Source organism: Pinus tabuliformis, chromosome 3_2, assembly GCF_031772625.1.
Source record: "Pinus tabuliformis cultivar Carrire ecotype Pingquan chromosome 3_2, CPIR1, whole genome shotgun sequence".
Lineage (NCBI taxonomy): Eukaryota > Viridiplantae > Streptophyta > Pinopsida > Pinales > Pinaceae > Pinus > Pinus tabuliformis.
This window is the reverse complement of record NC_142302.1, coordinates 704,453,308-704,525,396: the sequence shown is the minus strand read 5'-3', so window position 1 is coordinate 704,525,396 and position 72,089 is coordinate 704,453,308. Positions and strand designations below refer to the sequence as shown.

General features: G+C 39.2%; 1 pseudogene across 1 annotated transcript; it reads left to right on the top strand.

Annotated features, from left to right (window-relative positions):
• The first annotated feature begins 36,150 nt into the window (after nucleotides 1-36,150).
• On the top strand, nucleotides 36,151-63,933 carry LOC149182585 (pentatricopeptide repeat-containing protein At5g16860-like; annotated as a pseudogene). Its single transcript, XR_016257145.1, has 3 exons — nucleotides 36,151-39,227; nucleotides 39,716-39,782; nucleotides 62,880-63,933. The product of XR_016257145.1 is annotated as a pentatricopeptide repeat-containing protein At5g16860-like (transcript).
• Nucleotides 63,934-72,089: the final 8,156 nt, after the last annotated feature.

Genomic DNA, 72,089 nt, shown 5'->3' with positions numbered 1-72,089 from the left:
GTGTATTATTCCTGTAACAAAGACGGAGAACCCATCCCTGCTTCCTTCCCATATTGATAATCATAGGGAGACTTAGGTATCAAACCTTCATCGCTTGGACATTCTCTGGAATTTTCATGCCCTAAGCCACCGGACTTAAGCGGCAGCGCCGCTGGGTTTGCAACATAAAACCTCTCAAGCTTAACATCTCTTGCATCAAAATGGCCTGAGGGGAATGGATGTTTTTAATCGGATGGGGGAAATGCATCCATCATAGTGATCGATCGCTTCTCAAGTATTTCAAACCCTAACTCCATTTTCAAAACCTGGTCACACACGCAGGTCTCACTGGATTTCTCCACATTCTCCTTGCCTTCCAAGTCGGCTCCCCTTACAATTGCCATGATGAAATAGGTGAAGCGATAACAAACCTTCATTATCGTTCAATAATTTCAACTTATATCTAACTTAAAAACAAATAATTACTATAATAACCCTAACACTTTTTTATCTATGTATCCTTTGCTCATTTTGTCATACCGACTTACAATCTTCTCAAACTTTGAATGTGAATTCATGGATTAATCAAAGAGGTTAAATATTATCACTTTAAGCTTATTTGCATAGGTACTTCACTTTACAAAATAATCATTTACAAATATAATTCAAAAAAATGCTAGTTTCTAGGGGTACTTTATTTGGTTGAATTCTCGTTGTTAAACTACATTTGTTATTGAGAGATTGCGGGTTCAATTGTCTCAACACTCTTGGGGTCAAGCTCTATGGTTGAGCCAACAGGAAGTGATCCCTTTGGGTGGATCTACCTGGTACAAATATTTTGTGGACATAGCGGTCACTAAACTCTGGGGTCCATAAACCACATAAAAGAAAAACCCAAAGAAATGTTATCTCATAATGTTGTTATTAAATGGAAATATTATTAAAAAAGTTTAAACATAAATAAAAAGCTACATTTAATATAATGTCTTAATACTTAAACATATATTATGGAAAATTACAATTATAAGAACATCAAATCATCTATATGTTTGAGCACTACACGTAGCTATAATATCTTATTAATTACAACTTATAAGTTTTTTTTTTTAAATAAGTTTCCTTCTATTAGATTGATACCAGATTACATAATATCAAAATCCTTTTGTCATGGTCTCCCAGATTGGAAACTGGACCAATAGAAAGAGTTAATGTATTTTGTCCTAAATGTCCATATACAAACCATATACATAGAATGTTGGGGCCTTTATTTTGAGATTTTGCGAAGAAAAAGTCAATGACAAGTGGCGGGGACGACTGTTGGAGTTGCGGAGCTGACAACTGAGGGAAGAATAGAAACTAGAAGATAACTGGTAGTCACGGAAAGGTGTCCGGAAGAAGCATGGACAATCGAGAAAGGAGAGAACAATGGTAGCCGAGAATGAAGGCAATCGAGAAAAAAGGGAGGTAGAACTAGTAGTCTGAGTGCATGGCAGCGGATAAAAAGCAAAAGAAAGAGCGAAGGAGGTTTGTTGATAGTCAATCGAGTGAGGAAATGATAGTTAGAGTCTTCCTGTGTTGCGGAGGAATGTGAACAACTCCATGGTCCTGTCTGTATCTGTTTATGTTGGTTATGTTATTCATGTTATTGATGATTAGGCCTTGAGCCTTATGTACCGCTTTATGTTATGTTAATGGAAGAGACAGTTCAGATCCACCTTGTGTTCTTAAGCTCTGTGTTGACTCTTTAAAAAATTTAATGAATGCATTTGGTTCTATAGTTTCCTGATATTACATGATTAGATCATTGTGATTGGGTTAATATAGAAGCCAAGTTATTATATTTTGGTTTCTTCTGTTCGATATGACTCCTTTGGAGCCTAATTCCCTCCTCATCTAAATTTAGTCGCGGCACGCCACGAGTGAGACTCCTTGCCCTCTCTTAGTAAGATGAAAATTCTAGCATTGCTCTAGACTACAACGGAACCTTGTTGGCCCCTTGTTCCTGAACCCAAGGCCTCAACCTTGCTATCATTTTCGTGCCAACAAATGGTTCCGTTGTTGGGACTTGGAATAAAAAAGGAGGGTTCGAAATATGGTATTGAGGATTTTTAAGAAGGAAATATGAAACTTGTGGGATGACCAAGTGGATCGATTTTTATCTCAGCAATTTCTACTTCAATGCCAAGTTGTTGAGAAAGTGAAAGACAAAGTTCTATACTCAGAAGCTTCAATTGATCAGTGCGAGATCTTCTAGTGTAAGTTCCCAGAGGAACTGTACAACTAGTTACGGAGATTGAAAGTGAAGGGTAGGTTGGGAGGACATACATTGTCTCATCGCGGCTGGACTCCAGCAGATCTTGTGACGCTCTACCGTCTTGACATAGATCTGATAAGAGCAGTAGATTTCTGGGTGCAAAGTACACTAGAGGGGTACATTATCGAGTTCGCAAAAAAAGCCACCAGTCCTTTTCTAAAGAAGACGTTGTGTTTTGAGCAGGGTTAAGAGGGAAGTTGTTGAAAGAAGTACCTCTCTGGATTAAAGTCTTAATGGTGGAAGAAGGCATGCTTATATTCCAAAGTTTAAGCATGGAAACATAAACCCCTAGTACTGGGGGAAGGATCTAAGGGGAGATATGCTACCTAGTGGGGGATCATGAACCCATTAGAAGGATGGACGCAGAGGATTCACAAAGGACCAGGGAAGTGAGAGTGCAGAGGAGGGCATGGATAGTGGAGAAATGGCAGGAAAGGGTCATGCAAGCGATTAAAAGGTAGCCGAAGGAACTACACAAAACAAGAGCGGTGTTGAGGAGCCCGGAAGAGGAAGATGGGATGGAGAAGAACTCGGAGAAAGGGATAGAGACAACTAGGACTACTGGAAGTCTAGAGGGTGATAGGAGCCCTCCCTCACCAGTTGTGGAGGAGGGGTCCAATGGAATTGGTCGTGTTGAATCAGAGAAAGATGTGGAGGATGAAATGTGCTTTGTGATGAGGAGACTATTTGTGGAGGATGATGCATCCAGAAGAATCAAATATCCAACCCCCCTAAGCTCAAGTAGCATTCCCACGACCTTCCCTTGGTACTCTACAACAACCCTGGTAAATTTATTTCTAAATTGCTTAAGACAATAAGAGTGCATAATGTGCATGTTAACTATAAAACTGGTACTGCTAGTAGTAGTGGAAATAGTAGTAATAGTAATTTGGGATTACAAGGATCTCAACAGTCAGCATCGCGAGGTTTGTGCTTCTAATGCGAACCCTGTCTGTAATGGCAGGGTCATTTACAGGATATCCATAATTCTCCGATAGAGGGAATAGGACATGGAGCAACACTGGTACCTATGTGAGGCTATCTAGAGGGCTTGCCAGACACCTGACAATGTAAAGCTGATAGAATTCCATACCACCCTCAGGGAAAGGGCCCTGAGGTGGTTCATTAAGTGGTTAGATTTACACCAGAACCTAATAGTAGATGAGATTAAAAAATATTTTGTACAAGAATTCAAACTTCCTGAGACGGATCAGCAAGGGTTGTCGGAGTTGTGGGAAATAAAGTAGCAGGAGGGAGAAACCACCTGGGAACTAATGCAAAGGTTTAAATATGCAATTGGTAAGCTCAATTATACCATAGACCCAAATCACCAGAGGGATTGGTTCATCAAAGCCCTGTTACCCCTCACCTGGACACCACTAACACAACAAAAAATCGACACACTGCAGGATGCCCTAGAGAAAGAAAATTGAATAGAGGTTGTGGCGGGGTATCCACATGAATATTGGGGGTAATTTGCTTCACATGACCCCTCTATATTGGGTCTCCAACACCGAATTGCAAGTTTAACGGAGAAGCTGAAATATATACAACTAACCAGCCCAACAAGACTGAATGTGTGGTGTACCAACTGCTTAGTGGAGGGTCACGTTGCCATGGAGTGGCAGAGGCTGAGGGACATGGGTGCCACATCAGGGCTAGGGGGGCCATCAAGGGCCCCGCCTACATCAGGAGTCGCGGTGGTAGGGTTGCAAGGCGCATTTCTGGGTCGTAACCAACCCAAGCACTACGAAGTGTGTAGGGGGTATGGACACCCACTACACCTATGCCCGATATTGCAAAATATTTGACCACACAGATCAGTGCCGAGCACTGGATGTGCTAGAAAATCGGTAAGACCATTTGACCTTCAGGATCAACGAGACTACTAGCGGTGGGTGAGGAGGAGGAGGGATGAGAGGAGGAAGGATAGGATGTAGGGGACCCATTCATTGTTACAACAGTGACTAGGAGGCAGATGTCGCATGAGACTGCCCCCTACAAAGGAGACCCTGGTTCTCATAGTGCAGGGTCAATGCCCACGTGAAGGAGGATTTCTCAGAGCTGATTGCAATATGGGAAGAGTGGAATAGGAAAAGAGGGACGAATCTTATCAATGCAAAACTCGGGGTTACAGAGGTAGGCTCATTGTCCAACATAAACATAGTTACCGACGGTGGAAAAAATATTGTGGTTGACTAGGGCACTCCAAACCAACCCACAATCATCCGAGTAGCCTTGCCAAAGTGGCCATATAACTCCGAGTAGCAAAAACAATACTAAAAATAAGTAACCAAATTGTTTGACAATCTAACAGAAGGCATGAGACCATCAAGAGAATAGGAAGAGTCTCATAAGATCAAGCATTCAGATATTCCAAAATCTACCAATACCAAACCTATTGAGGAGTGGTTCAGGCTATTCCTGCAGATTTTCAACGATGAGCAGATGTTGGGGAAACTACGGAAAAGCCTAGGGGAAGCCATACCAGAAGAAGAAACTAAAGGGGGGGGAATCTCTGCCAACTTTCCCGAAAGGCACACCAGGAGAGTAAGGAGAAATAAGAAGAGAATGGGCAGGGAATTCAGAATTGATGCTCATATTGTTAGATTCCAAATCAAGGACACTATGTTAGACCTAGGTTCTGACGTCAACATCCTACCAAGAAAGACGTGGGAGGCAATGGGGAAACATCAACTAACATTCTCACCAATCTGTCTATGAATGGCCAATCAATACTATATACTTATGATTGGGAGACTAGAGGGCATGGAGGTGGATGTAGTAGGAGTAAAAACACATGCGGATTTTGAAGTGATCGATATAATGGGGGACAAAGATCCTTACCCAACACTACTAGGTATTGACTGGGCCTATGAAAATTATGCCATTATAGATATGAAGAAGGAGCTGATGATATTTGAAGTAGAGGGAGTAAGAGTCATCCAACCACTAGACCTGTACCAAGGGCCCAAATTCACAAAACTCGTAGACAATAGAGAAGATCTAGGGATGTTAGACCAACTCTACAGGTTAATAACCAGTAAGAGAGAATATTACATCAACCCAACAACTGAAGGATCGATCAGCTGGAGGAGTATCCAGAGCTCTGAGGTTGGTTCAGAAACTGCATGGGACGCTAGGAAGCAAGGCGGATACAAGGTCGAGGCCAGACATTGTGCTATGGTGTGACACGTCAATTGGATCAAGACATAGATAAGATAATTTCCCATTCTCAATGGTATAGACTCAATGGATTTATTCCTAATAACGTTGATGTAACTGTAAAGGAGGGACATAAAATACCATTGTTAGAAGTTGCGTTGCAAGCGACCCCAACACGATGGTGGGGGGTCCACCGCAACTATCTCTGGGACTGGGAAATAATTAAGAGAGATATGAAGGAAAGATTCAAATAGGCGGGGGAATACCTGCAGGGATTTTCAAAATATAGGGGGGAGTTTGATCCCCGACAACACATAGAAAATTGTAAGGACAGATGGAACCGAGAGGGGGTTCCAGAAGAGCTTTAGGTGCACATGTTCATACACACATTGGGTACATTTCATAAATCCTGGTACATACAAGAAGAAATAAGGAGGCAAACATGAGAATGGGATGCCCTGGCAGAACAATTTATTAGTAGTTTATATTTCAGGGATAGTGATAAAAGGATAACCAATGCATTGCATGGTATCAAACGTGTCCTCCTTACATCAAGCCAACTATGGGACAAATGTGTAGGCCAGAGAATCTTACGGGCTTTCTATGAGTCTGGATATTTGGAAGTGATGGCATGTGGGAAGGTGGACAAAGAACCAGATGAGGACGACCTAGAAGGGTTACAACACCTGACATTCCATGAAACCGAAGGGGAGAGAGATATACAAGAGGGACCCGTAACAGATGCTCCACACTTGCTCCCATTGAAGTTGCAGAAGGACAACATTGGCATGGAGGATAAGCCTAACCTGACATCAATCAGAGACTATTGGGATGAACAAACAACAAAAGAAATCTTTGATCTCCTAAGGGAGTACGAAGATCTATTTCCCCCATCAGTTACAGAGCTAAAAGGGATTAAGGGAGACATAGGAGAAATGAAAATTGTGTTGAATCCCGATGGAAAGCTAGTGAAGCATAGGCGATATATGTTGAACCCAAGGGTCAAAGAGAAGGTAAAGAAAGAAATAGACAAAATGCTAGAGGCATGACTTATTTTCCTAGTGGACAAGGCATAATGGGTCGGTCCGATAGTAATACAAAACAAAAGGGATGCCACAGGGATAAGAGTATGTGTAGATTATCACATGCTTAATAATGCTTATGTGCAAGACCCATTCCCCAAACTATTCAACAATGAGGTCCTAGACAATGTCACAAGGAATGAGGCATATTCCTTCACAAATGGGTTCTCAGGTTACCATAAGGTAAGAATAGATGAAGAAGACAAGATGAAAACCACCTTTACTACAGAATTGGGGTCATATGCCTACCATGTGATGCCTTTCAGTCTTAAGAATGTGCTTACAGTATTCTCCAGAATTGTCATTGCAACATTCAAAGAGTACATCCATAGGTTCTCAGAGGTATACATCGATGACTGGACAATATACAGCCTGCTGAAGAAACACTCAAGCCTACTCAATATTATGTTTGATCAGTGCAAAAAACTACATATATCTTTGAATATAAAGAGATGCATATTTACAGTTCCATTTGACACACTTCTGGGCCATATTGTGTGCAAGGACGGGGCATGCATAGATCCTGCCAAAGTTGTGGTAATTGTCAACATGGACCCACCGACCAATGTCAAGCAACTCAGATCGACATTAGGGCACATTGTATACTACCGAAGATTCATCTGCAACTACGCCTCCATCACTACACCTATGGAGAAGTTATTAAGGAAGGCATAAGCATTCACGTGGTGGGAGGAGTGTCAAGCTACACTAAACATATTGAAGGAGAGGTTGGTAAGTGCTCCGATTTTAGTCTATCCTGACTGGAATAAGAAATTCCATGTCCATATTGATGCGTCCGGTATTTCTCTGGGAGCAGTATTGACACAACTGAGAGAAGGAAACTTGGACCATCCAATCTATTTTGCTAGCAAGAAGTTATCAACTGTAGAAAAGAATTACACCACAACTGAGAGGGAAGCACTAGCTATGGTCTACTCTCTTAAAAATTTTAGACACTACTTACTTGGGGGCCCATTTAAGTTCTTTACAGACCACTCTGCAATGAAATACCTAGTCAACAAGCTTGTACTCGAGGGGAGAATTCGTAGGTGGTTTTTATTGTTCCAAGAATTTATTTTTGAAGTAATCGTCAAACCAGGCCAGTTGAACATTGGGCTTGATCACCTTTCAAGGTTGGAATCAGGAGAAAGTGGGGGTTCCTTGGATGACCAACTTCTCGACACCGATTTATACAGAGTTGAAGCAATACCTGATTATTTAGAAGAGATCACAGCCTTCCTAGCCACAGGGAAATTCCTAGAGGAGTACACGGAAACACAAAGAAGATACATGGTCATGCGAGCAACCAATTACCATCTTATTGCATGACACCTAGACAAACTGGGGTTAGATCAAGTGTTGCGGCGATGTGTCCTCCACCACAAGCGACAAGGCACCTTATGGGAATGCCACTCAAGGGTTGCAAGTGGCCACGTATGGGGGAAGCCACTGCGTGGAAGGTTTTACAGGCAAGGCTATGGTGGCCAACAATATATAAGGATGCCAAAGAGTACACTAAGGGATGTGATGTGTGCCATAGAGTTGGGAAACCATCACATCGTGACGAGCTCCCACTACAGCTTGTATGTGCCTTACATATATTTGAAAAGTGGGCAATTAATTTCTTAGGTTCGATCAATTCGCCAACGTGTCACACTCAGGCCAGGTACATAATCACAACGACAAAATATCTCACAAGATGGGATGAGGCAACACCGGTGAAGGACTACACAACAAACACAACTACAAGGTTTATATTTGAAAATATCATCTCAAGGTTCGGGTGCCCCAGGAGCCTGACAAGCGATCAAGGAACTCACTTCATCAACGAAACAATTGCTTCTCTGTTTCAAAACTTCATGATACAACATCACAAGAGAAGCGTGTATCACTCGCAGGCCAATGGAAATGTAGAAGCATTCAACAAAATACTTGAAAAGGGATTAACTAAGGTGTGTTCAGAAAATAGGGATGATTGGGATGAAAGGGTGCCAACCACGCTATGGGCATACCGCACAACAGTGAAGAGACTACACAAACATACACCATTCCAATTGGTGTATGGACGAGAAGTTGTTGTGCTAGTAGAGTTCTCAATCCCAAGAATTTTCATCACCAAAGCCACAAAAATGACAGAAGAAGAATCACTCCAAAAGCGATTGAAGGAGCTATTGGAACTGGATGAAGCAAGGTTCCTAGTAGATTTTCACCAATCGGTCGAGCAGAAAAGACATAAAGCATGGCATGATAGACATATCAAGAAAAAAAACTTCACAGTTGGGTGGTGTGTTTAATTATATGAAATCAAGTTCCAGAACTTTCCGGGCAAGCTACAGATGCATTGGCTAGGGTCATTCATAATTGTGGAGATCAGGGAGTCTGTACCTGTCAAGCTCACACAACTGGATGGAGTACTGCTACTAGGATGGGTGAATGGCGCATGCCTGAAACCCTTCCACACATCAAAGATTGACACTCAAAATTGATTGGGTCTCTGAAAAGAAGGATAGGTAGGATTAGGAAAAGTTAGTAGGAGTCAATTAGTCAATTTAGAATGAGTTAGTCATTCAGTTAGCCAACTGTCAAATTATTTTCAATAAATGAATCTGGGATGTCAAGTTCAGTTGCGACTTCCATGTCACCACACCGCAACTAATTGTGGTTAGGGGGCGTAAGTGTCACATGCTAGGAGGCTTTTCCATAATAATTAGACAATAATACCGTTGTGAGCCTAGATTTCTATAGAATCTTTCCCATTATAGAAAACATTAATTCCTAAACATCTGTCATTACGCTAGCATAATTACCCATCCGCTCCACCTTGTCTTTTCTAGAAGTACGTCATACAAGTCAGGTCCAACTCAACCAATGATGGATTAACACGTTCGAGTCTGCATAGGGAAAGTTGTCGTAGTAATTAGTTAGCGAGTCTCGTCAGAAATGTCATGTCAAGATGGTATACTTATTTTGCATGGATATGTCGAAGTTCTTAGAGTTTGAAACTAAGGTGATAGATTCGTTCAAGTCATAGTCAAGTTCTCAGTGCTGTTGCCCAAGAATTTGTTATCAACCACTGGTCATTTCAGTTTACCAGCAACGTTCCAGTATGACAAAGCCAATTCTTTACATTCTTGAAGATGGGTTGGATCATAGGATTTCTATTATAGAGCCGCTCTATGCAAAATATGATGAGGCCATACTCATTGACAATGATTTGTCATATTCTTTTCAATTCCCAGCCCTGAAGCGGGAAGTATATACAGAAACAATAGAAAAGGAGGATGGGACTACAACAATCAAGGCTAGTTGCATACAGGGGAATTCAGTTTTCAACACTGTTAAATTTGAAGATTTTACCCGTGTTCGACATGACACTCGCAAAAATGCACTACACTAAATTTTTTATCAGCAGGATGCATGGCAGGTCACTCTGGTTGGACATGGAGTACCCAATTCATGCGGTTGATATAAACAACTCATAGGTTTATCAGCAACAAGGGATGCAATTTCAATGACATTCCAGACAAACTCAAAAAGAGCAAAGAAGGAAGGAGACGCTGACTACTATGGCAAGTATAACACCAAGAGAGGAGGGAAGGGAAAAAAAATCAACCTCATCAACAAGGAACATATTAAATTTTCTTACTACATCATCACAAAGAAGTTGATGCACCATTTTTCAAGGAATGAGTGTATTTGGACACAGTATTAATTGCGGAGCTTTGTGCAGAGGGCGCCAACTGAACTGGTGCGCGTTTCTACTGAATGAGTTGTTTGAGGCCTGCAAAGATGTTTATAAGTAGAGCACTAATTTCATCTATGGCTATTAGGTGATGACTCTCACGATGTGGAAGTGGTGCCCACCAGAGGGCAGGGACTTGGCGCCAATTTCAAACGACCAACCCTTAGCTCTCTGGTATACACCATGGAGGATGTCGGGAGACTCAAGCAACAAGGAACTCAATGAAGCTTTTTGGAGGATGGTATGTTAAGATGCTTGAGGTGATAAGGTCCATTGAAATAATCCCCGGGTTATTGTTTGATGAGTACTCAACATCAATCTAGTTTTGGGTCACTCATTGGAATACCTTCATCAGGTCACATTGCGTTCACCTGCACACCTTCCAAATGCGGGCCCAGAAATTCGTGCTATCAGTTGAAGCATTCCATGCGAAGGTCGGGTCATGGCCAAGGGTCACATGCGAGATTAGAGAAGGAAAGTAAATACACTTATTTGGTGGGATGGTACCACAGTCGTTACCAGGAGAGATAGTTATGGAAACCAGGAAGTGGCTGGTGAAGCACGAGTTACAGCCGGTTTTCACTCAAATGAAGAAGAAAATGAGCTTGCTCAAGCAAACCATTGCGAGCTTAACCAACTCACCAGGTTTGCGTCCTAACTTTATTGAATTGCAAGGTCTTACGAAGCATAACCCTCTGGTCACCACACCCCTTGTTGTTTCCATACCGCATGTAGGACCTCATTCGCAATCCAAGCTGACCATTCCCAAACCTAGGAAAACAAAAAGCACCAAGCCTCCAGCTGCAGCAAAGAAGAAAAAGGTAGACCCTATAGTTCCTATAGTCGACCTCACCATTGAGGGACCCTAGACCACCGCGACCTCCCCAATCGTAGAAGAACTCCCACCCTCCACCTCCACCATTTCACTGAGCTCGCGAGATCCATCCCCGCATACAACATCCACTTCCGCAACCTTATTGGATACCATTCCCTCCGGGGCACGGCTAGGCACAAAAGATATGGAGGTTGACTCTGTCATTCAGTCTACCATGACACTCCCCAGTGGAGAAAACATCACCACCTCCATGATATCCCTACTATTAGAGTTGGGCCCACTACTGAGCGCAATTCTTGCCGCCTCACAACCACTGGTTACAACTATCGAGCCCTTTGTGGCCCCCTTTTCTTTAAATTTCCCTGTTGTTCCAAATCCAATTTCTATCCCTGCAACACCCCAATTTGTAGAACCCTCGCAGCAAGCCACCTCGCCCCAAGGCCATTCCGATAAGTCCATTGATAGTGGGTAGCCTTTGTAAAGAAGATTCCTGCATCCATCCACTATGCAACAAGATTTCCTCCAGATCTGGTTGTCAACACAGTTGTTTAGTTTCATACGACAAGCTACGCAGGAGGTGGAATAAATTCACAATGACCTTGTCACCAACCACAAGAAGCAAAAGCATCCAATCATTGCCCTTACAGTTGAAAGAGAACAGCTCCACCAAAGCAATCAACAACTGCGAACACAATTTGATCAGATAACTTTGTGGTTCCAGATGCTTTGGACGACCATTGTTGATTTAGTATTGAAGCTCTGAAGGACTTTTCCGCTTGCACCCTGGTCAAATGTTGTGACCACATCCAAGATGCATGGATCGGATTTATCTCCACCAACAAAGAACTCAGACAGAGCCTCGATGTTGCAAGAAAGGAACTGTTTGATCCTTCCACGACCTATATTGATGAGATTGAACAAAATATCACTATTGATGCTTCTCTGAAAGCCTCCATTTCTAGCGCTCTGAATGTTGGGTACATACTGATGCACCAAGTCCATGACTGGTCCGATGGTATGGCAAAGAAAAATCAACCAATCTACCCACTCTGAAGTCAACACTTCCTCGCCGACATCAGGAGCTCTAAGGACAAAGGTCATCGGAAGAAGTTCGAAGCAGAGGTAGCCTCTCTGGAAGTCCATGTCCAGCGAATTGAGGATGAGTCAGCGAAGACAAAACAAAAGATATGTGATCTCTGACCACCAATCGACACTCATGTCAACACCCTGCGAGAGCTCAGTGATCAAATGGAGTAGCAATGGGCTTCCCCATTAAGCAATGGACCAACCCATCCAACTTTTAGCACAACAACAAAGTTCATCAAGCAAGTCGAGGCAATTATCGGACCCTTGAAATCAACACTCGATGACTACACCCAATTCTGCCAGGATACAATTATTGTCGTACCAGAGTTGGGGCCTTCGTTTGGAAAATAAGGCTAGCAAGAAGCAACATGAGCACATCAAGGAGCAACAACGACACAACAAGAAGTAGCAATAGTGCCAACAGAAACACCCGTGACAGTAATAACAAAGGCACCAGCAGAAATGTCAATTGCACTAACAACACCGACAACACCAAGGGAAGATTGACTCGAGGACGAGTCAATGGACCGTGGTCAGGGCCTATTGGGGCCTTCATTTTGACATTTTTTGAAGAAAGAAGCCAATGAAAAGTGGTAGGGACAACCGTTGGAGTTGCGAAGTTGACAGTCGATGGAAGAATAGAAACTGGAAGATAATTGGCAGTTGCAGAAAGGTGGTGGGAAGAAGCAAGGACATCGAGCAAGGAGAGAACAAAGGTAGTTGAGAATGAAAACGGCCAAGAAAAAGGGAAGCATAACTAGTAGTCCGAGCACATGGAAGAGGATAAAAAGTAGAAGAAAGAGCGAAGGAGGGTTGTTGTTAGTCAGTTGAGTGAGCCTGTGATAGTTAGAGTCTTCCTATGTTGTGGAGGAATGTGAACAAATCCATGGTCTTGTTTGTATCTGTTTATGTTGGTTATGTTATTCATGTTATTGATGATCAGGCCTTGAGCCTTATGTACCACTTTATGTTATGTTAATGGAAGAGACGGTTCAGATCCACCTTGTGTTCTTAAGCTCTATGTTGACTCTTTAAAAAATTTAATGAATACATTTGGTTCTATAGTTTCCTGATATGGCATGAGTAGATCATTGTGATTAGGTTAATATTTAAGCTATTATATTTTGGTCTCTTCTGTTCGATATGACTCCTTTGGCACCTAATTCCCCCCTCATCTAACTTTAGTTGCAACACGCCTCAGGTGAGACTCCTTACCCGCTCTTGGTAAGGTGAAAATGTTGGCATTGCTCTAGAATACAACGAAGCCTTGTTGGCCCCTTGTTCTCGAATCCAAGGTTTCAACCTTGCTATCATTTTCGTGCCAACTAAGAAAAAATTCTATTGGCCACGACTTCATTATGAAAAACATTATGTTACAATACCGGTAAATTCCAAGTGAAGTAGAAAAACTATAAGTTAACTAAAACCATCACGAGGATGTGGAAATATCAGTAATGCCTATGGTGGTTGAATTGAGTAGAGGAGTGAGATTTGGATTGTTACATAGTTACTCCTCGATACAAACCAGTTCTTCATGTTCTTCCACCCCTAACAAGATAACATATAAGAAACCTTATTCAAAGAAAATTTTAAAGATTTGATTTAATTTATTTTTTAAACAGACGGGTAGAGATTTATATTAACAAAAGTGGGATCTGACCCATACTGTAACAATTCTTCTAAAAACTAGAATTTCCAAAATTTTTGCAGGGTTGGGTTAGGACATGCACGATTAAATCAAAACCTTGCACGAGGACTCCCTGCTATTGATAATTTGTTCCCATTCCATCTATATGCTTTTGAAAAACCCCTAAAATCCAGATATTTGTAGCCCATCATTTCTTAACTTTTTAGCTTTATGTGACTTCTCGTTTTTCTTGGAGAATTACTTTTCATCCTTTTTTCCCACTTGAATCCATCCCGAATTTTCTATTGATTCTAGAAAATCACCTATCTTTGGAGAAGTTATACTAACAAATTCCTTCTTTTGGCCTAAAGAAGTAATTACCAAATCCGTCTGATTTGCCCATGAAGGAGCCTTTCCATTGATAGCCACAGTGGCTATGGACCTTCAAGGCTCAAAGTTTGCTGTTATGGACTTGCTCTTTTCCAAAATTTGTGTGCCGGGTGGGGGGGAAGTCGTGATAATATTTTTTTCATGTGGAGAAATCAGAGAAACAATTAATTTACTAGTTTTATCTATGACACCAAATGCCTCTGCTTCATTGTTTGTCATTACATGATTCATGGTTGATATTTTTGGTTCCTTTGGAGATTCATTCTTAGGCTCTGAAAATTTTAAACCTTGTTCTGAGAGGGACACATTGCAATGAACAGTAGGGGAATCCTCCTTTGAAATTGAATAATAATCATAATTTTCACCTATCCACCATTTCAGTTTTCGAAAGGAGTTTTTTCAATTGAGCTTCCTAGTTTTGGGACAAGATTTGAGAGTGTGCCCAATCTCAGAGCAAGCTCTACAATGAAATGAGACATTTTCATAATCCAAATTTTGCACCCATAAGTAACAAGGGCAGGTTAGCTTTATTTTAGTAGGAAATCCTTCGTTGAAATCCATTTCCACACAAATGCAGGCATATATGGGTTTCAGATAATACTTTGTCTTTGCTTCAATAATGGAACTTGCCTAGGGTGTTACCAATAGAAATTAAAGTCGTTAAATTCCACTTATGCAAAGGAAGGTTAGGAAGTCGTACCCAAACTGGGACTGGCAAAATTGATGCTGAGAGAGGATCAAAATAGGGGAACCGGGGTTGCATAGACTCAAATATGCACTGCCCCAAAACCAAGGACCAAATTTAGAGACAAGCACACGATCATTAGCTTTGTAAAAAACTATAATGAACAAACCTATTTCCAAAGGATATATATTCAAATCAACAAAGATAAGAGGCTTCCACTGACCAGTGATCCAAGAATGGAGGTCAACAAGCTTTGGCCACATGCCATTGAACCTACAAATCAAACTCACCTCCGAGAAAAGCTTAGCTTTGCTCAAGGCCTTAACCCCCAAAGAAACCTCAATCGAGGGATCTTCGAAGACAAGAAACACTAAGGAGCTAGAGGAGGGGGTTCAACAAAACACATGAAGAGGATTTCAGCAAATCACAAAAGGATAATGGAAGTTTTGACTGGCGAGAGCCTTCCTGACTTGGAGGAGAGCCACTCAAACTACCATGAGAAACAATAGAAGGCAAGGCATAGTCAACCAACAATAAGGTAGAGGAGTTAGAAACATCAATGGCCACGATAAACACATGCACAGAGGACGAAGAGACAACCGCAAAAGGAGATGATCTCACGTTCGAAACCGAGAGCACAAACATGATATCGACTAATGAAGATGGCGAGACAAAGATATGTAATGAGGAAGAGGATGGAAGAACAGTAGATCTTGTAGATTTAGAAGCCAAAAGAGCCAGGAATGCCTCCATCTCACTGATCTTGACAAAGGAGGAAGAAGTGGCCGACTAAGCCCGAACCGTAGCCATCGTACTAGAGAAATGTAGCACCATCTTAATTAGAATTAAAATTTACATTTAGTTATTAGACTAATTTTCCTTTATTATTTTTATAAAAATATTATTAAATGTTTTAAATTAACATACTCTTTGTAATGTCATGTTTATTTTTAGACTATATGACTTCTCTATTATGAAAAAGACCAAAATTAAATACACAACACACTATTGATTATTTACACCGTATATTTATAATATAAATGTTTGTGTGCTTCAAAACAAGTGTGCACTATAAAAACTTTATTAAAACAATTAAAAGTGACTTTAATTTGGTATGCTTCTTTTTTAAGGAATAGGGGATGAAAAATGTAACTAGGCCTAGTTGTTAAAAGCCTCCGTGCCATGAGTGTTTTCATGGTATTTGTGTTTTTAAAAACCTTTAGTATTTTTTAGTTTTTTTAAGAGTTTATATTATATATTTCATTTAGAGCTTATAATAAAATAAAATAACATCTACAAGTTTATTAAGTCATTTATATAATTTAATTGTGTAAATGTAGAGTATGTATGTCTCACAATTTTTGATAAATTACTTCACTCACATCTATTACAATGTATACAACAACTTAAGGGAGCACGATGTTGTTTGTTTTTGCACGAGCAAGAAACATATCTTTTAATGTGACATTGGCCATTCATGTCCATTGATTGTTGTTAGATGACCATGAAAGCATCCTCAATTATACATCCTTGTTTGTATCCCCCATAAAACCTATGTTTTGGATTTGTTGTCTCAAACCCTCTCACTAATTCACATCTATTTGACAACAATTGGTTTAGTCTAACTTTTCCACATGGATCCTCAGAGAAAGCATTATTGAGTGGACATAAGGAGTAGGATATTGTTTTTATCCATCTTGATGCCACTCAAGTCAAAATTTGACTGTTGAAAATGCAGCAAGAAAATCTCAGTTTGACTTTGCCTTGGTCAAACTAGAGAAAATTCAAATTTCTATTTCAACAGAAATCTTGGAGGTAGTTAACTGAGGTGACATGGAACTTGTCACTCAGTTAACTCAGTTAATTCAAGTTGGGGAAGCTTGAGTTCAGTTCAGTATGTTTGATTGCTAATTTGTAGCAATCTATTTCAGTTAATTTGATTTATTTTCAGTTTAACTAGTTCTAATTATCAGAAGAACTAGTGGAGGTAAAATTTATGGAAGTGGAACTTCAACCACACTCAATGATCAACCGGTTAACTAATCAATCAACCCAAAATAATTGTTGCATGCAAAGAATTCAAGTTACCCGGTTGAGATGGAGATTCCAAGGTAGTGTACTATCAGTTGTAGCATATTCCAATGTGTACAGGTGGTGCATGCAGTTAGAGGAAGAGCCCTTGGGACTTGCGCAATTCAATAGTGGGAAATTCCCAAATAATAGGGGCCAATTTCCCAAGGGAACAATACAGGGAAATAGGAGCTTGGAGTGTTTGAATATTGGCTAAGTGTTGGTCAAACTCAATCAGTCAGGCAGAGGGATAGACTATACCCTTACAGGGTGTGCTAAGTCTTGAGCAATCATATATATTTCATCTTAATTCTCTGATTAATGTAATATAGATAGTAAGGGGTTTTGAGCAGTTGCTTTTCCCTAGATAAATATTTGTGCGTGTGTGATGTTTCCTTTTGCATGTCTATGATTTGTGTTCTAAATGGTGAATTAACTTCCGCAGATCCGTAGAGTAGCTTCAAGTCTTGTGATTTAGTAAATTTCATGAGAAATATTGAATCTACATCATAATTTCTACACGGTATTAGAGATGGAATCATTGTAAAGTAGAGATTTTGAAGTTGTCATTGCAGGAAGTTTGAATTTGCATATTAGTGTTGCAGGTTTTCTTTAGGACTGAGAAGACGAATTTCAATGGACTAAGACTCGAGTATTCCCTTGAGGGAAGCTCAAATTATGTTGCATAGAAGGACCGCATGGAAGCAGTACTAGAGGATAATGGGTTGAAGGAATTCATTGATAATGATATTTCGAAACCAACAACATCTGTTACTAAAGATCTAGCAAAATGGAAGAAATGTGTAGCCAAGGTGAGGAGAATCATATTGAAGGGAGTATGAGACCATATTGTCTCAAATCTCCATGGGAAAGAGGCTCCATATGCAATGTATGCACTAACAGATTTGTTCCAGAATAGTAGTGACCATAGGAAATTGACACTCAAGGACAAACTTCAAAATATCAAGATGCAAAGGAACGAGACCATTCCATAGTCAATTAGCAGGTTCACACAATGTCGTGATGAACTTGGTCAAGTTGGTGTTACTGTAGCAAAGGATGATTTGGTGAGCCTAGCCCTTCTAGGTCTTACCAGGAGATGCTACAACTACCAATATTCGGTGAATGGGAGGTAGAAAATACCAAATTGGGAATGCCTATGGTCCGATTTGGTATAGGATGAAATAAGGCAGAATACCAGAGACGAGACTTCATCCAAGGGCGAGGATGAGGAGAACTGTGCCTTGGCTAGAAAGGAAAAGAAAGGAAAAGGGAAGAAATCCCAATCCAAAGTAGAATCTAGTCAAGGGGGCAAGAAGAAATACTTGTTCAGAATCAAGTGCTTTCACTGTCATGAATTTAGGCACTATGCCACGAAGTGTCCACACAAGAAGACAAGAAAGAAGACCTCAGGAGGAGCGACAAGTGAAGCTTTGGCTTCATAGTTCGAGCTTGATTTTACTCTCATTGCTTGCATGGCTAGCATAATGATGGGAAGTCTGTGATACCTGGACAACGGTGCCTCATTCCATATGACAGGGAATAGATATTTTTTTAGTGATTTGGAGGAGAAGGATCTCTAGATGCACATCAATATGGGAGATGATGGAAGGTACAACACGACCGGGATTGGTACAATCACCTTTCAGAGGGAGTCAAGCTCCCTTCTCAGGCTCAAGGATGTGATGTTTGTTTTGGGTCTAAAGAAGAATCTTATCTCCGTTTCAGTTTTGGAAGACTATGGTTATGATGTGATCTTCAACAAAGGAAAGACATTCCTGAGACACATAGCCACGGGATAGGTGAAGCATATCAGGGTTCGTGTGAAGAACCTCTAAAAGCTAGATGTGGAGGATTGTGCTGCTTTGAGCACAAAGGCAGAGAAGGTTTAGAGCCATGATTTCAGTGAAAATTGGCATAGAAAACTTACCCATTTGCATCATGGCACTTTGAAGATCATGCAAAAAATTACCACAAGCTTCCCCAAAGGAGCACTCGAGCAACATGATACATGAAAATGGTGTACCTTGGAGAAGTACACAAAAGCCACTTTCCATGATCGGGACAACCGAGCACATGCAGTACTTGAAAGGATCCACTCTAATGTTTGTGGACCTTTCTCGATAGCCTCCACTGCCAGGCACAAATATTTTGTCATCTTTATTGATGATTTCTCATGGAAGTGTTGGATCTTCTTCATGCGAAAGAAGGATGAGACTTTCTCCAAGTTCTTAGATTTCAAGGCACTAGTGGAGAAAGAAACGGGCAAGAAGGTGAAGGCTCTCAAGAGTGATAATGGAGGTGAGTACATGTCGAATGAGTTTAAAAAATTATGTGCAAAAGAAGGCATTCGACGAGAGTTGACAACACCCCACAACCCACAATAGAATGGGGTGGCTGAGAGGAAGAACCATAGCATTGTGGGAGCAACACGGGCAATGTTGCATGACCAAAGCCTACCTCTGCACTTGTGGGATGAAGCATGCAACACAACAATCTATTTGTAGAACATGAGTCCTCATCAGATTCTTGGCATGATCACACCGGAGGAGGCTTTCTCGAGGAGGAAGCCGGATGTGTCACACTTCAAGATATTTGGAGCCTATGTTTATTTCCATTTATCCAAAGAGTCAAGGAAGAAGTTAGAGCCAATGATAGAGTTGGAGGTATTTGTGGGTTACACAGAAACTCCCCACAACTACCGTGTGTATTTTCGATCCTTCAGAATGACAATTGTGTGAATGGATGTCAAATTTTATGAAGGCAAAGCCATATGGTTCTCTCTTGAGAGGGAGATTCATATCCCACCAGAGGAGGATATTTTAGCTCCAAAGAAGGAACCTCGGGATGTTGTGTAGAAACCACAAGTTGAGAAGCAGAGAGTGGAGACAACCACTCAAGCATAATCATTCAGAGAAGGTAGGAAGAGAACCATGTAGGTTCAGAGACTTGTGTAGGATGTGAGGAAGATTGTGGGTGCTCCTTCAAATCAGTGCATGCAGAGAAAGTCACCAGATCGGTACACTAGCTACATGAATCTAATGACTGAGCTAGTAGAGATTGAGCCATCCTCTTTCTAGGAAGTAGTAGAGAAACCAATATGGGTTGATATAATGGTGGAGGAGTACAAATCCATTGTGAAGAACAGTGTTTGGGAAGTGGTCCCAACACTAGCAGAAAAATTAGTTGTGGGTTCAAGATGGATCTTCAAGGTGAAGCATGCAGTAGACAGAAGCATAGAAAAGTACAAGGCCAAATTTGTGACCAAGGGGTACTCTCAAGTGGAGGGGATTGACTATGAGGAGACATTTTCTCCTGTAGCAAGGTACTATTCCATCAGATCAATCCTTGCTTTGGTTGCATAGATGGGGTGGACGATCCACTAGATGGATGTGAAAACAACATTCCTCAATGGAGTTATTGAGGAGGAGGTGTATATCGAACAACCAAAAGGATTCTAAACTTTTGATCAAGAGTTTCATGTGTGTAGACTCAAGCGAGGTTGTATGGTCTCAAGCAAGCACCCTGTGCTTGATACACCAGGATCGATAGTTATCTCACTAGTTTGGGCTTCACCAAAAGTGAAGCAGATGCAAACCTCTATCATATTTTGGTAGAACGTAATTTTTTTTTTATTATTTTATATATTTTTGAATTGATCTTGATTGGTGATGAGCAACAGATCAGATCTTGCAAGGAGGACCTTGCAAGAGAGTTTTATATGAAGGAAATGAGTCTCATGCACTACTTACTTGGATTGGAAGTATGGAAAGGTGATGGGGAACTATTTATCTCTTAGGGAAAGTATGCCAACAAGATAATTCAAAGGTTTCGCATGGATAGGTGCAAACCCATGGAGACACCTCTAGCGACCAACTGGAGGAAAGAGGATGTGACTTCAGGTGAGGAAGAGGATGCGACTGTTTACCGACAATTGGTGGGTTCACTCATGTATCTTGTGAACACACGACCATACATGTTCTTTGCAGTCAACCAGCTAAGCCAAGCTATGATTAGGCCAACCAAACTATTTTGGAGGGCAGCTAAGCATGTTCTATGGTACTTCAGAGGCACTACCCAGTTTGGAATATGGTAAAGACAGACAAAGGGAGTGAATTTGTGTGGCTTCACCCATGTAGATTGGGCGAGAAGTCCATAAGACTGGAAGAGTACATCAGGTGGAATTTTTAGTGTTGGGTCTGCAACGGTTTACTGGTAAAGTAGGAAGCACAGATCAGTGACACTCAGCTTAGCGGAAGCAGAATACATGGCTGCAAGTCAAGCAACATGTGAGGTGATTTGGATGAGAAATATACTTGTTGGCTTGTTTGGTCAGATGATGGATCCTATTGTGATTTACTGTGATAATCATAGTTATATCAAACTCTCTGATTTTTTTTTTCACGATTGTTCTAAGAATATTGATATATGGTATCACAATTTATGAGATTGTGTGCAAAGACATATTATTTTATTGCAATACATTCCAATAGAGGAAAAATATGTTGATATTTTGACAAAGGCCTTATCAAGAGGGAAGTTTGAGTTCCACAGATACAGGATAAGGGTGGTTGATAATCTCTTTCTTGTTGAGAGGGAATGTTGAAAGTGCAACAAGAAAATATCAGTTTGACTTTGCCTTGGTCAAACTAGAGAAAATTCGAATTTCTATTTCAGTAGAAATATTGGAGGTAGTTAAATCAAGTGACATGGAACTTGTCACTCAGTTAACTTAGTTAATTTCTAGTTGGGGAAGCTTGAGCTCAATTCAATATGTTTGATTGCTAATTTTTAGCAATCTATTTCAGTGAATTTGAGTTATTGCCAGTTTAACTAGTTCTAACTGTTAGAAGAACTAGTGGAGGTCAAGTTGTGGAAGTGGAACTTCAACCACAGTGAGTGATCAACCAGTTAACTGATCAATCAACCCAAAATAATTGTTGCATTCAGAGAATTTGAGTTACCTAGTTGAGATGGAGATTCTAAGGAAGTGTACTATTAGTTGTAGCATATTCCAATGTGTATAGGTGGTGCATGTAGTCAGAGGAAGGACCTTAGGGAATTGTGCAATTCAATAGTGAGAATTCCTAAATAATAGGGGCCAATTTCCCAAGGGAACAATGCAAAGAAATAAGAACTTGGAGGGCTTGAAAATTGGCTAAGTGTTGGACAGAGTTAGTCAGTCAGGAAGAGGGATAGACTATACACTTGCAGGGTGTGCTCAGGCTTGAGAAAACATATGTATTTCATTTCTATTCTTTGAATAATGCAATATAGATAAGGGGTTTTGAGCAGTTGCTTTTCCCTAGATAAATTTTTGTGCATGTATGACACTTCCTTTTGCATGTCTATGATTTGTGTTCTAAAAGGTGAATTAACTTCTGAAGATCAATAGAGTAGTTTTAAGTCTTTTGATTTAGTAAATTTCATGTGCAATATTGAATCTACATCGTAATTTCAAATTGACATATGCAACTATTGTAACCTAGAATTAACCAAATCTAACTTAGTTTAATTATACTTTATTAGCGACACAAAAGTTACATCCCTTGCAAAATGTCACATCACCCCAAGAATAATTTATTACTAACATGTCACTTTGCAAAAAATATCATAACAAAATAACAAAATTTCCTCCTACATCCCTAAACTTTTTTATTTATGATATAGGGTGTATTACTAGGATTTGGACAATGGTGCAATACAAGTTTTGTCGCCGAGATTTGGAGAAGGATGTGACACAAAATGTATCGTTATGATTTAAGGAATGGTGCAATAAACAAGGATTCAAATATATATCACACTCACAATTGTTTTAAGTGCAATATTGTTCGGGGTAATAGAGTTTTCTAGTTTGTGTATTTCAAATATTTTCACTTTGGTGTGATATAGTTTTTTCAAATAATTTATCACATTGATTTGATCTTTTGCACGATGTATTAGATAAGGGTGGCCTTTTTGTAACAACTCCTCCCCTCATATCTACCCACTTTCACCGGCTTACCTAGGGTCAACATGAGATGAGGGGCTACTATGATAAGACTCGACCTCCTAGGTGACCTTAAGGAAGTGGAATCGACAGAAACCCACAACACAAAGCTTCTATACCTACTACAAGACTCCCATAAGCCTTCCTAGTCATCCCCATGACCAGTTCCTGAGCACACTGAGATTTTTAGTGCATCAAACCCCTGGACTCTTCCTTGATATGGACAAGGGTGCATCTGGGAGGCTCCAGACGCTCTCACAACAAACCATGTGTGCGACTGTGGACTTTTCTCCTCAGTCCCGTGCCTACGACTCCGGGATTTGTGTCACTATTCAAGCCTAGAATCTAGGTCACTGCCCATAAACCCCTGTAGCTCTTAGAATCCATAATTTACATGACAACAAGACTTGCAAGCCAAAAACTGGCTCTAGGACTAGGCTTGACCAACCGCAACTAGGATTGAAATTATGTCAAACACTTGGCATCAATGAAATCTATAGGACATGAATACAAGACAGAGCATAAATGACTGATAAATAATATGAAACTTGACCAGAAGGATCACCACCCTCTTCTCTTAACTATTTTGACATCAATTAGGTCTTGCATCCATTATCCTTTCAGTTACAAGTAAATACATGAAATAACCATGACTATAACCAGTCACATAACCATGTTTATAAACAACATTAAACCATGTAAATAAAAATGAGATAACAACCATTAAGGCCACATAATAACAAGTACAAAAGCAAGAGAACTTAGCTTTTATTAAACATAGGCAAGAGCCAACCAGGTTCAGGACTTCCATGTACCACCCGACCATAGACATGGCTGAACCAAATATTTCTTTTAGTCAGTCACCCCCATGCCATATTCCAAGCATGAATGTCAGATATCATGGATAAACCAATCCAAAAACAATCAAGGAAATCCAGAGGTTAAACCACCTCCACCCTCACCAAACCGTGATCTCACCAAAACCGACACTGAGATCACAAAACCAAACTGAGCTTGGAATGCCTTCAGACTCCATCACTATCCTTGAGGAATTTTCCTTCTCCTTGTCTCTCAGGCTTTACCGCAATCCACACCGGATCACTAGGCCCTAAACTAAGACTCCACCCTTAGGCTTTACCATGTATCTTGCCAAAACCGGTCAAGGGATTCCTAGGCCTTTGAGAATTTTCCTGAGACCACCTCTGCCCCGGATTTTGAAACCATCCAAAAATTCCAAAGCTCAAAACCGAGAAATAATCCCATCACACCATGGCTATCCAGAAAAAGGAAAGGCAAGGCTGAAAACCACTGTCATAACCTGACAAGACCATGCCACTGACAGCCAGAGAACCAAATACCAACATGAAAATCCATGCATGTCAAAACCATCTAGGAAATCACACATGAAATATGTTACCTACAAGTATTCCTGCTGAAGTTGCTTGATCCTGCTCTTCCTTGCTTTCTCTTTGCTTTCCTTTCTTTTCCTTGTCCTTCCTTTTTTTGATTTTCCCTTCCTTCTCCAAATCTAGAATGCTCCAAAAAACTCTAAGTGTCCAAGAGTGAGAGAGAGAGAGAGTAATGAGAGAGCTCAAAAAATGAACTGACAAAAGGTTACAAACTGATCCTCAGAAGCCTTTTTATCAATGAGGCCTCTATTTTCTTCATTTTCCATTACTTTCCTTCAATTTCCTCCTCGCATGCAACATATGACCTTCACCTTCCTTTTCTCCTATTTTCCTTTATTTTTATAAATAAATGTGCCAAAATACATTTTTTCCTTTTTAATGCCTTAACCATTGCCTTTGCCAATTTCCCTTAGCTATAAACACATCCAGTGATGCCCACTAGGATATCTTTTCCCAACATCAACTTGGAATAAGTGTCCCTTAACCATGGTCTTATTTTGGCTTTATTAACTTTTATTACATGAAATTTTAACCAAGGGTTGTTACAGATCCCTCCCCCTTGGGGAACACCATCCTCGGTGTTAAACCACACTAAGACCTCAACAAACCACTGAAAAACAAACATACTGCCCATGGAGCTTTATAACTTATCTCATTGTAGCATTTACAATGAATGGCCTGCTTAAAAGAAAAACATAATGACAACATGACAAGATAACAATCATACCACCTATTGGAGCTTTATAACACAACTCGTGGCAATATTTACATCCATATACATATGTACATACCAAAACATCAACAAAACACATGCCAAACATCACACCAAAATTTCTTTGCCTCCACCGACAAACAAAGAAGGGTACATGGCCCGCATCTAATCCAAAATCTCCCATGTACCTTCTTCGGGCCCAAAGTGCTTCCACTGCAATTTAAATTGCTGTATGGCTCTATTCCTGAGCATGAGCTACGTTCGCTGCAATATGCATTGAGGCTCTGGCTATAATTCTCCTTCTTGCTCCACCTGTAATACAGACCAATCAATAACATGTTCAACATCCTTTATATACCTCATAAGCAACGAAACATGGAAAACATCATGGACTTTCATTGTTGGAGGTAGTGCAAGTCGATAGGCCCCTGGTCCAATCCTCTCAAGAATCTCAAAAGACTCGCAATACCGTGGTCCCAACTTGGCACATGATCCAATCCTCAAAGAGCTCTTCTTGGGTTTGATTTGCAAATACACATGCTCCCCAACCTGAAAGTCCTTGAATTCCCTGTGTTGGTTCACATAACTCTTCTGTCTATCTTGTGAAGCCTTTAGATTCTTCTTTGTAACCTACATTTCCTATTCCATGTCTGCCAACATATCTGTTCTAATAAGCACCCTGTTCACTGGATCACTCTAGTCGATGGAAGTATTACAACTCCACCCATATAGTGCCTTGAAAGGACTTATCCTCAATGACTCCCGATAACCATTGTTGTATGAAAACTCAATCAATGGAAGATACTCCTCCCATATTCTCTGTTGGTGCATCACGTACATCCTCAACATATCCTCCAAGATCATGTTGACCCTCTTTGTTTGTCCATCTATCTGCGGATGATAAGTTGTACTGAAGGCCAACTCTGTACCCAAACCTGCAAATAGCTCCTTCCAAAACTTGGAAGTGAACTTCGCATCCCTTTCTGACACAATATTCTTCAGAACACCATGTAATCTCATGATCTCCCTGATGAAAACTTGTGCCACCTCACTAGATGAATATGTAGTCTTCACTAGAATGAAGTGAGATACCTTGCTCAACCTGTCGACCACGACCATAATAGAATCATGCTATCTCACTGCCCTCGGAAGATTTGTAATGAAATCCATGGAGATGACCTCCAATTTTCATTCCGGAATCAAAATAAGTTGTAGTAGACCACCTGGATGCTTCCATTCTACCTTTACCTATTGACAATCCAAACATATAGCCACGAACTCTGCCACTTCCTTCTTCAGATTCAGCCAATAGTAGAACTTCTTCACTACCATCAACATATTTTGATATATTGGGTGACCCGAGTATGGCTTGACTTGAAACTCCCTTAATATAAGATTCTTGAGCTCATTGCAATATGGCACATAGATAATGTCCCTAAATCTCACCAAACCATTTTTCATGAGATGATAATTTGCATCCTGATCACCTGTGCCTGTACCGGTACCTATACTCTACTGTAACCTGTACATAATCTCCATATACATGTCATCCCACTGTCCCTCCTGCAAGATCCTATCCTGTAAATTTGTCCCATAAGAGCTCATAGCTGCTATATGATTCACCTATACCTTCCTTCTAACAGAATCTGCGACTCGTTTCTCCTTACCCTTGATGTATATGAACTCGAAGTCAAACTCACTAAGGGTAGCCAACCATCTAGCTTGCCTAGCATTTAGATTTGGTTGGTCAAACAAGTATCTCAACCCACTGTGATCGCTCATTAATACAAATCTCCTGCCAAAAAGATAATGCCTCCACATCTTCAAGGCATGAATAATAGTTGTCAACTCAAGATCATGAGTCATGTAGTTTTGCTCGTGCTCATTCAACTTCTTGGACTCGTAGCACACCACCTACCCATCCTGCATAAGGACTCCACCAAGTCCTCTTTTACATGCATATGTACACACTACAAACTCTTTATTTAGATATGCAATCTTAAGGACTAGAGCATTGGTCAACAACTGCTTCAGCTGCTCAAAACTAGCTGCACATTCTTTTGTCCATTCGAACTTCTTACCTTTCCTCTACAAGGATGTCATAGGGTATGCGTGAGAAGTTCCCGATGAACCTCCTGTAGTAACCTGCCAATCCCATGAATGATCTCACCTCATCCACATTCTTAGGAGCTGCCCACTCCATGATGGCCCTTATTTTTTCTGGATCTACTGCTATGCATTCATTGGAAACAACATTTCCCAAGTAATGCACCTTTGTCTAAAAGAAGTTGCACTTGCTAAGCTTGGCATACAACTGATGCTCTCTTAACAATCTCAACACTACTGCTAAATGCTCGACATGCTCTTCTTCATTCTTGGAGTATATCAAGATGTCATCAATGAATACAATAACAAATATATCCAAATAAGGACGCAACACACTATTCATCAAACACATAAATGTAGCTGGGGCATTAGTCAAACCGAATGGAACTACAACAAAATCACAATGCCCATACTTGGTCCTGAAGGCATTCTTGTATATATCCTCTTCCTTGATGCATACCTGATGGTATCCTGATCTCAAGTCAATCTTAGAGAACATTGTTGCTCCCTTCAACTAATCAAACAAATCATCAATCCTTGACAATGGGTACCTGTTCTTGATCGTCACCTTGTTCAGCTGATTGTAATCAATGCACAATCTGAGAGTACCATCTTTCTTTTTCACGAACAATACTTGTGCACTCCAAAGCGATACACTTGGCCTAATATATCCTTTGTCAAGAAACTCCTTCAACTGCAACTTTAACTCTAATAATTCTGACGTTCTCATCCTATACGGTGTCTTTGATGCTTGTGCTGCCCTTGGTACCAACTCAATAGAAAAGTCTACTTCCCTGTGAGGAGGTAACTCTGGAATCTCTATTGGAAACACATCCTGATACTGCTGCAATACTATGTACCTCTTGAATATTTCTGCATCCTCAACATCTTTACCCTTGTCACTAGATATATGCACTGCAAACATCACACAACCTTAGCCTACATAGTGGTAACCTTCCTCACTAATGTAGGCTTCTTCTTTCCCCATTATCATCCAGGCACTCAATGGCCTTGTCAAAGAAATCCAATTTAGTCTTGTGAAGGTACAACCACTCCATACCAAAAAGCATGATATACGATCCCAATGGCAGTACATTCAAATGTGCTACTGTAGACATACCATTTAACTCAAATGTTATGATGTTCCACCTGCTTGTTTTCCACAATTGCATAAATAAGAGGAGTTATATGACCAACATCCCCAACTGTATGCACCTCTTGAGCACTATATATCTGGGGTCTACCACCCTGATATCGTGGACAATCTCTCTTACAATGATCCTTGCCACATATCCAACATTGCAACAGTGCTCTACCATCGCCTCTAGTATGTTGCTCTCCATGTCCCTTCTCAACTGTATTGAACTTCTTGTAAGGGGCTACATTTTCTTTCTCACCTACATCTTGAGGTCTTCCCCGCTTTGGTGGCCATTTTCCTTTAACTTTATCATTTCCTTTCAAGTCACACTTAGGCTCAACTTTGCACTTCGACTACTCATAACAATGTTTCAGCTTTCAGATGGCCCCCTCTAATGACCTAGGCTCATCAAACTCAATTTGATCTGTGTATGGTGTTGGTAGTCCACTGATGAATCTTTGAACCTTGGCCTTCTCCTCCTTGAGGTAAGGCACATACCTCAACAACTCCAAGAACCTAATACTATACTCATCATTTTTCATGGAACCCATCCGCAACTCATACAACTCCTTAGCTTTGTCATCATAGTACCTTTCCGACAAATACTTCTTCTTGAAGATCCTCTCAAACTCATTCCAAGTCAAGTCATCCTCCCAAATACCTTTAACATTCTTTAAATCCTCCCACCAAATATTTTTTTTCACTTTAAGACTGAAAGTGGCTATCTTTGATTTCATATTCTCTGTATATCTATGCAATCTGAAGAATTTATTCAACCCAAGCAACCATGCCTCAACATATTCTGACTTCTTCATCTCTCCATCGAATGTAGGTGGCTTGACTTTCTTAAACTCCTCAGGCAAGTACTCACCCTTCCTGTAAGGATGCTGATGGTGATGACTATGATCTGCCACCTCTAACTGTGTCCTCTCTATCCAACTTGTGTATGGACCAAGACCTGCTACCATAGGCTCCATTGGTCTTTTCTTCCTGCTCTTAACTGATCCTCATATGTCCCTATTTCTGCAACTCTGACAAGCTCTGAAGGATAGCTACATTAACCTCTATCTACTTTTCCTGAGCCCTTGCAAGTCTTTCCTGAGCCTCAACCAACCTATCATTATCTGCCTTGCAACTTCTGATTTCAACCCTCAAGCTCCTCAATGTATCTGCCATACTAGGAGAATGCTCATCTCCTTGTTGCCCAACTGATATGTAAGGAGAGTCATGAGAGCTATAGTATACCATTTTTCTCGTCATCCTTGATTCTCTTCTTCCTACAAGTATATCATGTCAGAAAAACCAAATAGATACCACAATAAAATCCATGTCTTATTACTGTTCATGGGAGGCTTGTCTCATTTGCAAGATCAGTCCACATTAGCATGTACATGTATAAACATAAGCATATATGGATATGTAACATTATCAACACATAACATCATGCATGACCATACCAACAATATACCCTGATCCCATGCATGACGACAATGACCTTGACAACATCAGAATTTTCCCATAGAGAGTGCAACCTGCTCTGATACCACCCTATAACAACGCCTCCCCTCATATCTACCCACTTTCACCGGCTTACCCAGGGTAAACATGAGATGAGGGGCTACTATGACAAGACTCGACCTCCTAGGTGACCTTAAGGAAGTGGAATCAATGGAAACCCACAACACAAACCTTTTATACTTGCTACAGGACTCCCAAAAGCCTTCCCAATCATCCCCATGACCAGTCCATGGGCCCACTGAGATTTTTAGTGCATCAAACCGCTGGACACTCCCTTGATATGGACAAGGGTGCATCTAGGAGGCTCTAATGCTCCCATAACAAGGCATGGGTGCGATTGGGGCCTTTCTCCTCAGACCTGTGCCTACGACTCTAGGATTTGTGCCACTTTTCTAGTCCAAAATCCAAGTCACTACCCAAAAACCCCTGTAGCTCTCAGAATCCATAATTTACATAACAACAAGACTTGCAAGCCAAAAACTGGCTCCAGAACTAGGCCTGACCATCCCCAACTGGGACGGATATTCTGTCAAACACTTGGCAACAATGCAATCTATAGGACATGAATACAAGACATATCATAAATGACTAATAACTCATATGAAACTTGACCAGAAGGATCATCACCCTCTTCTCTTAACTGTTTTGACATCAATTAGGTCTTGCACCCATTATCCTTTCAGTTACAAGTAAATTCATGAAATAAACCTGACTATAACCAATCAGATAATCATGCTTATAACCAACATTAAGCCATGTAAATAACAATGGGATAACAACCATTAAGGCCACATAATAACAAGTATAAAAGCAAGAGAACTTAGCTTTTATTAAACATAGGCAAGAGCCAACCAGGTTCGGGACTTCCATGTACCCCCCAACCATAGACATGGATGAACCAAATCTTTCTTTTAGCTAATCACGCCCGTGCCATATTCCAAGCATGAATGTGGGATATCATGGATAAACTAATCCAAAAACAATCAAGGGAATCCAAAGGTTAAACCACCTCCACCCTCACCAAACCATGATCTCACCAAAACTAGCACCGAGATCACAAAACCAAACCGAGCTTGGAATGCCTTTGGACTCCATCACCATCCTTGAGGAATTTTCTCTATCCTCGTCTCTCAAGCTTTACCACAATCCACACCGGATCACTAGGCCCTAAACCGAGACTCCACCCTCAGGATTTACTGTGTATCCCGCCAAAACAGATCAAGGGATTCCTAGGCCTTTGGGAATTTTCCTGAGATCACCTTTGCCCCTGATTCCGAAACCATCCGACAATTCCAAAGCTCAAAATCGAGAAACAATCCCATCACATCATGGCTATCCGGAAAAAGACAAGGCAAGGATGAAAACCATTGTCATAACCCAACAAGACCTTGCCACTGGCAACCAGAGAACCAAATACCAACATGCATGTCAAAACCAACTAGGAAATCACACATGTAATATGTTACCTGCAAGTATTCCTGCTGAAGTTGCTTGATCTTGCTCTTCCTTGCTTGCTCTTTGCTTTGCTTTCTTTTCCTTGTACTTCTTTTGCTTTCTTTTCCCTTCCTTGCTTCAAAGTTAGAATGCTCCAAGAAAACTCTAAGTGTCCAAGAGTGTGAGAGAGAGTATAATGAGAAAGCTCCAAAACTGAGCTGACAAAAGGTTACAAACTGATCCTCATAAGCCTTTTTATCAATGAGGCCTCTATTTTCTTCATTTTCCATTATTTTCCTTCATTTTCCTCCTCACATGCAACCTGTGACCTTTCACCTTCCTTTTCTTCTATTTTCCTTTATTTTCATAAATAAATGTGCTAAAATACCTTTTTGCCTTTTTAATGCCTTAGCCATTGCCTTTGCCAATTTCCCTTAGCCATAAACACATCCAGTGATGCCCACTAGGATATCTTTGCCCAACATTGAGCTTGGAATAAGTGTCCCTTAACCGTGGTCTTATTTTTCTTTTATTAACTTTTATTACATGAACTTTTAACTAGGGGTTGTTACACGTTTTATGGTGATGAGATACATTACCTAAAATATATTTTCTTCACAATGTGATGTATCACACCTCATTTTGTTTTCTTTGCAACATTTCACATCCTTTAGATTTTTGTGTCTTTGCAACTATTTACACCTTAAATTTTTTCTTTGAGACATTTTTACACTTATCATTGGTTTCCTCGTTTCCACTTCATGGTTTACACTTCATGTTTTACACATATCATTGGTTTCCTCGTGACATTTGGCATCCTTTAGAAGTTTTAATGTTTGTGATGTTTCATCTCCTCAACATGTTTTTAGCCTTTCGGCATATCAAACCTCATCTTATTTTTAGCATGACATATCACATCTTGCAAAAGTCTTCTTCCTTGCAGCAATATAAAATTTCGAAGACATAATTCTCTTGGAAAACTTCCCTTGACATTCCTTTTCATGTCTTCCAAAAGTTTCTTCCATTATAATGTTATGCACCCAAAGTGTTTTTACTTGCAAAAACAAGGCATTGCCTCAAACCCTTGACCGTGTCATGTCACAATTCCAAAAAACTTCCATGTCTAACAATATATCATATCCCAAAATTTTATCTTCGTACTCTACATCACAATACCATATTTTCTCTTTTCATGTGATGAAAATTTTCCCTCACTATGTTAAACAAAAATTTCCTTCTATTTTTATAAAAAAAAAGAAATTACTCTTCATTACATCTTCCAAAAATTTTCTTTCTGAAACCATTTTGCATTCAAAGAAGTTTTTCCCCTCATGAAACACCTTTCATTATCACAACAAAGATCTTTTTGTTGTGATACATCTTAACACTTAAAGATTATTTCATCTTAACACTTAAAAATAGTTTCTCTCGTAACATTACTTACTTATGAAATGAAATGATATTTTAACGTCCATGAGACTAAAAATAGACTATGAGACTATTAGTTCCCTACTTTTCGCCTTTTGCAATTCAATCTTTTTCTTGTTCAAATTGATGATGAGCTGGCCCAACTTTCCAACAATCCCCTCGCTGAAAAGACAATGCTAAGAAATTGATGCTAGCATATTCCCATAACTTTATCTGATGTCTTTGAATGCATCACATTCCAAAATGAAATGTTTTTCCGATTCCACTGCCCCAGACATGCAAAATGTACACACCCGTTCTTCCCAAGCTTCTTTAGGCCTTTTCCACCGTCCTATTTCACACTGAAGTTGATGTGAATTGGTTCTTAATTGAGCAATAAAAAACTTTTCCCTCAATGGAATGCTAGCTCCAATGAACTCTTTTTGTTGTAGATTACATGTAAGGTTAAATTCCTCAATGTATTACTTCTTCTTTATACCCCTCTTTTCCCTATACCCATTTACGAAACTTCTCCATAACAAAATTATTTAGCTCCCTGCTATTTGTGGGACATGCGTTGAGGTAGATATTCCATTTTTACATCCATATGTAGTTTTGTTTCATCCATGTTTTATTTCTTTCGCTCATGCCTTCATTGAAGATAACATTAGGCCATCTACCTACTCCCATTTGCTCAATTCTTTTTAGATATCTTATGAGCCGCACCATAGCAATTGCTTCGATAGGAGTTGCTCATGTTTCACTCGACATTATCTCATAAGATACCGAAATTTTTATTTTGAACTTGCTCATGATCAAGCGTTTTTGGATTTTCTCAATTTGTTTCCATTTTGAGACGGGGGTGCTACTAGCCCACAATTCACACCCATATAGTATCACTGGACAATCTAGGAGTCCAAAAAGCGCTTTAGTCGTTTTCCAATCCCATAACTCTGCCTCTCTACATGAAGAGCATATAATGCTTTCCACCTACCTAAAATTCTATTCTTTATGTAGTCCTCCCAATTAAGTTTGTTGTTGAAATCAATCTCGAGGTACCTGTACTCATTTACTTCTTCAAGAATGTTGCCTTCAAAGAAGAACGTGTGTTGGCTTTGCTTCCTTTTATTAGAGAAAATCATTATTTTGGTCTTGCTAGTATTGACTTTCATCTCCACTACTCTACAAAAATGCTCAAGGGCATATAGGTGCATTTGCAATCCATGGGTCGATTTAGAAATCAACACAACATCATCCGCATATAAAAGAAGCTTTATCACAAACTCCCCCAACCGAACACCATCTCCACCTTGCAGATTTAACCACTCTTCCAGTTTATGAATATATAAACCAAAAAGAGCAGGAGATAAAGGGCAACCTTGCTTGACTCCAATGTCACTTCTAAAGCTTTCTGAAACACCTGCTGAGGTTCTAATTTTGACTTTCACCTTTTCCTAAAGTCTATGGATAATGACTCTATAATGCAAACGAATTTCAAGTTCTTCCATTCTACGCCATAACTTATCTCTAGGGACTGTGTCAAATGCCTTTTTGAATACGCCACATCTTATCTCTAGGGACTGTGTCAAATCCCTTTTTGAAGTCAACAAAGCAACATAATACTTCTTCTTTGTCCTCCTTATGGATTAAATAAACTTTTTATTTGACACAAAGTTTATCTTTTCCAACATCTCTCACCTAACAAAAAAAAAATTGACCCAATATATCATCTCACAACCACAAAAATCCATATGCTAGTGTTGCAGGACAAATCTTCTCATCTTATCTATACAACCTATTGCATTGTCCCAAACCCCTCTCTCCACATCTTACTCCCTTTTGCAATGAAATGAAATGAAATTTTAATGTCCACAAGACTATATATAGTCTATGTGACCACTAGCTTTCCTACTTTTTTTCCTTTTTGCAATTCAATCCTCTTATTATTCAAATTAATGATGAGTTGACCCAACCTTCTAACATTCTCCTCACTGAAAAGACACTGCCAAGGAACCGATGTTAACATACTGTTGTAACTGTGCCTGATGTCTCTAAAAGCATCACATTCCAAAATGAAATGTTTTTCCAATTCCATTGCCCTAGAAGTGCAAAATATACGCACCCGCTCTTCCCAAGCTTCTTTAGGTCTTTTCCACCGACCTGTTTCGCACCGTAGTTGATGCGAGTTAGTTCTTAATTGAGCAATAAGAATATTTGCTCTCCATGAAATGTTAGCTCCAATGTACTCTTTTTGTTGGAGATCACATGTGGGGTTGAATTCTTGAACATAGTACTTCTTCTTTCTACCCAACTCTTTTCCCCATATATGCTTACGAAACTTCTCCATAACATAACTCTTTAAATCCTTGCTATTTGTGGGACAAACATTGAGGTAAATATTTCATTTTTGCATCCATTTGTTGTTTTGTCTCATCCATGATTTCTTTCTTTCATTCATTCCTTCATTGAAGATAACTTTAGGCCATCTACCTTCTCCCATTTGCTCAATTCTCTGAAGATACCTTATGAAACACACCATAGCAATTGCTTCGATGGAAGTTGCTCATGTTTCACTCAACAATATCTCATACAAAACCAAACTTTTTATTTTAAACTTGCTTATGATCAAACACTTTTGGATTTTCTCAATTTGCTTCCATTTTGAGACAAGGATGCTGCTAGCCCACAATTCACACCCATATAATATCACTGGACAAACTAGGAGCCCAAAAAGCACTTTACTTGTTTTCCAATCCCATAACTCTGCCTCTCTACATTTGTTTTGAAGAGCATATAATGCTTTCCACCCTCCTAAAATTCTCTTCTTTCTGAAAAGCTCCCAATTAAGCTTGTTGTTGAAATCAATCTTGAGGTATTTGTATTCATTTACTTCTTCAAGAATGTTGCCTTCAAACAAGAACGTATGTTGACTCTTCTTCTTTTTATTTGAGAAAATCATACTTTTGGTCTTGCTGGTATTGACTTGCATCCCCACTGCTTTACAAAATTGCTCAAGGGCATAAAGGTGCATCTGCAATCCCTGGGCCGATTTAGCAATCAATACAAGGTCATGAGCATATAAAAGAAGCTTTATCACAGACTCCCCCAACCGAACGCCATCTCCACCTTGCAGATTTAGCCAATCTTCCACTTTATCAATATATAAACCAAAAAGAGTAGGGGCTAAAGGGCAACCTTGCTTGACTCCGATGTCACTTCTAAAGCTTTTTGAAATGCCTTGTGAAGTTCTAATTTTGACTTTCACCTCTTCATAAAGCCTATGGATAACAACTCTATAATACAAAGGAATTTCAAGTTCTTCCATTATACTCCACAACTTATTCTAAGAACCCTGTAAATGCTTTTTTTGAAGTCAACAAAACAACAAAATACTTATTACAAACTAAATGATTATTACAAACTAAAGTGTGCATAAACCTTATAGATACCTTTTCTTTGACCTTGAGAACAATGGGTGGTTTAAAATCTATGTGAAAATTCTAAAACTCTGTCAGATCGAGATCAACAAACAGGGATCATCTTATTTCTACACCTTTCAAATATCGAATTCAAACCCCGTGAAAAACACCCTGATAAAATATTCTCGATTATTCCCACTCGTTCAGAATAATAGTTTTAACATGCAGAGACAGGAAGGTTGATCAACATATTCATTCGATGACAAAGATCCATTGTCATTGTGAACATCCTCAGTAAAATAAAGATCGTGACATGTTTGAAACTTGTACCAGAACACAAACCCTCAACCAGTATCAAATAACATAGGAGATATCGTTACAGAGAAACTCAACACATTGTTACATTGAAGGCCAAATGGTGTCAAAAGAAAGCGTGTAAGTGTTAGAATATTAGATTGGGCTCTGGTAATGTATAAGCGTGGGTTTGTCTGGAATTATTGCAGAAGGATTGGATTTCTAGCTTATAGTTACTTAATATATCTAAAGGTAGCCTGGAGTAGCATGCAGAGAGTGCTCGAGACTTCTGAAACAGATGAGCCAATTGGAAGAAGAAGAAGATGCCTTCTTCCTCAAGGCTCATTCATCGCAGCATCAACATCATCCCCAACATTTCCTCTTTAGCTAATAACAATGCCGCCATCCATTTTGGACATCTTCAATACCGGGCAAAGCTAAACTTACTCTGTAACGAGAGAAAACTGAAGGAGGCAATGCATATTCTTCATGAAATGGACAGCTATGGTACCCCAGTTGATTCGGATACCTATGCTTCGCTTTTGCAGGTATGTACCCTGATGAATTCCCTGGAAGATGGGAGAATTGTTCATGCCCACTTGCTTAGAAGTAGATTTAAATCGAATTCTTTTGTGGGGAATAAGCTTGTTGACATGTATGTTAAGTGCGGTAGTTTGAAGGATCCACGTCAACTGTTTGACAAGATGCCTGAACAAAATGTTCTGTTCTGGAATGCAATAATGAGAGAATATATCAATCACGGGCATTTTCAAGATACTGTTAGTGTGTTTTATCAAATGAAAGAGGTGGGAGCTGTGCCTGATAATTTCACATTCCCCCTTGTGCTGAAAGCTTGTGCAGGAATAGAAGATTTAGAGCAAGGCAGGGACATTCATGAAGATGTGATTAGGTGTGGGTTTGAATCTGATCTCTTTGTAGGCAATGCCCTCATAGCTATGTATGCGAGATGTGGAAGTTTAGAGGATGCGTGGCAAGTGTTTGACAGAATTTCTCAAAGAGACACTGTCTCGTGGAATACCATGATTGCGGCGTTTGCACAAAATGGGCATGGTGATGATGCCTTGAAAATGTTTAAGCAAATGCAATTGGAATGTGTGAAACCGGACACAGTCACCTTTGTGAGTGTTCTTCCCGCGTGTGCTCTCTCTATAGCGCTGCATCGGGGCAGGGAAGTGCATGGGTACATAATCAAAAATGGGTTTGAGTGGGACATATTTGTAGGTAATGCCATTATAGACATGTATGCCAAGTGTGGCGAAATAAATGATGCAATGCATTTGTTTGACGGAATGCCTGTAAAAGATGTCGTCTCATGGAATGCTATCATAGCAGGCTATGTTCAAAATGGCAATTGCGATGATGCAGAGAAACTTTTTAGACACATGCAATTGGAAAAAGTAAAGCTGAATGTTGTCACGTGGAGTGCGATGATTGCAGGGTACGCTCAAAATGGGCATGGTGGTAAGGCTTTGGAACTCTTTCGTCAAATGCAACTGGTGGCTGTAGAACCGAATGCTGTTACCGTTGGTAGTCTTCTTTCAGCTTGTGCTATTTTAGAAGCTTTGGAACAGGGAAAAGAACTTCACAACTACATTATCAGACGTGGATTAGACTCTAATGTACTACTTGGTAGTGCTGTCATAGATCTGTATGCAAAATGCAAACAGATAGAAGTTGCACGTCGAGTATTTGATGGCATGTCTGAGAAAAATGTGGTTTCATGGACCGTGATGATTGGAGGATATGTTCAGAATGGACTTGCAAGCCAAGCTTTAGAAATTTGCAGTCAAATGCAATGTTTAGGCTTGAAACCCACTGCAGTTACCATTGCATCTGTTCTACCAGCATGTGCCCGTTTAGCAGCCTTCCGGCAGGGTAAAGAAATCCATACCTACGCACTCAGAAATGGATTTGAATCTGTAGTGTTTGTTGCAAATTCTCTTATAGATGTGTATGCTAAATGTGGGAATATAGACTTGGCACGCCAAGTGTTTCACAATATATCTGAGAAAAATGTTGTCTCATGGACGGCAATGATTGCAGGCTATGGCATGCATGGATTTGGGGAGGATGCCCTTTTAGTTTTTAATCAGATGCAACAAACAGGCATGAAACCCGATGATGTCATCTTCATCGCTGTTTTGTCTGCATGCAGTCATTCAGGTCTCGTAGATGAAGGTTGGAGATACTTTGACTGTATGACTCGAGATTATTTAATCACACCTAGAGTGGAGCATTATGCATGCATGGCTGACCTTCTTGGTCGCGCTGGGCTCTTGGATGAGGCGTATGAGTTTATTAAGAATATGCCATTAGTGCCTAGTGCGGATGTATGGGGAGCCTTACTTAGTGCTTGCAGAATCCATGGCAACGTAGAGATAGGAGAACATGCGGCAGAATACCTTTTTAATTTAGAGCCTGAAAATGCTGGGTCTTATGTCCTACTTTCAAACATGTATGCTGAGGCTGGAAGGTGGGATAATGTAGCAAAGGTGAGAACATGGATGAAAGAAAAGGGGCTGAAAAAGAAACCTGGGTGCAGCTGGATTGAGCTCAAGAACAAGGTTCACACATTCTTTGTTGGAGACAGATCACATCCAGAAATGGAAAGAATCTATGCAATGTTGGAGAGTTTGTCTGTGCAGATGAAGGAGGCTGGGTATGTACCTGACACAAGCTTTGTACTGCATGATGTCGTGGATGAAGAAAAAGAATATGTCCTTCCTGTCCAGTGAGAAACTTGCCACTGCTACTGGTCTTATCAAATATTCTGGAATACCTATCCAGATTCTTGAGAATGATCAGGTAAATGATGAACCTTGATAGTGCCACCAAATTAATAGCTGAGGTTGTATAGCAAAAAATTCTTGTGAGTGACACAAACAGTTTTCTGTTCTCGTGGTGAATATTTTGATGCTAGTTGAAAGTTTAATATTTTATAATAATGGGTATACTTACGTCGTTTTCCTTTCTCAACACAAGTGCTATATTTTATTTTTTACAGCATATGTTTGGACTCTGGAAACATATTGTAAGATTTGATGCTTCTCTTATCATAAAATTTTTGCACGTATTGGCATATTGATGGAATGACTTATTATGTGTGGTATTACTCTATGCTGAATGAGCAACAAAGAATTATGGATGGCGATAACATTGTCATAGGATAGGTAGGACTATTTTATGGGAAAATTCTATAATTTAAGGCAGCCTTTTAATGCCAGAAACCTTGCTTGTATCTACTATCATCTAGTTTCTTTCTTACTACAAGTGATCACTTAATTGAATTGCAGGATTGGAGGCATCATGCTCACTTAACACTTACCTATCCCTGAACGCTTGATCCTGGAGGATTTGAATGTGAGTAGCCTCATTCTTTCTATTGCTATGGCTAGTGACTAGCCAGATCTTCTGCTTTATATTTAAATTAATGTTGCTGCAAATATACCGAATAGCAATGAATGTAATGGTTTGCAGATTTCTGTGTTGTGGTATTTGAGGTTCTGAATTCGGATATTTCACAATCTTCATTTTTACGTTGTTGACGTTTCGAGTCTAGAACAAGACTCATCATCAAGACTGACTAACAAAGAAGAGAAACGAGAGCTATAAATATGATCAGGTGAGTTGTAGAGTTGGGAAGCCGACCAGTTCAAGATTGATTTTTATTTTAATTCTTTATTATTATATTGTTATTAATAAATTATTTAATTTTATAAATTTTCCTATAATTCTTACTTTGTTATAATAATGCTTTAATGGAATTATTGTTAACCTATTTTTATTAATATATCTATGATGGTTATAATATACTTAATAAATTAGTTCAAGATGTTATTAATTATAATCCTACCTATATGTTTATTGTAATAAGATTAGATTCTCTAATTTTTATTTTTAATTATATTCTAATTAAATTACATTAGTTAGCAATGAATGTATTGGCAAAATGCAAGGGGATAATAATTCTTTGCTATCTCTGCATCTCGTTAATATCTGAATATTATGAAGGGAAGACTTTATACTCTTCACAAACTTCGATTTTTGTCAAACATAAGTTGAGGAAGGTTGGAGCATAAGACAGACATATAAAATTCTGCTCTATTTATTGACATTGAACTTTGTCATATGCTCTTACAATTGCGTTAGTTGTTTAATGTCACATTTCAATTTCATTCATCATTAATTTGCCTGTGTTAACTGCTTCCACTTCACTGACTCTTTTATGACCTAAAATTATTCATTCCTGTTAATGTTATAAATAAAAATATATATAAAGTAATAACAAATAAAAATATATATAAAGTAATACAAGTAATGTAAATCAATACTAATAATAAATATTGATTAATTAGTAATTAGTTAATGAAAAGGTATGTCCCTAAGGACATAATCGTTGGTGAAGAGGTACCTCCCTAGGGTATATAAACAGACTCTCATCCTCATTTGTAATCATCTCATATCAATTCTTTAATATAATATTCAATTTACAATTACTTGTCTTACAATGGATGTTGTTGTCTTCGAAGTATTTTGAAGATTATTACTGTGTATACCAACTTTGTTTGTTACATTGGTATCAGAGCTGTTCTATCATCTGGTTGGTCGACTGCTGCACAAGAGCCTCGTTCTCTGATCTAGGTCTTCGACCGTCGAAAATCGTCAACTTTGTTGTCGTTGAAGCGTTTCACTACAAGCTTTTGGAGGTTCTCCATTTTTTGCTATCAGGCACTTGGCCATTTTAATAAATAAATAAATAAAAGAGAGAAAAATTTTAAAAATTTCAAAAGGAAAAAAACAGAAAAGAAAAAAAAGAGTTTATGAAAAAAAACAAAGGTTAAAAAGAAAATTAAAAAATAAAATAAAATCAATATATATGTAGATATGTGAAAAAAAGAAAAAGACTATATCTATATATCTATATATATATAAAATTAAAAAGAAAGCAAATAATTAAAAAAAGGGAGAAAAAAGGAAGGCAAGTCGGCGTACTTGTTTCGTCCTACAGCCGTACATAGCCGCAACCTTCGACCAGACACCACCACCATTTGCAGACACCTTTGACTGTCATTTTCCTGTCGTAGGACTTCAATCAACCTCCATTGTTGTGCCTATTCCATTGTTGTGTTCAATTCCCCGGCACTATGCAATCTCATTCTCATCAACCGCTGCATCTGCCGCCGACAGACTGCCCCATCACCATAGCGACAGTTGCCAATTGGCCACCTTTGGGTCCTTTGGAAAATCGCTTCACAAAGACGATTTCGTTCCACTACTGTGCCATTTCTCATCCGGCCCGTCTGCCATTCAAACAAACCCCTGCGATTAACACTCGTCCACTGTGCCATACAGTGCACTGTTGTTGTGGGAGCTAATTCATCGTGGGTTATTTCCTAACCAATTTGAATAACCACATAATTTATAGAAGCATGCCCTTTCTGATAAAAGTCCATGTGATAAGTCGATCTTGTGTCATGAAAAGGGTTATCATTGATTTTTGGAGGATAACATTTTTTTTTCCTTACAGTCGTCGCAGTCATTTAACTTGATATGTACATATTCAATTCAACCGTACAACTACATAGCAATCAGTGGAAGGATTGTGACGGTTCTGCTCCATGTTAATTCTATTAATTCAAAGTTAGCATACTAAAAATCACAAAGTCAATATATTAAAATATATATAAAGGAGATCATCAAATAAAAGGGGAAAAGGGTATTTAGCCAAAAGAAAACAAAAATACAGTGAGGAAAAAGGTTGACATATAGTATAACATATAAAAAAGGGAAAAAAAATATTTAAGTTTTGAAGGTTTAATATTAAAAAAAATTGAGGATATTTTATTGGGTGAAGAACTTTTCATTAGAATACAAAGGAACACAAAAGGAAAAGGGGTTTAAGTTTCATGTATATTTAGAAGTATATACTCTAAAAGTATTTAACATAAAAAAAAGATTTTGTAAAGCTATAAAAAAAAGATGTTTTTGTAAAGATATTAAGGATTACTAAGGGAGACATTGTGAAGTTATCTATAAAATCAAAGGAAATAATTATTGTATTTCTAAGGTCATAAGGGATATTGTTGAAAGTGTAAAGGAGGAATATTTTTAAAACCCTAAAGCTCATCCCGAAAAAGAAAAATGGAGATCAGTAATGAAAGGTTTTAGGAAACCTTTAGTAAATGTGTTAGTATGCTATTTAAAATCAAAGTATCATTCACATGAAGAGATATTATAATCTTTATTAGTCCCACTGAAGATAGTAATTATGTTAGTCCTAAATGTGCTAACCAATTAGTGATTTCTGAATCGAATATAATTGAACGAATTTCTGTTGACACAAGTGACAAACAATATGACATAAACAATCTACAACTAAGTATTGGGGATTATACTTTTATCTCGCAATTCAACGTGAAAACCTTATTTTTTGATGATAGCGACATTGTTTTGGGCTCACCCTGGATGGAAATTCTAGGGTCTTGTATCCTAAATACAAAAAAGAAGTTTTTGGCATTTCCCCACAAAAAGAAAAAAATAACGCTACAAGACGTTACTTTGAAACCAGATTTAGTGATGCCAGAAGACATACAAGAAATCTCAAAAGTAAATTTTCAAGAAAGTAAAAAAAGGATACAAAATATGTAAAGGAAGTTGACAAAATCACCACTGCCAAAAATAAAGAAGTTACTCGCCTTAAGGACCACAACGAGAAATTATTGACTCAAATTACAAAACTTAAGGATGATAAGAAATCATTGAAAAACAAATTAGAAGAACTTATCATGAAAGAAGTGTCAAAGTCTTCGATCCAAGTGTAAGAAAGAGGAACAAATACCGATCCAGTCAATACCACAACTCAAGAAGATGAGAAACCAATAGAAGTTAAAACATATTCAGTTGTTACAGTCCAAACAATGGGAATTCCAAGAGATGATTCAATAGACAACTCAACAACCACAATACCTGAAGTAAATAAGGAAACTGCCAGTGTTAAAATTGGCAACTAGGGCCAAATTCCACCTTAGGACAACTCATATGATGGAGATGAATATTGCATTGGATTCCTGTTAATTTTAGATAACAATGGTATGTTCTATGCTTAAGAGCAATTTACTTCAATTTTCTTATTAGCCCAATATCAATTTCCAGATTAGCAATCACATTAACATGACAGTAAATGTAGATAGAACATAAATAAAAACAGTGGAAGACAAGCCAAGACAAGAGGAGACAAGATGTGGCGCATGCTAAAGACAAACTCCAATGTGGGGAAACCCTTTGATCAATTCTTCTTAATATTCTTCAAAAGTTCAACAAATAGAGTACAATATGCAAAATTCACTTGCCCAATCAAAGTCAAATCTGTCCAGTCAAACAACAGCCACAGGAAGCCCTAACTAGAAAGTAAACGTTGGTCAACAGTGCATAATATCTCTTCCAAAACAACTCGGTCAACTCGGCCTCCAACAGTGATTTGAATCAACCCAAAACAGTCCTGAAAAACTCAGTCAAAATTGGTCAATGCAGAGTCAAACTTGCGATCAACCCTTCCTGCAGTCAATGTTGGTCAAACAACTCGAATTGCCTCGATTTTTGTGCCCAGAAATGTGGCCTACCCAAACAGAAATATCCTCAAGAAAAACGCAGTCAAATCAAGTCAACAATTGCCCGGTCAACGTTGGTCAAACCCTCTTGCAATTCGGTCAACGCCCAAACAAAAAATTACAGTCTTCTTCTTCGCATGTGTGGAGAGAGAGGCTGCCCAGAAAGTGTATGAACCAATTAGATGAGAGAGAGATGTGTGAGAAGATGAGTGAGCAAATGAGGAAGAGGCTCCTTCTATTTATATGCAACGTTGAGGATGAATAGACATGTCTTTTGGGCTTGTGAGCCTACATTAGTTTGTTGGCCGACCTTGACAATTTGTCCATAAACGAAATAAATTCATAATTCCAGTTGTACATGTCAGAATGAGATGATCTTTAGATCAATCCTACACCTCTCGGAGAGAGGAATCCAATAAAAATATCAGTTGCATCATATGAACTGTCCAAGGTGGAGTTTGGCCCTCGTTGATAAATTTAACAATTCTTCTTTTCGAGAGGTCTAATTTTGATATAAGAATCATCTCATTCTGACAAGCAAAAATGGAATTTTGAATTTATTCTCTCTTAGGCACAAATTGTCTAGGTCGGCTTTAGTCAAATGTAGGCTCATGAAGCCCAATAGACGAGTCAACTCACCCTCAACGAAGTGTATAAATAAGAGTGACTTCTTTCTCATTTGGACATCACTCATCTCATCACATATCTCTCTCTCTCCTCTCTTGATTGGTTCTTACATCTTGGAGGCAACCTTCTCTTCTTCGCACATGTGGCAGGAGGCCGAATTCTTTTAGGGCAAAACAAGTCAAATTTCATGAAAACAGACCAACGTTGACCAACGCTTATTTGACCTCCGTTGACTTCGATCTTGAGGGCAAAAGTTTGTTTTTTGGAGGCCCCATTTATTGGCACAGATAATGAGGTGATTGGGATAGTTTGACTAGGGTTGACTTTAGCGTTGACTTCAACATTTCACTGTAGATTTTATAGCATTGTTTGACTGGGTTTGACCTGTTTTGGGCTGACTTTGACTCTCTTGGAAGGCCGAATTGGACTGCTGTTGACGGAGATGCTTGGAGGACATTTTGGTGCTGCTTTGACCAACATTGACTTTTTGGTTAGGGCTACAATTGACTATTGATTTTGACAAGATTTTTTTGGGCAAGTAAACTTGATATTTGTACTCTCTTGCTCTGCTGAACTATTGAATAATAATAAGAAGATTTGATCAAAGGGTTTTCCCCACATTAGGGCTTTTTCCTGGCATCCGCCAAATCTTATGTCCTCTTGTCTTGGCTTGTCTTTTGCACATGTTTTTATGTTCTATCTATATTTACTATCAATGTGTTTAAGTTAATGTGATTGCTACTAGAAATAATTGGAAATTATCATTGGGCTGATAAGGAACATTCAAGTAAATTGTGCTAAAGCATAAAACATACCATTGTTATCTAAAATTAACATGGTATTAGAGCTTAGGTGAAGACAAAGCCCAGGAAAGAGTGAATAAAAGCAATCACTAAGGGAAGTTGTTGGACAAGGACTTGGAACTAGTTCCAATGACGACTACGTCTCACTTCAAATCTGAGGACAAGCTTAAGGACAAATCCGACTATCATGCATGGAAGATGTCTCTAGATTTGACATTGGAAGAAAATGATGCCATGGACTATGTCAAAGGAAGAGTAGTGGAGTCTCTTTCAAATGCATCCGCAACTGCACAAACAAAGTACAAGAAAGGTGAGGTTAAAGCTAAGAAAATTATTGTTGATTCTATTCACAAGCCTTTGGCTGCCTATATTTCTGATTTGGAAACATCTAAGGAGATGTATGACACGCTGGTTGGGATGTTCAAAGTAAATAATGCAAATCAAGTTCTCTTTCTCAAGAAAAAGTTGAAAGGCATCAAGATGGATAGAGGAGAATCCATCCAATCCTACTTCATGAGGATTACCTGTTGAAGTTTCTAAGTCTACCAGCTAGAAACCCTACATGCACTTTACTGATTTATTCCTACCTACTTGTTCCGTTACTTGACAAGTTATTTACAATGTAAATACTGAAAATAAACACTAGTGCATGCTCAACATATTACAGATCAACAATTGAAGGAAACAGAAACAATCACACCAAATGACATCGTTATTTTTAGACCAATGTCCCCGGAAAAACCCAATGCGGGAAAACTGGTGCAACTATCTGAGGGTTTTCTTATTAAGCAATTTCAGAGTACAATCTGGGTGCCAAATCCGACTTACCCAACTGAAAATTTCCTTGGTAGTAGTACCTCTCAGTTTGAGGCAAATATCCCGGTTGAAACCCCAGATAAACCTTCTGGTAGCTTCTTAGCTCTAATCTGCCTCAGAAACCCCAGCGTCTGCCTTACTGGACGGCGTCAACCTCTCTTTGCCTAGTGCTGGCCCTGCGTCACCCTGAATGGGCTTGCGTCAGCCTTAGGAGTCCCTGCATTAGCCTTCCGGCCCTCTGCATCAGCAACATTGGCCTCTTTAAAGCACTGTGTAGCTCCCGGCTGCCTCTGCGTGAGCCCTGGCTGTTACTGCGTCACTTTCTTTGGCTCCTATGCTGCTTTCCCGACACTATCTCTGTGTCTCTGTCTCTCTGTACTCAATGCCCCTCAGCTGCAACTCCAATCACTGATTCTATCTCTCTTAGCAAACCCCGCTCTAGAGAATATAATGTTTGACCATCTGGTGTGTTCTCCAAGTGACCCTCAAGCCTCCTCTTATACTTTTTTCGTTGACATATCAACGACCAAGATTAAGTCCCTAATCAATGACTAAGATTAGATCTAGCTTGATCCATGTATTTTGGACCATTCTAACACAATTTCATGTTAATTCACATTAATATTTTAATTTCCCTAAGTTTAGACTTAGGGACTCTATTAAAAATATTAATTATTTTAATATCTCCTGAACTGTTTAGAATATGCCCAAACCCTTTCTGGGTATTGGAGATCTCATGTGCCCCAACCTCTCCACCAAATTTCGTGGCTAGAGCACATCCGATGCTACCCCAAATCAACACTCCCTCTTAGCGAGTACTGTGCTCTAGCAATATGCCTCATTGAGTATTTACTTTGATCATCTGGCATTGGTCCCTATGCTGATGCTAGGCCTACTGCCCACCATCCTTTGCACTGTTGTATCCTGTACTGCTACCCATGGTTCTGCCACTGCCACTGCTGCATCTGTACGACAACTCCCTCTGCATCCGTGTTGCTGCTGGTCCTTTCTCCCAACACTGCATCTGTACTACAACTCCTCTCATCATGCTACATCGCATTGCCCACTACTGCACTACAACTCAGTTACTGAGAAGTAAGTAATTGATCTCTCAAAATTGACCTCTTTGTTGGGCTAGAGACCCTCCTGATGCTCAAGCTCCCTCTGCCGCTGACAAGTGCTCCCTCTCTGATCTCTGCGCTGCAGCGACAACTCCTTGCATCTCGCACCATTGCACACCTCTATGTGCCATCTTGCATTGGTGTAACACTGCTGTGCCTCTCGCACTACTGCAACCTGCTAGCCTCGCATTGTCTCGGGACTTTTGCACTGTAGCTCTCTCTGCTGCTCCATCCACATCCATCTCTACCCACATCAGCCAATCTTGCTACTCCTCTTCGGGGCTCCCATAACAAGGTCTAATCCAAGAGGTTGGGTACCTCAAGGATCCTGCCCCCCATTGCCTGTAGTCCGCTTGACTACAACTCGATGTCTCTTCACTTCCGCTCAAGTGGTGCGTGTGCACTCATGGCACAGTGATTGTCTATCTCCACTTCCTTCTCTGCCCTTGCTGGCACTGCCTTAGTCTCGGAAGACTCCCTTACTCTTCTTCCTTGGATACTGGGTCGCATAATGACCCATCTCCCCATAGTGGAAGCACTTGATCTTGGAGAGATCCTTCTTCTTCCGCTTTTTTTGCTTTCCCTCAGATGCTAGGGCAACATCTTCCTCCTCTTTGACTTTGATCCCCTTACTACTGCTTCCTGCCTTTGACTGCCGTCTGATCTCTTCTTGGTGAAGAGCTACCCACATCTCATCCCAAGGTGGAAGTGTCCCTCTACCCAGTATACTCTGGACAAATACCTCCTAGTCTTCAGAGACTGCATTCAGGGCTGTCTTCACCAACAATTCCTGATCCGACATGGCTTCTATACCAGTCAACTGATCTCGGATCTCATTCAGTCCTCCGAGGAAGGTGTCAATCGGTTCTCCCTTCTTCATCTGATATGACCTCAGCTGATTTTCTAGTAACATCCTTCTCTGCATAGAAGTATGTTGGTACAATTTCTTTAGGGCCTCCCACATCTCATATATCGTTTCCTTCTCGGCAATGTGTGGTACTACATGGTCCTTGACCCCATTAAGGATGATGCTCTTGGCCCTCACCATTGCCTCCTCGTACTTGTTGTTCTCAGCTGGGTCGACTGGGATAGCTATCGTCTTCAAGGCGAAGTGCTTGACACGATTTCTGTCAAGTACGGATAAGATTCTGGCCTTCCAGATTGCGAAGTTTGACGCTCCGTCCAGTCTGTCCTGGTCTCTTACTCCGTGTAGTGCCATGATGCTCTTCTACTTCCCTCCTGGAAGTTCTCAATCTGACTCCCTCTTAGTCTCGATTTCCCTCCTGGAAATCCTTCTACTGATGTCGAGATGCCCCCTACTCTGATTGTCTGTGCAACCGCACCACTGATCTGAATTTCTCGGCTAGAAACCCTCGGTAGCAACTCCCTCCTCTTGGCCTTGCCCTGTCAGGTACTATTCTGACTATAGTACCTCACCAGCTCCACTCTGCAACGTTCCCACAGCCTTCTAAACCCCAACAACCTGAAGGTGAGAGCTCCTAGGCTCTGCGCAATCCTGACACCAGCAACCCAACCTCCTCAGCCAATTGCGCCAGCCCTCCTAGCTTTTGCATGGCTCTGCGTGAGGCTCCCTTTGCCTCCCTTAACCTCTGCGCTGCCTCTTCCTGGCTCACCCTTGATGACATAGGCACTGCATCACCCTTCCCTTGTTGCTGCTCTGCTAGAAACAACTTCTGTCACTTGGGATAACTATTTTCTGCTGCTATTGCTCCGCTCGGCTGATGTCCTCAGTTCTCCTGTGATCTGCAACCACACTCTGATACCATGTTAAAGTTTCTAAGTCTACTATGCACTTTACTGATTTATTCCTACCTACTTGTTCCGTTACTTAACAAGTTATTTACAATGTAAATACTGAAAATAAGCACTAGTGCATGCTCAACATATTACAGATCAACAACTGAAGGAAACAGAAACAATCACACCAAATGACACCGTTATTTTTGGACCAATGTCCTCGGAAAAACCTAATGCGGGAAAACCGGTGCAACTATTTGAGGGTTTTCTTATTAAGCAATTTCAAAGTACAATCTGGGTGCCAAATCTGGCTTACCCAACAAAGAATTTTCTTAGCAGTAGTACCTTTCAGTCTGAGGCAAATGTCTTGGCTGAAACCCCAGATAAACCTTCTGGTAGCTCCTCAAATCCAATCTGCCTCAGAAACCCCAACGTTTGCCTTACTGGACTGCGTCAGCCTCTCTCTGCCCAGTCCTGGCCCTGCATCACCCTGAATGGGCTTGCGTCAACCTCAAGAGGCCTTGCGTCAGCCTTTTGGCCCTCTGCGTCAGCAACGCTAACCTCTCTGAAGCACTGCGCAGCTCATGGCTGCCATTGCGTGGCCTTGCGTGAGCTCTGGTTACTATTGCGTCACTCTCTCTGGCTCCTGTGCTGCTTTCCTGACACTATCTCTGCCTCCCTGTCTCTCTGTACTCAATGCCCCTTAGCTGCAACGCCAATCACTGATTCTATCTCTCTTAGCAAATCCCGGTCTAGAGAATAGAATGACTGATCATTTGGTGTGTTCTCCAAGTGACTCTTAAGCCTTCTCTTATACTTTTCTTGTTGACATGTCAACGACCGAGATTAAGTCCCTAATCAACGACTAAGATTAGATTTGGCTTGGTCCATGTCTTTGGGACAATTTTAACACAATTTCATATTAATTCACATTAATATTTTAATTTCCCTAAGTTTAGACTTAGGGACTCCATTAAAAATATTAATTATTTTAATATCTCCTGAACTGTTTAGAATTTGCTCAAACCCTTTCTAGGTATTGGAAATCTCATGTGCCCCAACCTCTCCACCAAATTTTGTGGCTAGAGCACATCCGATGCTACCCCAAATCAACATTACCGGGATCAATAATGATCTCCTATCTATTGGAGAAGTCATTGGTGATAGGGAGCTTACTCTTATTGCTCTTGGAGGCCTTACAAGAGAATGGAATGTTTTCAACACTACTATCCTCAACAATGACAAGATTCCGAGATTTGATGAATTATTGGCTAGATGCACTCAAGAAGAAATAAGGATGATGGAAAAAGACAAGCCCTCCAATGGAAACAACCCTACCACCTTCTCTGCTCATTCTAAAAGGAAGAATAATGCTGGTTCAAGAAAACAAGGTCAAGGGTTCAAGCCGAGATTCAAAGAAGGAAGAAAAGGAAGATGATTCAATTGTAACAGGTTTGGCCACTTCGCTAGAGAATGTCCTCACAAGAAGGATACTCCAAGAGATGATGACAACAATAACAACAACTTCAAGGGCAATGGCAATCAAAAGAACAACATGTTCAATAACAAAGGAAAGAGGAATGCTCCCACTGCTCGAAATGGAAATGGTCGTCCTCCCAAGAAGTCGAGAAACTCCAGGTATGAAGAAGTTAATGTTGTAAAGCAAAAATAATTTTATCTTATTTCTGCCCTCACCACTGCCTCTCCTTCGGATACATTGGATCATTGGTTGATTGCTACTGGTGCCTCAAAACACTTCACTGGGTACAAAGAAGCTCTCTCTAGCTTGATTGAAAAGAAGACAAATATGGAGATTATACTTGGGGATAATGCCTCTTATCCTGTGAAAGGAATTGGAACTATTACTCTTCACTTAAATCAAGGTCAAACTCTTCATTTACAAGAAGTGCTATATGTACCTGATCTGAAAAAGAACTTGGTTTCTATTTCTGTGATGGAAGATAAAGGTTTTAAGGTGACATTCATTGATGGGAAGGTTCGTGTTTGGAAAAGGAACCCAAGAGATGCATTCCCTCTTGGATTCAGGGTTGAAGGTCTCTATCAAGTTGGAGGAAGTTCGTTCGGAGCAATGACTTGTGATACTTCTCATCAATCCAAATTATGGCACTGGAGATTTGCTTACCTTCATTTCAAAGCCTTATTTGATGTAAGGAAGATGGTCACATGTATGCCCGAATTCAACTTAGATCATGAAGGTGTTTGTCAAGGTTTTGAAGCTGGAAAACATACAAGGGGACCATTCCTCTCAAGTGAAACTCAAATCACTGATATTCTTCAATTGGTCTATTCTGATCTATCAAGTATGTTGCCCGTGACATCTTTGGGTGGATATTTGTACTATGCTATTTTTGTGGATGACTTCTCTCGCAAAACATGGATCTATTTCTTAAAGAAGAAGGACAAAGTGTTCAAATGGTTTTGCTCTTTCAAAGCCTTGGTCAAGAATCAAACAGGGAAGAAGATCAAAATATTGAGGACCGATAATGGGACCGAATATGAGTCAAATGAATTCAAAGACTATTGTAGAGAAACTGGCATTAAGAGGGAGACCACTACTGCATATACTCCTGAACAAAATGGTGTTGCTGAAAGGAAGAATTGTACTATCATAGAAGCCACCCGTGCCATGCTTCATGACCAAGGTCTATCGAAGTTCTTATGGGGAGAAGTTGCCAACACTGCTGTGTATGTTCAAAACAGATGCCCGCATCAAGCTTTGGACTTCAAGACACCCGAAGAAGTTTTCACCGGTAAGAAACTTGATGTTTCTCATTTTAGAATTTTTGGTTGTCTCGTATATTTTCATGTGCCGAAAGAGAAGGAAACAAACTAGATGCATCTGGGAAGAAATGAACGTTTGTGGGCTACAGTGAAACTTCAAAGGCATATAGAATCTATGTGCTTGGTCAAAGGGAAGTGGAATTAAGTCATGATGTCACTTTCGATGAAGATTCTGCTCTTAGGAAAGTCTGAGATCTTCCTATCCCTAGGAAGGACAATGATGATGCTGATGCAGAAAAGCAGGATGAACCTCCGTCTGATGAACTGATGCCCGATGTTGAAGGTCCGATGGATCCCATTGATCCACCTCCTAGTGAGCCCTCTACTTCAAGAAAAAGACCTTTGTGGCTCAAAGATACTCTTGAAGATGCTAAGAAACATATTGCACTGAGGGGGACATTTTGTGAAAGCAAGAAGCCGAATAAGTACCAAGGGTACTTAGCTTCCATGAGTACCATTGTACAATCTAAGCCTTGTACATTCGAAGATGCCGTGAAACAACAAGTTTGGAAGGATGCAATGAACAAGGAGTATGAGTCGATCATGAAGAATGATGTCTGGGATGTGGTTCCTAGACCCAAGGACAAGTTTGTGGTCACTTCAAAATGGCTCTACAAGATCAAACATGGAGCTAATGGGAGTGCTGAAAAGTTCAAGGCCAGATTTGTTGCTTGAGGCTTCTCTCAAAAGGAAGGAGTAGACTACGATGAGATATTTGCATCAGTTGACCAATATACCACCATCCGTTCGATCATAGCCCTTGCCGCTTCACAAAGATTGAGCTTACACTAGATGGATGTCAAAATTGCCTTCTTGCATGGCTCGTTTAAAGAGGAAGTCTATGTGGAACAACCTGAGGGGTTTGAAGTTCAAGATTGTGAGACACATGTATGCAGGTTGAAGAAAGCCCTCTATGGGTTGAAGCAAGTCCCTAGGGCTTGGTATGAGAGGATTGATAACTATCTTATGAAGATGGGATTTACAAGGAGCAATGCTGACCCGAACCTATACTTCAAGGTTGAAAAGGACAGACCTCTCATTCTGGTCCTTTATGTGGATGATCTCTTTCTGACAGGTGATGGCCCTCTCATTCATCAATGCAAGAGGGAGTTGGCTTCCGAATTCGAGATTAAGGACCTAAGACTGATGCATTACTTCCTAGGGATGGAGGTTTGGCAAAAGCTAGGTGAGATTTTCCTTTCTCAAGGAAAATACATCGTGAAGCTATTTGAGAGATGTGGGATGGTGGACTGCAAGTCCGCGACCACTCCAATGGAACTCAAATTTAAGAAGCTATGTGGAAGTGCTACTAGGCCCGGATTAGCAAATCCTTCTGATTATCGTCAACTTGTGGGGGCCCTGATGTTCTTGGTCAACTCTCGTCTTGACATATGCTTCGCTGTGAACATGTTGAGTCAATTTATGGTCGAGCCTCATCACATTCATTGGATTGCTGCCAAGAATCTCTTGAGATATCTTCGGGGCACAATCCACTATGGACTGAGATACACTGCCGAGAACTTGAGGCTGCATGGATATTCAGATGTTGACTGGGTTGGCAGTGTGGTGGATCGTAAGAGCACGTTTGGGTGTTGCTTCTCTTTGGGGTCTGCTTCAATATCTTGGATGAGCAGGAAGCAAAAATCGGTTGCTTTAAGCACCGCCGAGGCCAAATACATTGCTGCAAGTATGGCCTGTTGTGAAGTAGTTTGGTTGAGGAAGCTCTTTAGTGAGCTATTTGAGCATGTGCTAGATACCACCGCGATCTTTTGCGACAACTAGAGTGGGATTCGACTCTCAGAGAATCTCGTGTTCCACAACTGCTCCAAGCACATTGATATCAGGTACCACTTTATCTGGGATATGGTACAATGGGGAGCAATAAGGCTCCAACACATCAGGACGGATGAGTAGGTCGCAAACATTCTCACGAAGCCTTTGGGGAAGGTCAAATTCTTAACCTTCCGAGAGAGACTTGGAGTCGTGGAACGACCCTCCTATGAGGGTCCCGTATGAGTTGGACACTGAGCTCTGGGAGCTCCTAGGGGCTTGGGGTACTTCTTGGAGCTATGAGCGACCATAGGGTGAGTGGTTCACCTTCCCCTAATGGTGCGCTAGTTACAGGGTGAGTGGTTCACCTTCCCCTGTGATACCCCATTATGGTTGACATATGTGTAGGGTGAGTGGTTCACCTTCCCTTACCCAGACACATGCATGTAGGGTGAGTGGTTCACCTTCCCCTACGATTGACATATGCATAGGATGAGTATTTCACCTTCTCCTATGGCATATGAGCATGATGAGTGGTTCACCTTCTCCTGCTGATGCCCCAACACACATACTACCCATGGAGTCCGGGACTCATGGGAAGTACCTCTCATCTGGCCAATGAGTTGGGAAAATATGGTTAGGGACCATAGCACTACCGATGGATGCATTGTGTACTGCTGTACTCCCTATGACTAGGATGCATGGTGTTCAACAACTTGATCTAGGATCAAGGACTAACTTTTGTCAGTGGAGAGTGGTATGATCTTATGACTCACTCTCGATCACTTCTTCTTCATTATTACTTCATGGTTCAACAGAGCAGGGCAGTGATGATAGGGATGGTACAAGATGACATGATGACAGATGGATTGGCAGGTGGAATTCTCCCTAGTTGAGAGGGAGTGTTAAAATTGGCAACTAGGGCCAAATTCCACCTTAGGACAACTCATATGATGGAGATGATTATTGCATTGGATTCCTCTTTTCGAGAGGTCCAATTTTGATATAAAGATCATCTCATTCTGACAAAGTAGAAATGGAATTTTGAATTTATTCTCTCCCAGGCACAAATTGTCAAGGTTGGCTTTAGTCAAATGCAAGCTCATGAAGCCCAATAGATGTGTCTCCTCACCCTCAACGAAGTGTATAAATAAGAGTGACCTCTCTCGACATCACTCATCTCATCACATATCTCTCTCTCCCCTCCCTTGATTGGTTCGTATAGCTTGGAGGCAACCTTCTCTTCTTCGCACGTGTGGCAGGAGGCCGAATTCTTCTAGGGCAGAACAAGTTGAATTTCAGGAAAACATAGCGCCATTGACCAGGGCTTATTTGACCTCCGTTGACTTCGATCTTGAGGGCATAATTTCGATTTTTGGAGGCCACATTTATTGGCATAGAAATCAAGGTGATTGAGACAGTTTTACCAGGGTTGACTTTAACGTTGACTTCAACATTTGACCGCAGAAATTAAAGCAGTGTTTGACTGGGTTTGAACGAACTATTTTGGGCTGACTTTGACTCTCTTGGAAGGCCAAATTGGACTGTTGTTGACCGAGCTACTTGGAGGACATTTTGGTGTTGCTTTGACCAACATTGACTTTTTGGTTAGGGCTGCAGTTGATTGTTGTTGACTGCTGATTTTGACAGGACTGTTTTGGGCAAGTAAACTTGATATTTGTACTCTCTCTCTCTGCTGAACTATTGAATAATAATAAGAAGATTTGATCAAAGGGTTTTCCCCACATTGGGGTTTTTCCCTGGCATCTGCCAAATCTTGTGTCCTCTTGTCTTGGCTTGTCTTTTGCACATGTTTTTATGTTCTATCTGCATTTACTATCAATGTGTTTAAGTTAATGTGATTGTTATTAGAAATAATTGGAAATTGTCATTGGGCTGATAAGGAACATTGAAGTAAATTGTGCTAAAGCATAGAACATACGATTGTTATCTAAAATTAATAGCCACACACATTAAAAGGGAACTGAAGCACAAAAATTGACAGCCATGATAAAATATTTTATTAATAATTGAATATATGATGATTACATTTTGTGAGAGGCCTTGGCTATATACCGCCTTAGGTGCCTCTTGGTGAATGGGCATGATCTTTGATCATACCCTTTGCCTAATAATCTATAACTAACTAATTTTTACATAACATTGCCTTCCTCTCAAAAGAATGCTTTGTCCTCAAAGCATACATAACGACGGATGTTGCTGAAGAAAGGCTTCAGTCTCCCATGAAGCTTCTTCTTTTGGATGTCATTCCACTTTATCAAGTATTCCTTGATTGTACGAGATCGAAGCTTCCTTTCTCTAGTAGATAAGATACCTTCTGCTTCTAGAATGACCCTTCCTTCATCATCTAGAGATGGAAGTGTTGTTTGCGCTGATTGATGGTCGCCCAATGCCCTTTTAAGGCAGGGGACATGGAAGACGTTGTGAATACGACTTTTCTCTGGAAAGCTTAAACTATATGTAACTTGGCTTATCTTTTTATTGATCTGATATGGTCCATAGAACTTCGGTGCCAATTTATTTTTTCCTTTTTGTTTCAAGGACAATTGTTTGTATGGCTGGAGCTTGACAAATACCCATTCTCCGATTTCAAATTCTCTTTCGGTTCTATTTCGGTCTGCTTGTTGCTTCATACGGTTCCTTGCATTATTCAAGTTTTCTTTTAGGGTTTGGACAATTTTTTGGGTCTCTTCTAGTTGGTTTTTAACAGCAGGTAGATTTGTCTGGATGGTAGCTAGATCCTTCCATTTTGGGGGTTCATATCCATACAAAGCTTGGAATGGCATCATTTTTGCTGACGTGTGATAAGTAGAATTATACCACCACTCAGCGAGATGCAACCATTGAGCCCACTTATTTTGTTTTTCTGTAGCGTAGCAACGTAGGTAGGCCTCCAAACATTTATTGACAACCTCTGTTTGTCCATCTGTTTGAGGGTGATAAGCGGAACTCATATTTAGGTAGGTTCCTATGTGGTTGAACAATTCCTTCCAGAAATTACCCTTGAATTTGGCATCTCTATCACTCACAATGACTTTTGGAAAACTGTGTAATTTATATATATTTTTGCAAAATATTTCAGCGATTTGTTTAGCTGAATTTGATTTCTTTATTGCCATAAAGTGAGCATATTTGGTGAGTCTGTTGACCACTACGAAAATCTTGTCCTTGCCTTCAGATACGGGTAATCCCTCAATAAAGTCCATCAATATTTCTTCCCATTTCTGATTCGGAATGTTTAAGGGGTGAAGTAATCCAGGTGTCATAATATTTTCACTTTTATTTCTTTGACATGTGTCGCACTCTGCTACATACTTTTGAATAGTGCGACTCATCCCTTTCCAAAAGAATGATTGATGTGCCTTGTAGTAAGTCTTAAAGAATCCTACATGTTCGGCTGACGGTGAATCATGTGACTCTTTGAGTATCTTGGATTTAAACTTAGAATTTGCATTCAGATAGATTCTTCCTTGATACCATAGAATATCATTCTTCCATTCAAATTTTGAGTTGTTTGGAAGGTTATTGATTATCGCAGTTATTTCTGGATCCTTGGCATATTCACTTTGAATTTCATCAAGCCATTCAGGCACAACAACCGAGACAAGTAGTGTTGGTTCTTTGTCTTTCCTAGACAGGGCATCTGCTACTACATTGTCTTTTCCCCTTTTATGTAGTATTTCCATGTCAAAGGCGGCAATTTTTTCAATCCATTTTTGTTGTTCTTCGGAAAGTGTTTTTTGTTGAAGGAGGTGCTGGAGACTGTTATGGTCTGTTCGAATGGAGAACTTACTTCCCAAAAGATATTGTCTCCACTTAGCCAGTGCGTGCATAATAGCGAGCATTTCCTTGTTGTATGTGGACTTGAGACGTTCTCTTTTATTGAGCTTCCTGCTTTCAAAAGCTATTGGATGCCCTTCTTGCATTAACACTGCACCTATACCGAATCTGGAAGCATCACACTCGATGATAAATGGTTTAGAGAAATCTGGAGTTGCCAATACCGGGGCACTAGACATAACTTCCTTTAATTCTTCAAAACACCTTCCTGCTTCCTCATCCCATTGAAATGAATTCTTCTTTAAAAGGTTTGTCAGAGGTGTCGTTATATGTGCATAGTTTTTAATAAATCTTCGGTAATATCCAGTCAATCCTAAGAACCCTCTTAGCTTGGATACATTAACCGGTTTGGTCCATTCCCTTATAGCTTTGATTTTATTAGGGTCCACTTTTACACCTTCCTGGGATATAATGTGTTTGAGGTATTCTACTTCTTTCTTTCCAAAGGTGCATTTGGATTTTTTGCGTAGAACTGATGCTCTTTTAGTAGTGTAAGAACTTTATCCATATGTTGTAAGTGCTCCTTCCAAGTTTTACTGTAAATTAAAATATCGTTAAAAAATACTAATACAAACTTCCTAAGATATGGACGAAATAATTCGTTCATAGTGGTTTGAAACGTTGCTGGTGCATTGGGTAAACCAAACAACATTACTTTAAATTCATAGTGACCTTCGTGTGTTCGGAATGCTGTTTTTGGTATGTCTTCCAACCTGATTCTGATTTGGTAATACCTTGACCTTAAGTCCAATTTTGAAAAGTATTTTGCGCCATGTAGCTCATCCAACATTTCGTTGATAAAGGGGATTGGGAATTTGTTTTTAATCGTTATTTTGTTTAATCCTCTATAATCAATGCATAGCTTGAATGAACCATCTTTCTTCCTTACCAATACCACTAGAGCAACATACAGACTTTTACTTTTCGAGATGATCCCACACTTTAAAAGGTATTGGATTATTCTCTCAATTTCTGTCTTTTGGTGATGTGGATATCGATACGGCTTGATGTTGATGGGGTCTGACCTTGTTTTGACTTCTATTGTATGCTCAATTTCTCTATTCGGAGGCATTTTCATAGGCAGCTCTTGAAATACCTTTTCATGCTTTTGAATTAGATCTTGTACCTCTGATGACTCTTCACTGCTTATATTTGCCAATAACATTTCTAATTGGTGACATTGTACTACGTAAGCAGGTGCTCCTCTTCGAATCATCTTCATCATCTGAGATGATGATACAATTTGATTCTTTGGTGCTTGGAATCCGTGTAATTTGTACCTCTGGCCTCCCCAGTTAAATCTTATGAACTGGCAGCGTAAGTACCTAGAGTTCGTAGCCATTGGATACCTAAGACCACATCTACTCCACCTAATGGTACTGTGAAGAACGAAGATTCTAAATTAAAGTCTTGAATCTGCAATTTGACCTTATGGTATTTCCCTACCTTTTCAATCTTCTTACTGTCAGCTACCATTATCTTCATGTTTGGTAAGGGAAATGAGAAAATGTTGAGTCTCTTTGCCGCAGTTGCATCTAAAAAATTGTGGGTCCAGAGTCTATGAGAACAACTACGTTGTTCTTCTTTATATGTCCTTTCAATTTTAGAGTCTGAGGTTGTGATATACCTGTCATAGCTGATAATGACACTTGCGGAATACTTCCGTCATCTAATTCTGGAGAGAATTCTGGGGCATCTTCTGTTTCTTCTATGTCAGAATCCTCACTGTTTGAGTCGTTAGTTGCTTCACAGTTATATAGGTTCTTTGATTCTTTTCCTTTAGCACACCTATGTTTAGGGTCCCACTTCTCGCCACAACGTTTGCATTTGCCTTCTTTTATCCTTTGTATTTCCACATTAGATTTTTCACCTTCACGACGATGTGGTGGAACATATCTTGTATTATTTGAATCCACAGACTGGGGCATTCTTTGTCTTGAATATACTTTTTCCGGTTTTGACCACATTATTTGTTCAAATTTCTTTTCAGCAGTTTTTGCTTTTCGTCTTGCTACTTCTATTGACGTAATGTCATGAAGGTCAAGTTCTACTTGTAGATGAGTTTTAAGTCTGGAGATGTATGATTGAATTAGACGAGATTCTGATAACCCAGGTACTCGTGTTACTAAGGTCTCCCATTCTCGAGTATACTCATCCACACTTCCTTTTTGTCATAATTTGATGAGTGTTGAAAAGAACTCTTCTTCCCTTACACCTTGGAATCTTTTAAAGAATGCATCTTTAAATTTTCTCCAACTGATGGCGATTGTCGTCTTCTTCCACCACATATATCAATTATATGCTGCTCCTTCCATTTTCATGCAAGCATGTCTAATCTTTTCGTCATCATTGTCGATGTCGTAAATCTCGAAGTATTCCTCTACTTTATTCAAACATGCAATGCTGCGTTTTTCGTTCCCATTGAATTTAGGCATCTCGACTTTTGCCTTTTGCTGATATGTTGCTAATGGTGGAACGAAAAGAGGGTGTTGATTGTTGAATGTATCCCAAAGTTGATTATTTGAAAAAGCTGCGTTACTATTTCCTTGATGGGGCGGGGCTGAATTTTTTGGAGATTCCGCTTTTTCGTGAGAATCTGCTGACTTTGTTGAATCTGATGAATTGTGCTCTTGATTATCTCCATCATTTTGGAATAGTTGTTCGGATGTAACCTTTGTCTTTCCACACAAGGTGTTCAACAATTCTAATGTTTGATTATGATTCATTTCGGATTGGATCAACTTCTGCCCAAGCTGTAATTCTATCCGATTTGTCGTATCCTGAAGCTTCTTGATATTGTCGGAATGCCCGGTAAATTTACTTTCGAGATCAACTAATTTTTTGTTGAAATCATCAGAGTGGCTAGTAATCCTATTCTCCAAGTCAATCATTTTTTTACTGAAATCGGCCATTGACATTGACAACTTTGAACGAGTTTGTGGGGGTGTATATTTGTCCGCCAACTTAAATAATATTTTATTTATTTATTATTGTTATTATTTTTTAATTAAATAATTAAATTAATTTAATTTAATTATATAACATATAGTTTTGCTTTTTTTAATATATAGTTTTAAACTATATAATATTTATATATAAATCAATTATATCGTATATACTATATGTTATGATATATATAGAGCTTTAATCTCCGTGGATAATTACGACTAATTACAAACCAATGAACCGTCGTAACTCAATGAACCGTTTGTGGTTGACTTTGTTTCGACTAAGTAAAAGACAAATGCGTTGGGGATTGCGGCAGGCAGTGAGACAGCGCGACGGTGTATGGATAGCAGATTGGATGCGTCGGAAAAAGAGTAGCGAGCAAGAGGTGTCACCACGCGGAGGAATGCACGATTGTCAGCCAGGAACAACGGAACAACGGAGGAATGAAACGACTGTAGGAATAGCGGAACGACGCAACAACGAAATGGTGACAGGGGTAGCTGACGAAGGGCGGAAGAAGCGGATGGGTCGATGGGCAGAAGGCGTGGTGAATGGGTGGATGAGGAGCGGAAACAACGGAACGATGCAAGGGAACAACGGAACAGGGTTGTGCAGCAAGGACGCGCTCCGAAGACCGATCTTGCTCCAATACCAGATGAAGCACAAAAATTAGCTATTGACAGCCATGCTAAAATATTTTATTAATAATTGAATATATGATGATTACATTTTGTGAGAGGCCCTGGCTATGTACCGCCTTAGGTGCCTCTTGGTGAATGGGCATGGTCTTTGATCATGCCCTTTGCCTAATAATCTATAACTAACTAATTTTTACATAACAGAAGGTCCAACTAGAAGAACTCCTTATCGACATCCAAATCATAGAAGGAGACAACTAAGTCAGTCTACATATATGAACCATTCAAAACAGAAACGGCAGATTTATGTTCCAAGGAATAATGAAGTATGCAGAATCCAATCCTATGAAAACGATTCATTACAAATTTCTAGTGATCGGAATATTCCACAAAAGATTTATCTAGGATGGTCAGATCCATTCTCAGTCCGACAATTTTGTTTATCACTCAGAGCATCATATCATCTAGTATCAACGAAGATGAAAGCACTAAGATGAGAAGATATTTGAAATGGGAAAAGAGACCAAGCCCTTTCGTCAATAAGCTTTGAGGACAAAGCTTTTTGAAGACGAAGACAATGTTATGAATATATATATATATATAAAATAATACAAATAATGTAAAACAATAATAATAATAAATAATGATTAATTAGTAACTAGTTAATGAAAAGTTATGTCCCTAAGGACATAACTGTTGATGGAGAAGTACCTGCCTAGGGTATATAACCAGGCCCTCACCCTCATTTGTAATCATTTCTTGTATGAGTCACTCTGTTTTTTCTTTTACATAACCAACGTGATATTTAACTTTCTTATAAAACCTCTCTCTGTGCTTTGCGATCAACAAGATACTCCTCTACGAAGACAAGAAAAACAGAATCCATGGCAAAAACACTGCATGATTTTGCCTATTCTCATCTAATAACAGTATAGAACAATCAACCTTAAGCTCAATTTTTTGTGTGCCAATCTCTAGGAAGAGGAATAAACAAAATCTTCTCTGAAATCAAACTGATTGGAAAGAAAGTTGGTAATCGTATGTATATGTGCTGAGCTTAAAGATTGATTAGGGTTGAGTAGATTTATTCAGCTATTGAAAGATTTCCAATAAGTATTCACAGGTATAAGATCTTATGGTATTTTTTTCATATATTTTATAAAAGTTTAACATGTTTGAAGCTGTGGCAGGCAGAATTTATCTGGTATTTCAACTAAAGTGGTCTCAACTGAGTCAAATAGATCAATTTTTTGGGGCGACTTCAGTACCAACCATAAAATCCTGATATAGCTAATTTCAACCCTATGATTTGAAGGATTGATTATGGTTGAGTAAATTCACTCAGATATTAAGCATTTACTAATAAGTATTTACAGGTCTAAGATCTTCTGGTATTTTTTTCGAATATTTCATAAGAGTTTAACGTGTTTGAAGTTCAGGCAGGCAGAATTTATCTGATATTTCAACTAAACTTGTCTCAACTGAATTTAAGGCTACTATAGTACCAATCATAAAATCTCAATATAGCAAATACCAACCCTATGAGTTAACTAAGGCAAAATTCTACCTGTATTCTCTGTCAGTACTCAAGAATCAAGATTTGTTCACACTTTTTAGGGAGCTGTATCTAATAAGTTGTTTCTTGTTCATAGTTCTTTCTTGTAACCATGCTAACATTCTTTGTTTTGAATGGAATTTATTACAGGGATGAGATAACTTTGTTGTTGCAGTCAACAATAACTGCCATACCAAAAACAGAAGCTTATTGTGCACTGCAAGATTCAGCAGGTTTACACTGCTCTAAGGTTGTTGCTGTCTGCAGCTGCCAATCTATTGTATTGGTATGTTCAATGATTGGCTATGAGTTTTCAAAGTATCGAAGGCCATCATTACCTGCAGTAGCCTTGATATCATAATTTCCATGGAACAGTTTATGAAACTCCATGAATGCTAGCAGTGATATTGCCATGTTTCCATGTAGGATGGTGCAAGATGACCATTGCTCCACATTGATCACGAGATGGCTGTACCAGAGGACTTAAGATGTTTGACATTAACAAAAGCTGAAAAAAGAAGAAGGTAATATTGTTAATTGCAAGAGTTGGAAACAATCTAGGCAAGGCAAGCCAACGCTCTTCCTGAACAGAGGAACAATCCACCAAGATCCAGCTTGTATTGTTGTCTTTGATATGGGATGGCATATCTGTCAAAGAACAGCCAAAATTTTAACGGGGGCGAAACTTCACAATGTTTTCTGAAGATCAGCCATGCCTTGAAGTGGGTGTTCTTGAGCTTAAATTATTCAGGTGCATTGCGTGGACCTTGTGATTTGGTATTTGCTTCCATATTAATAAAGATACCTGAAAAGGGGAAATGACAAAGGTTGCCATAACAGGGATGGTCTTTGAAACAAGCATTTCGTTTTCAGAATTCTAGAGATGGCAAGACTGTAGAACTCTCTCTCTCTCTCTCTCTCTCTCAGACACACACATGCACACACACTTCCAAGAATTAAAAATAATGAGCATAAGCAAGCAGATATAAGACAAATGCCATAGAATTCAATGCCCCAAAATTCTAAGGCTGTATATGAACATGGTATTAACCTGGACCATAGGACACTATACCAAATACAAGGCAGCAATATATGGAGTGCATAAATGGCCTTGTCAAGAGGCAAACTGTAATATTGTTGATCTGCAGAAAAGCAATGGAGGCATGAATGTGGGACAAGTAATTTAATTTGTATTTGGGCTTAAGTTCTTGAATCTTGCTGAAACATGCAAATTATATGCACACGTAGCATAAGATATTAGCTGATTGACTTTAGATCATCAATGCTAGAAACAAAGATATTATATTAGTGCATATGGATATCCAAAACATTGCCACCAGATTCACGAGTTTGACTCGCAAGACAGATCAAACATGACTTGGTCCTCAAATAAGCCAAATCAAGTTATTTTCTTGTCAAACTTGTAATCGGTGAGTATGACTCACTACCTCATATTTGAACCATGAGTATTTGTGGCTCATTGGTTGATTTAATGGGTTTAACCACTGACCTGCTGGAAGAACACATTGGGCAGGATATAAATACCAAAAAAAGAGTCCTTTTGGCTTGTGTACTTCAGTTTTTCTCATATTTTTCCTTAGTCATGTTTTTGACTCTTTGCCTCAGCAATTTTTTCGCAGAGCCAAGTTGGGTAACAATGATCCATGTAAAAAGATTGACATTGTCAAACACATCATGTATAATAGATATAGCCTCGAAGAGTGCCCTGGGCGTCTCTAAGTTCATTGAAAAAGGAGAAATAGGAAAATACAAATAAGAAAGCCTACATGGTGTTGATTATGGAAAATTCTGACATAAACTAATTGGGAGTTGCTCTGAAAGGATGTTTACATGTTCTATACAATTTACATCCCTATTGCATGCATAACAACTATTGTTGTAAGCATTTCTAGTGATTTGACACACTATGCATGGAAGTCTCTGCATGCACATATTTGGATAGGTTAATTGGTTATACAAAGTGTTTGGTTTACGCTTTTGGGTTACCCCTGAATGTAGTTGGGTTCTGTAGTTTTAGAATGATCTTTTTTTTTAGCTAGAACCACGGGGTTTTGAACTGATGGCCTTCACACAAGGAGTGCCTTAACAATGTAGTTTATTGCCGATTGTTCTATGCCTCATGGACTAGTTTTAGCACGATCTTAGGTTGGCCTTCATGTGCACTTTGTTTTTGATTAATAAAGGTTGTCATGTACTTTTGATTTAACATAAGAAGCCTAAACAATGTAGTGTTTTTTAACTATCATAAAGACATGCCATCAGGTGTAAGATTTCCATTTTGTTGTCGGATTATCGCTCTTATTCATTGACACCCCTAAATTTCCCAAAGCCTATGTGAGGATTTCATTATGCAGGTTGCATCTTTTGCAATTCTAGGTGGAAATGGGTAGTTCTAACAGGGAAGGCGTGTCTTTCTTCACATCCAAAGAAGATGTTTTGTTTGAAGAAGGTACATCCAAAGAAGATGTGTTGTTTGAAGAAGGTATGAAGAAGCGAGTATTGCAATTCCACATAAAATTCTTGGTGTGTAGCAACAATATTGAAAGTTTAACAAAGAACATCATTCATTTGTGATTTTGCCAATTAGTCCATGTTAAGTGGCACTATACAATGGCCCTTGAACCTTTTGACTTAGTGTTGTTTTTCTAACTCTTGGTAAAAGTGTATTGGCAAAAGAGAGGTTTAATAAATAAAGATTTTATGGCTTATGCTTACATGGGCGCATTTCATTGAAATGTGATCAATTGCTTAATAAAAAGGGTTTGCACATATGATTTCATTATGCGGGTTGCATCTTTTGCAATTCTAGGTGGAAATGGGTAATTCTAACAAGGAAGGTGTGTCTTTCTTCACATCCAAAGAAGATGTGTTGCTTGGAGAAGGTACGAAGAAGCGAGTATCGCAATTTCGCATAAAATTCTTGGGGTGTAGCAACAATATTGAAAGTTTAACAAAGAACATCATTCATTTGTGATTTTGCCAGCTAGTCCATGTTAAGAGGCACTATATAATGGCCCTTGAACCTTTTGACTTAGTGTTGTTTTTCTAACTCTTGGTAAAAGTGTATTGGCAAAAGAGAGGTATAATAAATAAAAATTTTATGGCCTATGCTTACATGGGCACATTTCATTTAAATGTTATCATGCTTAATAAAAAGGGTTTGCACATATGATCCTCATATGCAAAGAAGATATTGAGAAAATACCACTTAAAAATGTTTAATAGTACCAATTTTGAATATTATATTAGATTGGACATTGAAAAACAATTGCATCTCAATCTTAGTGTCCAAAGAGCAACATCTATAGGTGTGTTTCTTTCTAGACATCTGATTGTTTACTTTAGTCTATTGTTAATGAGAACATACTATGAATTGCCTTAAAGCTAATTGCAATTCACGGAACTAATGTTTTTGAAGGTAGATTGGGAGGTTGATAGTGTTTCTTAACATAACTAGACTAAAGAAAAAAACATTTTTTGAAGCAAGAATGAGGTTTTATCAGTTTTTTTGTGTTACATGCTAGCCCAACTATGCCTATAGGTAATAGACACTTAAATGCTCATAGAAAATTGAATGAACTTCGAGATCGAAACTTGTTCCTTAGCCATTTTTTAGGACGATAATGTTTCCTGCATTTATTCTCAAGTGTTATTTTTGTGAGCTCTTGAAGCTGGTAGTTTAATGTAAGGAATTACTTGCTTTGCTAATTGAGGGAAGGTTGAATCTTTGTTGTTGAAATCTTCATTCCCATTTGTAGAATTATGTGGGTAAGTATCTTAGGGAAGCTCCTTTATGTTAGATGGGTAATATGGGACAAATGCCTTTAGAGATTTTGTCTCTCCCTAGCAATCCATGGTTCTTTTGCACTTTCCTTCAATGGACTTGTTGGAATCCATCTTGGTTTCGGGAGGATGGAGGATGTTCTTCAACCTTGCAAATTTATCATTTTTGGGCAAACTTCCTATGGATTACTGACTTTTGAACAAACTTTGCACCTAAATGTGGTATTCTCATAACCCAACAACATTGTCTAATCACAATATATGATAATATTGTTTGGTAGACCATAAGTTATGTTCAACTCAAACACAATTCCTATCAAAGTTGAAAAGACCATCTCCCTCATTGAGATTTGTCTTATTTTATTTTCATATAGATTGTTGGATTGATTGCAAGGTCTATTCTTCCCATAAGAAAACGGGCGATGGGGGGGTGTTTGCAAGCTCATCAAGATTGGGGTTTAACTGATAGAAATTGATGTAGAGGGTTGAATCGAGGGAACCGAAGTTTGGAGAAGAGGCTTGCTTTGCACCAAAACCATGGTTTCTCCCCCACGGCCTCTATGATCTTTGGCTTCTCAAATGAAATGATAAAAATACTTTAAGAGAAGAAGGTTACCCTGTAAACCAATGCCCAATTGTTTTCATTATAATCCATGAGGCTTGAAGATGATAAATAACCTATTAAATTGGTAGACTTGATGAACCGTCACTTCTAAAGAGGGGACACAACAAACACTTATATCACCACATCAACCAAATGTTAGTTGTCCTCACATTAGAAAATTAATAGTACAAACAATGAAGATATTGCTTTGAGATACATGTATAAGAAACATAAGTGGCTAAAACCTAAGTCTAGCAATCGTAAAGCATTCAAAACTAATATATACAAGCATATAAAAATCATATATTGGTGAACAAATATAGAGATATTGTTTTAGTTAGTTGTTGCATTGCTTGCTTTCTTATTGTGCTCACTAGTCAAATTCTTAAGGGTTGTTATTTTTAATGAAGATAAGTGATAAGCCCTTTGACATAATCATATATAAATATTTAGATGATTCTAAAGTGTATGCATTTGAGTATAAACTATATTGACAACATTTGGTTGTAACTAATTATCAACACTTTTAAAGGAGGGGAAAAACTTGAAACTATTGTGATGGCGATGCTAAGGCTTTGAAACTAACAACTCAATACTCAACCTGTAGGGCTTCCTAGCAAATGGGAGAGGCAAGGTTGTCCCTAGAATGTAGTCCCTAGGGTTCAACTTGTGGATCCTCCTTCCTCACAACCCAAACAAAAACAAGAGAACGAATGTCAATTGTTTTGTGAAAACAATTGAAGACCCTTGACATGGAGCAACCTTTGTGTGTGCTGGCAATTCCATCGAATACATGCATGATCAAGCTTGACTCAAAAGGATTTTTTTATGGAAACGTCCACTAACATAGAGAATAGGAACCAAGTCTTCGAGAATGACCCCTACTTCTACACCTTTGTTGGTCCTCCACTTACGTTATTGGGTAGAACATTTTTTTTTAAACCATGTGGAATCAGTAACACATTAAAATAATCTAGGCCAGGTCTAGGATCAAATCTTCTAGCTTCCACTATAACCCCAAGAGTAGATCCAACAACTTGCAAGCCATAAATCCTAAAAAACTTATGACTTAGCAAGAGTTGAGATGTCACATGGATGGAGGCACCTACTCTTTGAACCTTATCACAACAGGCCAAACATGTCCCTTGGAATTGAACCTAGGTGGATGGGAGAACAAACCGTGCTTCCAGATGCCTGAGTTACCAACATGGGACAATACTGGTTAGAACATTTCAGTTCAAAAAACAAGGACTTCATTTAAGGCTCAGTTTGGATTCACATGTGCTTGCTAACATAATAAATTTGGGATGAAGAGATAATCAATGATCCTACACCAAAACCTTTAAACTAACTAAAGCTAGAAGGTATATTGGTATCCCTGCATTTGCGTCTACATGAATGTCTCTAGGGCTCTCCAAGAATACATTCACATCAATTACCAAGATGTGGAATGGATCCAAACACTTGACCATGAACATGTACCATTATGTTGTAGAAATTGCCATGAGCACAACTGTTTGTTCCTAGGTTTTGCTAAAAACTTGATTAACAACAAAGATAAACCATTAGAGATGGAGGATGAGAAGGCTTTTAAAAAATCCTAGGCAAAAGGGAAGACCAACATAAATGAAACCATGATCCCACAAGTATACACCCGACAAGGCAAAACTAGCCTTGTCACTCTACAATTGGAAAGGATCCTCTCCCAGAAGGAAACTAGCCCAACAAAGGAGCTAATAGTAGCCAACACACAAGGAAAATAACTTGACCCTACAACTCAAAGGCAATTGGAAGCCACAAAACCTAACTTGACTTTAGTAGATGAATCAACAAGCAAAAGGAGGAACATAAAAGTTACAAATGAAGGAACTCCAATGTAGATACAAGATAATGAAGGGAAAAACAACGACAACAAAACCTCATCCAATGAGGTTGATGAAGACTTAGATGACACTTGAGAAGTCTCAAAGATGGAAAATATGATTGCACTACTACTCTTTGAGTAGTTTAAGCATGAATAGTTGTATAGCCTCCCCCCATGGAAGATCACACTGCCATACATAGTGGCCATGCCAAGAAAAGGCTAAAGCGGGGGGAAGTACCTTTAATGTAGTATAGTTGCATGGGTTAAGCTTTAAGACAATCCCTCTCAAACATGGAGAAGAGAAGGGGAATAAAAGAGTAAACAATCAAGGAAGACCAACAAGCAAAATATATAAGAATCATGGTTTCTTAAAATTAACTTATGTTAAACCAAGGCTCTCTCAGATAAGTGTATGATCTACCCCCAAAATAGTTAAACATGAAGAATTCTTAGAATGTAAGAGGCATTGACAACAAAGGAAAGAGTCACCTCGTAAGAAACAAAATTTACAAGAAATGCTAGATGTCATGCTTTTATAAGAAAGTAAATGCAACTTTGACACCATGCTTAATATAGCAAAAAAATGTTGAAATGGTCACACTGAAGGCATGGAAGGTGGTGTGGCTTTGATATGGAATGCAACAAGAGTCATCACAGTGGATCTTATAGTGGTAGACAACTTTATCTTGACTTTCAGGGAAATGGAATCCAATTACGAAAGCACAATCACCAACATTTATAGACCTCTAGTACCTCATCTTAAGGAAGCCTCCCTAGACACCCCCCAACCACTAGGGGAGTCTCTATAATGAGAATGATTGATAATTGGGGATGATTTCAACCTCATGACCTCATTAGGGAAAAGGATGGTGTGAGTTAGAAAATTAAGTGAAGGCAATGGATGCTTCGAACAATTCATCAATTCTTTCTAATTAGTAGACATACCCACAACAAGGCATCTACACACTTGTGACAATAGACAAGGAGGGACATAATGATTTGTTGTACATATATATGCATTATTGCTTTCAAAGAAGCGTTGGAGAAAATATTACAATGTAGTAGCAAATGTACTACCTAGTGGAAGATTAGACAATTGACCCATATCATTGCAATGGGATTATCACTACAAAATTTAGCACTTTTGTGCAAAGATTCACTAAGCAATCTAGATTAAGAGCAACAATGGGATTAGTCACCATTGTCACCTTAGTAACTATTCCCTAGTTGTTATGTGGTTGGATGTAATCCCCATAAGGGTCGCTTCCTTAGCAGATCTTAAAGTTTAAATAATCTAAGTGCTTCTAGGCTAAACGCCCCCTTAGGATTCTACTAAAAAAATCACCCATAGATAAATGTTCAATAATAAGGGTTTCAAGTGAGTTAAGATGTAATTTCAACACAACAAGTTCAAAGGACTCTATAGTTAAATCTAGAGGGCTTAGTAAGTCCTGAAGAGGCTCAAATAGTTTTCTAAACACATGTTATCTGTAAATTACAAATTGTTGCTACAATCTAGGCTTTTAATCAACATAATTAAAACATGCAAATATTTATAACAACAATAACAAAATAACCTAAGTTTAATGAATGAACCAGGGGATTAATTACAACAATTTTCAATGGCGGAAAACACATAAAACAACAAGAAAAACCCTAGATGTCAATGCTAATTAATGGCTAAAAAATGCATGAAAAATAATATTTATACTTTTCCAATTTAGTACATGCAAAGTTTAACCCTAGGATTATAAATTCTTATGTAAATAATACTAAAAAATGCAAAATTTGTTATAACCTAATCTTAATTTACCCTAGAAAACATAAAAGAAAAGTTAGGGTTTTGTTTTGTTGTTATTTTGTGGGATTTACTCAAGAATGGACTAATGCTTTTCTCAATCAAGAGCTAATGGAGTCCAAAGCTAAAATCTATAGAAGAAGATTGATTGAAGCGATTTAAGGGAAGAGAGAAAGCTACACTTAGGTTTCTCAATTCCTCAAACCCTAACATCTTCCAATCTTATTAGAGACAAAAATGGGAGGAAACTACACCGAGGTTCCTCAATAGAAACTCGATGATGATCTTGTCAAGGAGATGTTAGAGCTATAAAATATTCAACAACATTTTGGTGAAAATTTCATTAAAACCCAATCTCTACAACATGTACAAGATGGAAGAAGATACTTACAATAAGTTTGCATAATATCACCCTTGATCATCCAAGAGAAACAACATCCAATCACAATATCATCCCCAATACAATTTTCTCATTTAATACTCCGTAGCAAACAAGAGAAAATAGACAAGCTAGTGCGCACTACTCTCCAAGTGTGAGTGTAATAATGAACGAAAACTAAATCAACTTCGCGCTACTGATATGATAGAAACCAAATCGATTTAGTTTAAAATTAGAATAATCTCCCTAAAAGTTAAAATGTGATTACAAGTTGAATAAGTCACAATTCAACCCCCAAAAAGAGGCAATTCAATGAGAAGACACAAAAACAAGTCTGTTTAACCCACACATGTGAGTTGAAAAAAAACCTCCAAGGGTGACATCATCCTCTAAAAGGTGTGGCTCCCACACAACTCCCATCAAAACATGCCATGGATGAATGAAAGGGTGCTCCTCACTCCAAAACTCATATCTCATCTTCAAATGGTGTCCAATCATTAAGCAAAGGTTCCCTCAACAAGGCATTATCACCAAATAAGTCCAGATCACTAGTCCAAGACACATGAAGGGGAAGTCATCGAGCTAGGCTATGACCACCATGTAGATCAATGCACGATCCCTTCTAGAGGACTCTTAGATCATCATCATCATCAAATCATCTAAAAAACCAGGCAATATCTATCAAGAAACTGCAATGCCAACCTAGGGGTTGTTGGAAAAGTAACTAGGCTCGGTCTTCATAATTATATTTGTACTTGTATCAATTTGTATTTTATGTAAAAGTAAAAAAAGGACTTTATTTAAGCATGGGTTTCATGCTCAAGTCTAGGTCAAGCATGTTCTTCATGCTCAAGTCTAGGTCAAGCATGCTCTTCATGCTCCTAGGGTTTAATGAGTCAAAAGAGTCTTTG